The sequence below is a fragment of the Oryctolagus cuniculus genome, chromosome 7 (assembly GCF_051225735.1).
Source record: "Oryctolagus cuniculus isolate XC-2025 breed Fujian yellow rabbit chromosome 7, ASM5122573v1, whole genome shotgun sequence".
Lineage (NCBI taxonomy): Eukaryota > Metazoa > Chordata > Mammalia > Lagomorpha > Leporidae > Oryctolagus > Oryctolagus cuniculus.
Window position 1 is genome coordinate 18,551,009 of NC_142873.1, and position 72,089 is coordinate 18,623,097.

General features: G+C 39.1%; 2 pseudogenes; one reads left to right on the forward strand and one right to left on the reverse strand.

Annotated features, from left to right (window-relative positions):
• Positions 1 to 6,838: 6,838 nt before the first annotated feature.
• On the forward strand, positions 6,839 to 8,015 carry LOC149125340 (uncharacterized; annotated as a pseudogene).
• Positions 8,016 to 8,238: 223 nt separating this feature from the next.
• LOC149125341 (E3 ubiquitin-protein ligase RNF180 pseudogene) lies at positions 8,239 to 50,560 on the reverse strand (annotated as a pseudogene).
• Positions 50,561 to 72,089: the final 21,529 nt, after the last annotated feature.

The following is a 72,089-nucleotide window of genomic DNA, read 5'->3' on the forward strand; positions in this document are numbered from 1 at the left end:
TGTATTTCCCAAAATTTCTGATGAACATGAAACCATAGGTACAGGAAGCTCACAGAACATCAAATGGAAAGAATACCAAGAAGTCTACATCTATGAATACTATAGTCAAACTACAGAGAATAAAACAAATGCATGATGAAAGAAAACACATTACCTACAGAGGAATAAGAATATCAGTTACACCAGACAATTATTCAGAAAACATGCAACCAGTAAGAGAGTAAAACATTTGAAGAATAGGAGCAACCACAACAACAAAAATCCACCAATGTATAATTTGGTTATTCAGTGAAAGAATACTTCAAACACAAAGAACAAAGACCATCTCAACAAATAAAAAGTAAGGGAATCAGCAAGACATAGTGTGAGAAATATAAAAAGAAAGTCTACAGAGAGAACAAACTTAAGGACATTTTGAAAAAGCAGGAGCTGGCATTGTGGTGTGGTGGGCTAAGTTGCCTCTGGCATCACTGGTATGCTATACGGGCCCAGGTTCCAGTCCTGGCTGATCCACTTTCCCATCCAGCACCCCGCTAATGCACCTGGGAAAGAATCAGAAGACAGCTCACATGCTTGGGTCCCTGCCACCCATATGGCAGAACTGGGTGAAAACTGGATGATGTTCCTGGCTCCTGGCTTCTGTCTTCAGCTTGGCCCAGTCCCAGTCATTTGGGGAATGAACCAATGGATTCTCTCTCTCTCTCTCTCTCTATCTCTATCTCTATCTCTATCTCTCTCCTCTCTCTATAACTCCGCCTTTCAAATAAATAAATCTTTAAAATGAAAAAGGCAAAACTGGAGATACAGTGAAAAGATCAGCAATTTCCAGGCCTAGTCAGGCGTAGGAAAGGATAGGTGGAGTACAGAGGATACCATAAAGGCAGATACTTGCAGGGATGTGGTTGTCAAAAGATACAGAACTTTGCAACATCACGAGTGTACCCTAATGTAAACTATGGACTTTATTCAGTAGTAGTGTACTAACATTGGTTTATCAATTGAAACAAGTTACCATACAACTATTAATAATACACATAGTGGGAACAACAAGAACAAGAGAGAACATATGGCAACCCTTAACATATGCTCCTCAATTCTTCTTCAAATCTAAAATTCCTCTTAAAAATAAAAACTATTACCTAACTAAATTTAGAAATGTTTAAAACAAATACGTAGCAAAAGGAAATTATATTCTTAAGACATGGTTGGGGTAGGAGTGGAACATTAATTATCTGAGTAATATTTTTTATTTTTAACTAAAATCAAAATATGCATATCTATATGATACTCTGTGACATTTAGGTACATTTATACATTGTGTGATGTCCAATTAGGGTAAGCATATATATTTTCTGAAATAGTGATCATTCTCTGTGATGAAAACATTTAAAATCTTTCCTTCCAGTTTATTTTTAGAAAAATATATAGTGCATTTTCATTCTGGACCATTCTTAAATACACCATTTCAGCTTTAGAAATCAAGAAGTCATTAAAAAGAATATTTTTTAAAACTCTTGCTATTTATTTTTCTTACTACATTTAACTTCATCACCTGGGTGAAGTCAGGATATGTTGGAAACACATCCTGTGGCCCACTATGTTTCCACAGAAAGGATGCAATAGAAAAATAGCACACAGGCAAAGGAAATGATTAGACTTTGTTATTACAAAGAAAATTTTTGGTATACCACTTAATACATTGGAAATTGCACCCTGTACCCCAGGATCTCACATCTGTCTTTCTGCCATCTAATTTCTCTGTCAGAATGTTAGAGCCACCACAGAATACCTTAAAGACTTTTTCCACACAGCACTCATACTTGAATCCTGCATTTTTAGTCTCTTGCTGTGGTGATGTCATTCAGATGGCCAATGCATAGAAGATGACTGGACTGAAGTGCCCACATCCAATAAAACCCTGAAATGGGTTACTTGGCGTTTACTGCTCCATTTCCTCACCTTTCTTCATCCTCCCTTTTCCCTCATGGTATGTGTGTGACCATTACATTCAGAGAAATGGGGAGATGGTAAAGTGTTTGAATTAGAGTGAATGGTAGGACAACATATTCACATTTCAGTAAATAATATTTGTGGAAAAACAGCAGAATGTAGCAAACATGGACATGGGTTGACCTACTAAGAGGCAGATATGGTCTTGTAGATTTGAGATGATTTTTTCTTCCAAAGGACATCAGCTTTTAGCAGTTGATAATCCCTTCTCTAAAAGGAAGGAGGAGAATTTCAAACACTTTTAACAATTGTTTAAGGAATGCATTTTGAATAGTCCCAAAGCCCCTTAAATTCTCTTTCAATATTAATATACTTTTTAAAATTCAGGTAAAAATAATGCAATCAATCTAATTATTTTTAATTTGATTACTCACTCAATGACTTTTGGGTCACAGAATCCACATCTCATACTCTGATTGCTGGGATAAATTTAGACCCAATTTTTCATCTGATGGATCCATTTTAGTTGAGTAGAGTTATGTGACTTTCCAAATTTCAAATAATCTCTAAATTTCATTGGCAAAAATGATTAATTTGATTTGATCAGTATGGCTTGTATACATATAATTAAATGTTAATCTATAGGCCATAAATATGTACAAGTTAGTTAAAAATAAATATTTTCCATGTTAAAAAATCTTAGGTGATATAATCAACATTTAAAGGAAAATATAGAGGAAGTAAAACATACATAGTATGTTTTCATACCTACATACAGGTATGTATGAAACAGCATACTAACACTGCATAACCTCTGTTTGTATACCTATTCCATAGTGACTTACAAATACATAATATCTGCTTTTACAAAAAATTCTATAAAATGCCAGAAATAGAATTCAAAGTAATGATCCTAAGAAAATTCAACATGATAGTAGGAAATACAGATAGTTTAAAAAATGGGGAGGGGTGTTGGGTGACATGAATAAAAAATTTACTATGAAGATAGAATTCATTAAAAAGTCTGAATAGAAATTTTAAAGCTGAAAACTTCAATTAATGAAATAAAAATATAATGATTTTGACAGCAGAATACATAAAACAAAGAAAAGAAGTACAAAGGCTTTTCAAATAACACAGTCACATATAAATAAAATGAAAAAAAAAACTTACTTGAAATATGGGGTACCATTAAATCACAAAATATCTGCTTTATAGGAATTTCTGAGGGAAAAGAGAAGGAAAAAGGCATTTAGAAACTGCTACATAAAAAAGTTGAAATTTCCCTGTGTATGAAAGGCATGTGGGTATCCAGATACAGGAAACACAAAGGATCCCATGCAGAGTCAACCAAAAATTACTTTCTCCAAGGCATTTTGTAGTCTAATTGTCAAAAGTTAAGGACAAGGAGAGATTCTTAAGTGCAAAAAATATAAAAGCATTGAGTTACATATAAAGGAATACTAGTTAGGCTAACACAGACTGCATTTAAGTGGTGTTGCTTGTAATGTCTCTTTTTCAATTCTAATTTATTTTTTTCTCTTTAATTTTTTGTTGATCTGATATATTGTTTTATCTACTCCAAAACCAGCTATTTTTCTTGATTCTTCCAATTTTATTTATTTTCTGATCTTATTATTTCTCATGTGCTAATTTTAAATTAGATTTATTCTTGTTTTACTGTCTTCAAGATACATTGTTGGATAATTTATTTGAGACATTTCTCGTTTTTAATATAACCTCTTAATGCTCTAAATGTCCCTCTTAATTTCTGCTTTTGCAGTGTCACACAGGTTTTGATATGTTGTGTTTTCATTTTCATTTATTTCAGAAAAGATTTAGATTTCCTGTTTAATTTCTGTTATGATCTATGGATCACTTAGTAGCATGCAACTAATTTCATTATATTCCTAAATGTTCTATTGTTCCTTTTTGTTGACTTCTAATTTCATTCTTTGTGATATGAGAAGATACAAGATATGATTTCAATTTTTTTTTAGTTTACTGACACTTGAGTTGTGGCTTAATATATTGATCTGTCATAGAAAATTTTCCATGTGCTAATGAGAGAAATGTTATTCTGTACCTATTGGGAGAAATGTCCTGCAAATTTCTGTCAGGTCCATTTGCTCAATAATATGGTTCCAGTCTGATGTATCTTTGTTCATCTTCTGTCTGGAACACCTATTCTTTACTAGCAGATGGGTGTTGAAGTCAACCACTGTTTTTGTATTGGTGTCAATCTGTCTCTTTAAGTGTAATAGTATTTGCTGTATGTGTCTGAGTGTTCTTGTGTTGGTATTGTTTATGTTTATTACTGTTACATCTTCTTGGAGAATTGAGCTTTTATCAATCGAACTTCCTTTTCTATCTTTTTACTTTTGGATTTAAAGTCCATTTTATGTGATATGAGTATAGCTATTCCTACTCAATTTTGGTTTCCATTTGCAACAACAGAATTGATGAGACAGAAGAGAGTATCTGAGTTAGAAGACAAATCTTGGAAGAATGTCCAGCATATGGGTCTTAGGAGTTTCTAAAGGTGTGGAAAAGAGAAAGGACTAGAAGACCTACTCAGTAAAATAATTACAGAAAAATTCCATAACTTGGAGAAACAAATGTCCAAGTACAGGAAGCACACAGAACTCCTAACAGATAATGAGAACAGATCTTCACCTCACCATGACACATTGTACTTAGACTTTTCACAGTTAAGCATAAAGAAAAGATTCTAAAGTGTGCATGATAAAAATGCCAGATTACTATCAGAGGATCTCCAATTAGACTCACAACTGACTTCTCATCAGAAACCCCACAGGCTAGAAGATGGTGTCAAAATATAGTCCAAATAGTAAGAGAAAGAAACTGTCAACCTAGAATACTGTACCCTGCAAAGCTCTCATCTATGAATGAAGGTGAAATAAAGACCTTCTATAACAAACAGAAATTGAAATAATTTGTCACCATGCATTCAACCTTACAAAAGATTCATAAGGCTGTGCTACGCACAGAAACACATCAAGAAAGTCATCATCAAGAAAGACTACAAACACAGTGAAAACCAGTAAAATTACAAAAGAAATCCAAAGTAAACAATAGGAATATTCACAGAAAAATGACAGGATCAAGTAGTTACTTATCAATAGTTACCTGAATGTAAAAGGCCTCAACTCTCCAGTTAAGAGATACAGACTGGCTGAATGGATTAAAAAACAAGACCATCTATTTATTACAAGAAACACCTAACCAACAAAGATACATGTACACTGAAAATGAAAGGGTGGAAAAAGATATTCCATGATATTGGGAAAAAAGGGCTGTGTAGCCATCCTAATATCAGACAAAATAGGCTTTAACACAAAACTGTTAAAAGAGACAAAGAAAGACACTATGTAATGATTAAAGGATCAATACAACAGGAAGATGTGACTATAATAAAAGTATATGCACCCCATTAGAGAGAGTAGCTATTTAAAAGAACTGCTAACAGATCTAAAGGGAGACATAGACTTTGATGCATAGTAATGGGGGACTTCAACATCCCACTTTCATCAATGGATAGATCTAACAGATAGAAAATCATCAAGGAAACATCAGAGCTAATTGACACTACAGACCAAATGGACCTAACTGATATCAATAGAACTTTTCACCCCACGGTTGCAGAATACACATTCTTTTCAGTGGTGCAGGGACTCTCTCTAGGATAGACCATACACTAGGCTATAAAGCAAGTCTCAGCAAATTCAAAAAAATCAAAACCATACCATCCACCTTCTCAGATCACAATGGATTTAAGCTCAAAACCAACAATTCAAGAATCTCAAGAATGTATGCAAACACCTGGAGACTGAACAACATGCTTCTAAATGAACAGTGTGTTGTAAGAGAAATCAAAAAATTCTGGAAATGAATGAAGATGACCTTACCTCATATCAAAACTTTTGGATTTGCATTTAAGTGTTAAAGTGTGGTAAAGTTCATACAACGTGGCCTGACCTAGCAAATCTTTTGTTCAAGCTAAGCTCCTCTCAGCAGTAGCACATTTGTTATGAAATCTCGGGGAACAGGAGTTTGGAGGAAAGAAATCACAGGTGTCACGAAGCCTGGAGTGACTGAGGCAAGGAGTCAGAGGCGTCACACAAGAAAAAAGGTGTGATAAGTTAGTTTAATTGCTGATCTACCACAGCATGTTGCTTCCTTCTGTCAAGACAATGGTTCACCTGAAACTTGTCAGCGCGTCCTGCGTGCCTGGCTGAGCCCCCCGCAGCCCGGCCTGCCTCACACCCGCGTCGGTGCTGTCCTGCGCTCGCTGACAGGTCCCTGCTCCTGAAGCGTCACCTCCCAGCCCCAGTGAATCTCCGCAGCCCACTCGGACTGCAGCCTGTTCGCCACCTCGTCCTCCCATTGCAGCAGCAGCAGAGGCCGCGCCGACCCTGAGGGAAAGGGCAGACCCAGCGGGAGCGACCGGCGGGCCGGGCTTCCGAAGCAGCAAGGGGCAGGGAGGCGCGACGGGAGCCCGCACCACAGGTAAACGGGGCGGCGAGGCACAGGGCGCCCCCGTGGCCACCCAGCGACTTCCAGGCAGGCAACCCCGCCTCCAGGGCGCTCTCCCTCGCGCGCTCCCGGGCCGCTCGCTCGCAGCCCCAGCAGCAGCCGCCGCAGCATCACTTCACACACCCGCCTAGCAGCTCTGCCACCTCCGCGTCGTCCTCTGGCGACAGCAGCCCCGACAACGCGGCTCGGGCACGGCGGCGCGGAACCTATCGCTCCCTGCAGCCGAGGCGAAGGCAGCGGCTTTTTTTCTTTTGCCTTTTTTTTTTCTTTTGCCTCCCCTTATAACTCTTCACCTTTCTGTGGTTCCACCCACTTCTTCCCCGCCTCCTCCCATAAACAACTTTCCTACCCCCCCCCCCAATAAATAAATAAGAGGAGAAGGGTGGGGGAGCGGGGAGGAGGAGAAGGAAAAGGGAGGCAGCGCCAGAGAGCGAGGCAGAGCCCGACCCAACAGCCGGCAGAGTGCAAGCACCTCACACCATGAGATGGCGACGCGCACCAGGCAGCTCCGGGAGTCCGGGCCCCGCCGCCCGCTCGCCGCCGCCTCCGCAGCCGCCGCCACTGCTGCTGCTGCTGGTGCTGCTGGGGACCGCGGCCCTGGGGCCGGGGGCGGCGGCCGGCGACGACTCGGCTCCCGCGGGGGCTGGGTGTGCTACTCGTCCCCGCCCAGCGCGGGCTCCGTGCAGGAGCCGGCTCAGCGCGCCGCCCTGTGATCCAGGGAAAGGTGCGCCCGCCACGGCGGCAGCAGGGGGCGCTCGACAGGAACGCGGCGGCGGCGGCAGGCGAGGCAGGGGCGTGGGGCGGCGAGCGCCAGCCGCCAGCCGCCGGCCCGGGGGCGCTGGGGCCGCCCGCCCAGGACCCGCTGTCCGCCGCCCACGGGACCCTGCCCTCCCGGCCCACGACCCCGGCGCCCAGCCCCGGCGAGCCTGCGGAGGAGGAGGCGCCCTGTCTGGTGAAGGTGCACCAGGTGTGGGCGGTGACAGCCGGGCTTGAAGAAGGACTCTGCTCACGGTGCGCCTGGGGACCTGGGGCCACCCGGCTTCCCCGTCCTGCGGGAGGCTCAAGGAGGACAGCAGCTACATCTTCTTCATGGAGCTGGAGACCGACAGCAGCAGCCGCCGCCGCGCGCTGGCAGCCTTCTGAGCCTCTTCCGGAACCTCAAGAAAGGGGTCGGCCGAGTGCTGTGCAAGCGGTGCGGTAAGTTGCTGGCGCCCGGGCGCGTGCTCCGCGGGTTGGGGGCGCGCGGGGCTTCCACGGCGGCGGGACGGAGGCGGCCCCCTTGCAAGGGAGGCTTCGCGGCTCCCAGGCGTCCTGGCCGCGTCTTGGGCTCTGCTGCCGGTGAAAAGCCCAAGTTTGCGCCTTGGTTGGAGCGGCCTGAAGCTTTTTTTAATTTAGCTTTTTGGGGGTTGCTTCACTGCGTGGCCCGAAGCGTGTCGGTGGCTTTTTCAGCGTGTGGTTGCTTGAAGTTGCCTGTGGCGAGGAGGCGCTGGTGCTGGGCCGCCCCGTAGGGGCTTTTTCCTGGGAAGGAGGACGGGTCGGACAGGACTGGGCCTGGGCGCCCAGAGTGTGGAGATGGTCGCGGCTTGTGCGTGTGGAGAGCGGGCAGGCGGGGGACGGTCGCCCACAGAGCTGGCGGGAGTTTGTGGGGGACTCCATGTCCCGCAGATGGGTGCAGTGTGCACCTTGTGAGTCTCTCTGGGTGTGAGAAAGCTAAAGTTTCGTTGAACAGAATTACGGAGTGGCGCGTGGAAGGCCCTGGAGAAGGCCTTGGGAAGATAAGCGTTGCAGCCGGTTTCCCACACCTTTTCCCGTTAGGCCATTGAATTGTGCTTGCCCCAGGGGTGCCTGGTAGGATCAGGTTGGTGAAATCGGCTGAAAAATTTCACTACCCTTCTAAGGTAGCATTTCGTTTCTGCCATTCGTAAAATAATGTCTGTGATCTAAAACATCTCTATGTCTTACTGATTACCATATAATCACTAACACATAGCAGGTTTTCTTCGCAAACCACAAATTCACATGATTACACATCACCAATTCTAATACACCTAGTAGCATTCTCCCTCTGTCTTTATGCATCTACTAGATGGTTGGGTTAATTGAATTTTCACAAAACTCAGCACCAGGCCATGCTCCATCTGCCTATAATACAGAGTGTGTCAGATCTTCTCAATTTGTATCCGGTGATGGCCAATTAGTTAAGTTTCGGGTCGACATTTGTGGGGCTTTTGTCTTGCCGTTTATTAATGCCTAATGATTTGGCTTTCATGAGAGGAAAGAGCATTGTTCCCTCATGGTTCCCTTATTTTAGCAATGGACTTGGTGTGCCAGAGACCTGTTAAGACTGCACCACTCTGTGGCAGAAGCTGTTCAGAGAGCGGTGCTGAAGCAGCTGAGTGACGCTGGGACTCCCTGAGACTGGCTGACAGATGTCACTGGGGAACATGGCAAGCACTCTGCGGGGAGCTCTCTTAATAGGGAACACAGAAGCTCAGCAGTGTTGTACTGCAGCATATGCTATTCTGTTACAGAATCCAAAACAAAACCTTTTAAGCCACATCCTGTCCAGTTTTCACATGTTTGATATGTAACTGGGGAAGGATGTTTGCCTTTACCCCAAACTGAATGGGTTTTGGTGGGAAGCTAACATCAAGAGGATTAGGTTTGCAGGGATGCCTGGAATTGGGGTGCATTGCTAGGGTAGCAATGGGGTGGTTATACCTTTTAACTAGAAATACCTGTCAGACTTCAAGGGTAAAGTTCCTAACAGCATTAAGAGGATGTTTGGACGTGTAAAATGCATGGTCTGGAAGAAGAATGTATTTTTATGTTTCTTTGGGGGTGAGGGGGAAGCTTTGCTGTAGGTTTGGCCCTTTTGTTTTCCAGTCAAAACAAGTACATAGTTGTAACTTGGGGCATGCCAAAGAGCGTTGGTTTATAATGAATTGGAAATCTCCCTACATGTAATTGGGTAGATGTAGAAATCAGAGTTCCTGCTCTGGATTTGTGTGACTAAGTGTGCGCTTGGTGATTTTAGTTTTACATAACAAAGTAGGATATTGCATGGAATCAATAGATAGAGCCAAGGAGTGAGAGAAGTAGTGCTAAAAGTTTCTCTTGAATTTCCATCAACAGAGTCCTTACCATGGTATCTGAGGATGGAAGTAAATGGTACAAGCTATTTTACATAAAGTAAAGTTAGTAAATCTGTAGTTGGAATACTGGATGTAAAAGTGTGAGTGTGTGTATTGGGAAACTTGACAATTCGGCCAATTGTATGGTCCTGGTTAATAATGCTAAAGGAGCACAGTCAACTGGTGTGTTTGTGGGGGGGGGATGCAGAGAATAGGGGCTGAATCACCCTGGTTGAGCTGCTTCTGTGTGTGTGTTCGTCTGGTCAGAAGGTTTCAGGAAGAATGATGGAGCAGAAGGTCCTTTTCTAAGGACAAGAAGCTGCCCTGGGGGCCTGATGGCTGTGTACAAGCTTGAGCCATGGTGTTTGGCAGGAGAAGGAATACAGCAGAGTCATTTGTGAGATCCCACCCAGGGGAACAGTTTCCAGCTCTCTAGCTCTCAGCTGCAGAGCTTCCTACAAGTTGCTTCCTAGTGTAGAAACTGCACATGCAGCAGATTAGCCTTAGGCTTGAGCTAATAGAAATCTTCCTGCATTTTGTGTTCTTTGCCCCTCCATCTAATATAAACTCCTGGGTAGTGTCTAGATAAAAAGAAGCTCTTTGAAAAATGGACCTTTGGAAACGGAAACTTGGCAACATGGAATTTCATAGCTTGTTTGCTTCCTAGTTGAAGTTAAATAAGTTACACTTCCATCACAGCTATTTAAATTCTTTCCAGTCTTTGGTTTTTCTCTTACTGAATAACCTAAGAAGTGTTCCTGTGTTTTATGTTCATCAGAATTAAAAATGATTGCTGTTCAATTAAATTTTTATTCAAGTAAGTTACTGTTTGATGTACTATTCTTTGAGTTTCTTAACATTGTGGTTACACCAGGCAGAAACTAATTTCGAAAATGGAGTAAAAATAGTGATGCTGAGTAATATCTGCAAATGGGCCATGACAGATTTGTGTGTCAATTATGTTATAATCCAATGTAAATATATGTCATATGATAGTGGAGTGAATGCATGTGCATATATTGATAATGTGGACATGTTTATCACATTTGTGATAAATGAGTCACTTTTTCCGATACCTTCAATCACTATTTAATAATGTGCATTGACCTTACAGTGAAATGAAAATGAAAAAAATGCTGCAGAGATTCTTCCAGTCAGCACTGAAGGAAATTATTCTTAACAAAATCTATGTTTAGGAAGTAGCAATAGTAAGAGATACAGCTTGACTGCTTGTACTTCATACATAGGCATGTAAATATAATTTGCCAAGTGTTGGTGACTGCTCTTTTTAAGCCAAAAAAAATGTTGCTGTCAAAAATCTATTCTGGGTTTAAAACACTTCTTTCTGTTGAAGAGACTAATGTATGAATGTATTTATATTAATGCTAAAAAATGAAACTGAGGTAGATCATTTGGGAAAACAATTCCTTAGAATAAACACATTTAAAAATGGATTTGAATATATCAGGATATTTTACCAGCACTAGGGGATAGTTCTCATCGGCTGTAGGGGATCTATAAATCCTCAGAATTTAGGGAAAGTTTTGCCATATGTCTTTATTTTATTTTTTTATTTTTGACAGGCAGAGTGGACAGTGAGAGAGAGACAGAGAGAAAGGTCTTCCTTTTGCCATTAGTTCACCCTCCAATGGCCGCCGCGGCCGGCACGCTGCAGCCGGCGCATTGCGCTGATCTGAAGCCAGGAGCCAGGTGCTTTTCCTGGTCTTCCATGCAGGTGCAGGGCCCAAGGACTTGGGCCATCCTCCACTGCACTCCCGGGCCATATCAGAGAGCTGGCCTGGAAGAGGGGCAACTGGGACAGAATCCAGCACCCTGACCAGGATTAGAACCCGGTGTCCTGGCGCCTCAAGGTGGAGGATTAGCCTATTGAGCCATGGCACCGGCCACCATATGTCTTAATATGTTAGGCAACACTGGGACGCTTAAACAATAAGGATCAAAACAATGAGCTGTCTTTCCCTGGCCTGTATATTTTTAGCAAATGAGAGCAAAAGATGATTGGGAGGGTTATTGCCCTTATCAAATATAACCTCGTCATTGTTCAGGAAATCTCCTTGGCTTCAATACCCCGTTTTCTTCCTGTGTTTTTTTTTTTTTTAATTATAAATGAATCATATTTTAAAACCTATTTTTACATCTGAGTTAAAATTTATGAATTGGCCAGCTATTCAAAGACCTTCAAGCACTTGTCTTCCTTTAGTACTTAACATCACCTGGATTTTTACTGTTTGTTTTTAATCTCAAGTTATATGAAAAAAGTCTCTATATAGCTCTTTTTGAATGGATATTTTGACTAGTTTTGTGTAAGTAAATGATAGTGAAATTCGGTAAACAATAGCTTTTTAACTGACTCAAGCAATTTGTTACAAAGAAAAGTAAAGTGACAAAATTTTTTGTAAGGAATTGAAAACATTGTTAGAATTTTTGTTTTTAAATAGCAAATGGACATTACAGATAGTTTTAAATGCATATATGAGTGCTGTGAATTTGTGCATGCATTTGTTACTGTGTGTTCTTAGATGATCAGAAAATTTAAGTTAGTGATGTATGTAAGAATGAATGGATATTGGCCGGCGCCCTGCTCACTAGGCTAATCCTCCACCTGTGGTGCTGGCACACCAGGTTCTAGTCCCGGTTGGGGCACCAGATTCTGTCCCAGTTGCCCCTCTTCCAGGCCAGCTCTCTGCTGTGGCTGGGGAGTGCAGTGGATAATGGCCCAAGTCCTTGGGTCCTGCACCCACATGGGAGACCAGGAGAAGCACCTGGCTCCTGCCTTTGGATCAGCGCAGTGCGCCATCAGCAGCGCACTGGCCGTGGCGGCCATTGGAGGGTGAACCAATGGCAAAAGGAAGACCTTTCTCTCTCTCACTGTCCACTCTGCCTGTCAAAAAAAAAAAAAAAAAAAAAAAGAATGGATGACCCAGCTAATTGGTCCCTGTATTCCCCCATATATCTATTACTTTATAATATTTGAACATTCTCTGTTTGAATCTAAAGTTGAATAATTTGAGAATTTACAGAGGGATTGTACTATCTGCAAGGTTGTGTTTTCAAATTGCCCAAATATAGTGCTACAGTGTGCTGGAAGCAAACCTGTTTCTGAAGACTTGCCTCCTGAACTTCCTGCCCACATGAACTGCATGGGTTAGAGTAGACAAAAGCAATTTTGGTGAAGTTGAAATCTAAACGTGGGTTGGCATGGATCCAATTATTAAGAAACAATTCCCCCCAATGTAGCCATCTTGGAGAGAGACGCTTAAGAGGTAATTTTCATTAGTTTTTGATCTTGTTCAAGAAAACCAGGATTTTTGTCCCAGTGGAACATAGTTTCCTAGGAGACTATTTCTTAACCTTGCTTCACCTCATTAGGATCTAAGAATAAATTTCATATCTTGTTTTTCATAGCAACTGAAAAACAGAATTTTGCCTCCAGCTTGGATGGTAGGGGAGATTACCCTACCACTTCCTACTTCAGGTGATCATATGTACTCTCATCTCTATTTCCCTTAGAAAGATAGTGTGAGGGGAGCCATAGGTAAATGGTGGGACCTGGGAGTAGATCTGAGGCTGTTCATCATTTCACTGGCATGCCTTCTCTGAACACCCTGGAAACTTCTGGGCATCTGGGTCCAAGGGTGTCAGAAAGTAAAGGACTTGGGTCACAAGACTGAATGCAGTTGGCTTTCTGTGGCCTATCACCTCTGTGCTTATTCGATAAAGACACAGGTGGTAATCTGCCTTGCATCTCTAGTTTGGAGCTTCTCCCACTAAGCCCTAGGCTCCTTCTTGGCGTGTTTACCCCAGCATGCTGGGAACTGTAAAAAAAAAAAAAAACAACTCAGAGTTGTGTGTGGCTTGAGCTGGTAGCCAGGTTTAGGAGGCAATCGTGGGCCAAGAGGACCCAGAAGAGATGATTTCTTTTCCTTTTTGCTCTGCTGTGCCAGAATATGTGAACTGACCAAAGCCCAGCAAAGGGGATTGTATCTGATGAGGGCACTAGAATTTTTGTAGTGGGTATGCCCAGGAACCAGAGCTTGGGAGAGAGGGGTTGAAGTCAAGAGGTGTGAAGCACTTTCTGGTTGTTAAATTTGAAAAGCCCATAGCAGTGTTATCTCAAATGTTTGCTTCTGCTCTTCCACTTATGCAATGGCAATTAACACTCCTTGAGTTTGTATTGTTTTTCTTCTTTGATATTATAGCTTAATTTTATGTATAGATTAAATACCTCTAAATAAGTGAACAAATGAAACACCACAGCTGGTGGTACAGTGGCAATCACTGCTCTAGGCTACATTTAGAAGGAGAAGACATCCTTCCTTCTGTTTCTTGCTAATTCAATTAGATGAATGTTTCAGGAAGCAGCATTTGGAGCCATATCCCATTGGGTCCTCATTTTGTCCTCTTACCACCCAGAGCCAGACTTCCTGATTGTCCTTGGGCTTCAGAGAATGGTTATCTGATTTCCCCACATTTATTTTTCCTCAATTATTTTTGAATGCTATTTGTGTAATCTACAACCCAGCAGGGTAAAAAGTAAATACCCTGTGTTGTGAATACTTGGAGATACTAAAGAAAAAAAAAACTTATGGAATGCAGCAAATCAGTGTTAAGAGGGAAGTTCATAGCAATTAGTGCCCACATCAAGAAACTGGAAAGTCATCCAATAAATGAGCTGTCAATGCATCTCAAGGACCTAGAAAAACAACAAACCAAACCCCAAATTAGTAGGATGAAAGAAATAATTAAAATTAAGGAAGAATAAACAAAATTGAAACCAAAAGCAATACAAAAGATCAATGAAATGAAGAGCTGTTTTTTGAAAAAATAAGCAAAATTGACACACCTTTGGCCCAGCTAAGCAAAAAAACAAAAAACAAAACAAAACAAAACAAAACAAAACAACGACAACGACCCAAATTGATAAAATCAGAGGAGAAAAATGAAATGAAACAGATACCACAGAAATAAAAAGAATCATCAGGAATTACTACAAAGAACTGTATGCCAACAAGTTGGGAAACCTAGAAGAAACAGATAGACAGATAGATTCCTGGACACATACTCTTATCTAAATTGAGTCATGGAGACATAGAATATCTAAACAAACCAATAACCAAGACAGAAACTAAATCAGTAATAAAGATCCTCCCTAGAAAAAAATCCCAGGTCCTGATGGGTTCATTGTTGAATTCTATAAGACATTTGTAGAAGAACTAACTCCAATTCTTCTCAGGTTATTCAAAGATGCCCACTCTGACTATTGATATATAATATAGTCCTGGAAGTTTTAGCCAGAATCATCAGACAACAAAAGAAATCAGAAGGATGCAAATGGGGAAAGAATAAAACAAACTATTCCTATTTGTTGAATATATGATTCTATAAACAGGGAACCCAAAATACTCTATGAAGAGACTTAGAACGTATATTGAAACTTAGATATGACAGTGAGCTCTAAGGAAATTTTTTTTAACAAATAATTGTTTTAAAAAAATGAGGGTCTAGGCACTGTGTTGGGCCCTGAGGAAGACAGATAATGATAAGACCTGAGCCTGGCTAAGGTTTAATGGAGATGGAGGAGACAAGAGCCAAAGTGTCTGTTTGAGGTGAAAATGAAAATGTTGCACAAATATTTTTAATAATGGCTGAATTTTCTCACCTTCATTCCTGTGTTTTTAATATTAAAGATTATGTTTCTGCTCTAGGCAGATTTGGGGTGAATATAGGATAAAGAGGAAGCACTAGCCCCATCCTGTAGTTGCAAAAGGATTTCACATGGAGTAAAACAGAGCAGGAGACTTTGCATTTCAAGAGACTTTTGTGGCACATCCCTACCTTCGTGTTAATTCTCCTGAAGGAATCCCCACCCCAGCTTCATGATGGTGTCTGGAACATCATCCCTTTAGGAAAGGGAGAGACCAGACTTTGGCTTAGAGCTCACTGTCATATCTAAGTTTCAATATACAGTCTAAGTTTGTTTTTTGCTTTGAAGCAGACTTACTGAGCATTTCTCTTTTTTAGACTTATTTGTTTATTCAAAAGGTAGAGTGAAGAAGGAGAGGGAGAGACAGAGAGACACACACATAGAGGGAGAAATTCCATGTGCTGATTCATTTCCCAAATGGTTGTTAACAGCCAGGTCTGGACCAGGTTGAGGCCAAGAGCCAGCATCTCTATCCAGGTCTCCCACATGGGTAGCAGGGACTCAAGTATTGGGCCATCCTCTGCTGCTTTCCCAGGCCCATCAGCAGGAATCTGGGTCAGAAGTGAGGTAGCTGGGTCTCAGACCAGCACTAGGATATGCAATGTTGGTGTCAAGAAGCAGCTTAACCTGCTTCTACGCTACATTGCTCCCTGAACATCATTTCTAATAACGTTTTTCCAAGAGAAAAGTACTCTGAGTCTTTCAGCCTTTCTTCAAATAAAGGGTCAGCTCATGTAACTGCCCAACAGGAGCTTGTGGAGTGCCATCTAGTAACCAGGGTGGACAATATATGCATCACACCAAGGATGTTTGTTACTTTAAATACATGCATTTTGAGTTCTATCAAAGTAATAATTAAAAGAAAAAGCATTTTTCAAATTCCGTGTGGATATTATTGCAACTGATGTGTATCACTCAAAAAATAAATTTTAAAAAGTTGGCAGACATTGACCTACTAAGTCCTAAGCATTATTTTTTGACAGGCAGAGTTATACAGTGAGAGAGAGAGAGAGTTATAGACAGTGAGAGAGAGACAAAGAGAAAGTTATAAACAGTGAGAGAGAGAGAGAGAGGAAGGTCTTCCCTCTGTTGGTTCACTCCCCTAATTGCCGCCACAGCCGGCGCTGCACCTATCCAAATCCAGGAGCCAGGTGCTTCCTCCTGGTCTGCCTTGCGTGTGCAGGGACCCAAGCACTTGGACCATCCTCCACTGCCCTCCCTGGCCACAGCAGAGAGCTGGACTGGAAAAGGAGCAACTGGGACTAGTACCTGGAACCCCAACCAGGACTAGAACCTGGGGTGCCAGCGCTGCAGGTGGAGGATTAGCCATATGAGACACAGTGCTGTCCAAGTCCTAAGTATTTTTATAAAATGTACAAAATACCTAACCCTGTGCTGACCCTTGCTGTCGCCAACAGGTGCTTATCACACAACAACGCTGTGCAAGGTGCTGCAAAGAACACAAAAAGCAGTTGCCTTGGTGCATAAAACATTTTACACAGCACCCAAATTCAAGGCAGCCTATGGCAAGTCACAAATATTTGATGTATACTGCAATGAACATGTGAAGCCTTCAAGGTTGGAAAAGGTTAAGAGTGGAAAAAACAGGGTCCTACAAAGGAAAACACAAAAGCATCATTCATGAAGAATCAAGATGAAAAACATTGATGGTATACAAAGAAATTCAGACTCTAACATATCCCAAAGGAGGAGTTCCATTTGATTTAAAGTATTTTTGATTGGGTAGGTAATGTACATAAATGACAAGCATAACTCCTCTCATAAGACTGGAAATAGGATATGATAAAAATTAATTAATCCTAGATCAACACAACCATGTGTACAGTAGAGTATACCTAGCACACGAAGTTATTTCGTCTGGCCCTGCCAAGGAAACTGCAAGTGGGACTTGAAATTCAGTAAATCTATAGCAGGCTAATTTTTAAGTTAATGATTTTGCATATCTGCAAATTATATTATAAAAATACAAATGACCATTGGGAAAAAAATTCCTTTCCCCAATCTAGAGAATGTCTGATATTAGTATTATATAGATAATCAGGAAATATATTGCATATTAAAAAAAAAAACAAATACAGCAGTACTGCCCTTGTGAAATGATCAGAATAGGAAATGGTTTTTATTTTCATGTAGTTTGTTGTCTAGGGCATGTTTTCTCTATTTTCTTTTATGGGATCTCACATGGATCTTAATGTTGAGGCTGAAAGCTCCTTCAGGGTGACTGAGTGTGTGGGGGGCACCCTTTACACCAGCAATGCAACACCATTGCTAGGTAAACACAGGCCAAGGGACCCTGCTTCAGTGATGATGCTGGAGGTATTTATGATTTTCCTTTCACCAAGTAGGACACATAAAATGACTTGGCATGATGAAGAAGAAGTATTAGTCTCAAATGACAAATAATTACCTGACATTGGCTGAGAGTCCTCTGGAAGGGTTATTAGGGACTGCAAATAGCCAGAATGCCTATAACTTTAACATTTATAGTTTCTCAAGAGAAGTAGAAAAAAATCATTTTCTCATTTGTTAGCATTCAGAAATGAAGGATTCACCATGCCATGATACATGCTGCCATTCTTTAAGCTTGGCCAGGAGCAATGATTTTTACTGGGAACATGTATTAAACTTCCTAATATAAGTTCTCTTACAATGCCTTACTTAACAAGTGAATATTGTTTTTTTTTTTAAATGCATCTATTTAAACCTAATTAAATCCACCCAAAAGGTAGCTTTAAAGTTGGATAATTCTGAATCCTTAATAAGATTTTACTTTGTATTTTGTCTGGGTTCATAAAAACATTGCCTTAGATTCATATTTTAAATCCAAATTTGAAGTACTATTTAGGTTCCATTCAAAGAGATCCAAATAGCTCTCTCTTTCTGCCTCTCTCCAAAACAAAAGAAAAAGGCTGGGAGATATTCTTGATGATAGCAAAAATAGTGACATTTCAATCAATCTCCTGAAAGCATCAAAACAATTGTATTTTCATATCAAGTAGGTCAGCTATTCTTGGACATGTCCTCCTGCTACAGGCCTCTGGGCTTTGGCACTCACTGCACCTCTTGCCAGGACACTTTCCCTTCTAGCTCCAACAGCTTTCTGGATATTCCTGACTCTTGCACACCTTTCAGGGCTCATCTCAGGCATTGTCTTCAGGGTCACACTCCTAATCACCACTGCCCTTGCCTCACCACTTTAAAGTCACCTGCTTTGCACACTGCCATCATTATGATTCTTCTTGACTATAATGAATAAAATAAATAATTCTGTCAATAGTCATTACTCATCACTCATCACACAAAATGAAAACTCCATAAAAGGTGGATTTCTTCTCAGCTGTATCTTAGGGAGGGAATGGCACATTTCTGTTGCCCTAGAAGAGAGCCCTGCCCACTGAGTGGAGCCTTGCATCTGTCTTGCCTTGTCCACTCTAGATCTCCAGCCCCCAAGGGAGCTACCTTCCCTGACCCACGTTTGGGGCAGGTCCCAGGTTGGCCTTTTGCTGATGCTGCTCACCTCTCATACTTTTGATCTCCACTCTGCCTAGGACTTAAACTCTAAAAACGTCATGCATCATCAGAGTGTTGAGAGAAACTTTGATCATTAACTTTTTGCAAACTTTATACAAGATGTTAAATGGTGTTGCTTCCTTGGTTGCTATAGAAACATAACAATCAAATCTAATAAATATTGACACAAAATAACTAAGGACGGTTTACAGGCATTCTAAGACTAGCAAATAAAACACTGGTTTCCTAGAGTTCATTATGACTTTATACATTCTTTGCATATCATATTATGATGATTCTTTGGGATCAACTAATATAGATTCAGTCTAGAGGAAAAAAATCATTTTTTAAGCAATTGCAGCCTCTCAGGGAGTAGTAAATTTGGTGATGGAGGCTATCTGTGCTTCTCATGAAGCAAAAAATATGCAATGAAATCACATCAAGCTAAAAAAGCACAGTAATGCAAATAATCAACAGAGAAGGGTCTGTGTTATGGCATAGAAAATTAAGCCATTATCTGTGATGCCGGCACCCCATATGAGCTCTGGTTCATGTCCTGGCTGCTCCACTTCTTATACAGCTCCCTCTGATATGCCTGGAAAAACAATAGAAGATAGTCCTGGTGCTACACCAGTGGCAGACCTAGATGGAGTTCCAGGCTCTTGTCTTCAGCGCTCTCTCTCTCTCTGTGTCCCTCTCTGTAATTTCCAAAATTTATAAGAATTTTTTTCTACTCAATAATAAAAGAAGGTAAATAGCCTGAGTAAAACATAGTCAAATGGCTTGAAAAGAAACTTCTCCAAGTAAGACATATAAACTGCAATCATGTTTATGTAAGAGTACCCAGTGTCACAAATCATCAGATAAGCATAAATACCACAATGAGGTTATCATTTCAAAAATTGGAGGATGACAATAAAAATAAAAAGGCATTAGAAATAACATGCAGAAATCGGGGATGTAGAACAGTGCATCTACTATGAAAAATAGAATGGAGATTTTTCAAAAATTAAAAGTAGAATTACCTTGTGGTCTAGCAGTCCTACTTTGGGGTATGTATTCTAAATTAAATCAGTATCTTAAAGAGGTATTTGCACCCCCATGTCCATTACAGCATTATCACAAAAACCAATAAATGCTAGTTGACGAATGAATGAATAAAGAAAATGTGGAGTATATACAAAGAATGGAATATTACTCAACCTAAACAAAGAAGGAAAAGCTACCACTCTGCAACAATATGGATGAATTTGGCAGACCTTGCACTAAATGAAAGAGGCTAGCCACAAAAGGATAGATATTGTTTTATTCTATCTGTGTAAAATAGTCAAACTCACGAAAGCAGAGAATAGCATAGCAGTTCCCAGTGGATGGGAGAGGAATAGATGGGAAATTGCTGTCCAGTGGATGCTATAGTCTGAATGTGCTTCTTTAAAAGATTATGTCGTGGGGCAGGCGCTGTGGCTTAGCGGGTAAAACTGTCACCTGTGGCACCAGCATCACATATAGGTTCCAGGTTGAGTCCCAGCTGCTCCACTTCTGATCCAAGTGTACACAGGCTAGAATAATCATTACCAGGCATATGCTCAAGAACAAGGAACACAGACCCTCCAAATTTCTAAATCTGATTTAAGTGTTGGCACCCAAGAAAAGAAAAGCACACACGGCGTAATTGATAAAGATGACTTTGCTTTTAGTATTCTGTAGCTCAGACTTTGGTAATATTCCGGTATTACTCATTTGTAAAATTAACATTTATAACACTGGTTAAGTAGTGATTCCAAAATGCAAATCTATACCAACATTAGAAATATATATAGACCTTTTCATCATCACACAATTGCATATCCATACTCCTGTTAGGCTAAACATTTAGAGAAGGTTAGTGGAAGCAGTCAAATCTGTTTTCTAAAGAATATAGCCCCTATAGCTGGAGGAAAGAAATTTAAGGTTATTCACATACAAAAAAAAAAGAAAAATTGAGAGGAAGGAATTGCAATACTCTTTCAGTTTAAAAAAAATTGGTAGAGTTCAACTTTCAGAAACTTAAAGGATAAGATATCCTGAAAACTACTTAGCACCTCAAAACAGCCAGAAAGGCAAGGTAAAATAAATCAAATATTATTTTAAATTTATAGCTGAATTCATCATATCAAAAGCTATCCAAGGAGCAAAAACAAGATACACTAAGAATTAGACTTGATTAGAATTGGCTTTTTTGACTCTGGAGGCATCTTATAGAGATTTGAATTATAGCATTCATACAAAGACAGAAAATAAGGCCATAGGACAAAACGAGAAAAAATGTACTAACACACATAAAGCTTGGATCCTAAAAGGTGCACACCTTGTGAAAGGATGGCTTGAAGAAAAATCTACCCATGGTAAGGAACATTAAAAGTGAGATTGTGTGTTCTACATTGATTTCTAACTCACCATCATGCAAATCTGAATTCTAATTATTCTATTTCAAGCCATGAAAAATAATATAAAATGAGATGGTTGAAAAACTCCAAATGTATCAACAATCACAATAAATATAAGTACTAAATCCAAAGAAATTTTCAGCTTGAATAAGAAAATAAAAGCCAACTATAAGAAAAACACCTAGCACATGAGAGAAAAATTGACATAAAAGGATGGAAAATATGGCCATACAGTATTAAGTAAAATAAAGTTGAAGTGTGTGTAATAATATTAGGTTAAAGATATTTAAAACAAGAAATATTATTAGATAGTCAATACCTAAAGACAGAAAGTACGATTCACCATGGAGCCATAGCAATCCTAAATTTATATGCAAGTTATATCATGGCCTCCCAATATAGTTTTTAAATTGACAATTACAAGGAGAAAAATCACAAATCAACACTGATTGTTAGTGAAATATATTTTTATAAGAAATAACAGATTAGGGTCTGCGCTGTGTAGTGGGTCCAGCATCCCATATTGGTGAGGATTCAAGTCCTAGATGCTCTACTTCCAATCCAGATCCCTGCTAATGGGCCTGGGAAAGCAGCAGAAGATGGCCCAAGTGCTTGGGCCCCTAAACCTGTGTGAGAGACCCAGAAGAAGCTCCTGGCCCCTGGCTTCAGATCTGCCCAGCTCCAGCCTTTGCCACCATTTAGGAAGTGAACCAGAGATGGAAAATCTTTCTCTCCCCCCCCCACGCGCGCACACACACACTGCCTTTCAAATATATACATAAATCTTTAAAAAAATCAATCAAACAGGAAATTATTAGGGATACATAATATTTAAATAATATCATTAGCAAGGATGAATAAATAAACATAGTTAAACTCCCAAACTTGGCAAATCAAAGAAGTCATAATGGAAACTGAAATGAATGATAAACAATTACAAAGGGAAATTTTAAAAAGTCAGTTAATAAGGAAAATAAAACACTAAATTGCCTCTGTAGGAGAAAGTGAAAATTAGATACTTAAAGAATTTAAAAGTATAATAAATAAATCCAAGAAAAGTAGACTAGGCAAAAACAAGCATAAGTATATACAAATGTATGCTGGGAATAAGGAGTACCAGAGGTAGCAGCTACATATCCCTTTAGTTTTAAGGGAAAACTCTGGCAAATTAATCACGAAAAACAGAGAAGTTACAAATCATAACTACAAAGAGGAAAAAGAAAATAATAGAATACAGCAGAGATTTCAGACAGAGTAGCATGAAACTTCATTTTGCTAAATTTGAAAATTTAGACAAAGTGAAGGATTTGCTACAAAAATGAGTGTTAGAAAAATGTTCAAAGGATAAATAAACCAAGACTCTATAGTACTTGAAGAAATTGTATCAGCAATGTGCAGACTGCATTATTGACCCAGTGTTTGTGTGCATCCACTCACCGAGCCCTCTGGCAGGATAAGCTTCTGTCTGACCTTGGCGTGTGAGCAGGACTGACCTATAACACGTCAGAGAAGCACCTCTCTTCATCTTCCCGGGCCTCACTTCTTCTGTTTTTCACTTTGGTTTATTTCATTTCAGTGTATTCAGCGTTCAGAACTGAGTACAATTCTGATTCTCTGCCCAAGTGTCTATAATGAGTTCCTGTTAATCAGTGTATCTGAAATCTAAATTATCCTTTTGTTTGAATGCTCTAGTTTTCATCAGAAGCTATGGTCCTGATCACTACAATCACAACTGAACAAGTTTTTCCATGGTGAAAATTAAAAGTCTGTATCAAAGAAAGCCTGTGGCTCTTAGGTTAACTATCTCTCTCCTTCCCTGCATCTTCTCCACTGATGGTAACAGCTCAAATTCTCTACTCCTATGCTTCTTCTACTACAATAGCTAATTCCACAGCAATTCACAATGTGGCTTTCTTCTCATCAGTTGGGCAGCTCTGTGCCACACCCTGCCATTAATTTTTATGAGTCGTGGATGCTGGTTTTCCACCAGTGTTATAAACTTTATTTTTACAAATGAGTAATACTGGAATATTACCAAAGTCTGAGCTACAGAATACTAAAAGCAGAGTCATCTTTATCAATCATGCCGTGTATGCTCTTCTTTTCTAGGGTGCCAACACTTAAATCAGATGTCCTTGTCATTGGAGTTTTCTGATTTGAACTTTGGCTTTTTAAAAATAGCTATAAGTTATAATAGTGTCTATTTACTGAGTGAACCATGAAATCCTGGGTTTAGTGATAAAAGTTTTAAATGGCACCACATACCTCAAAGATGGGAACATCTGCTGCAATAAAATTACCCCCTCTGCCCAGGAAGAAGGGACAAGGCCTGACCAGGAGTAGGTGGGGATTAAGGCGGGGGAAGGCTAGGGCAGCTGCTGGACGTTCTACCTCCACTCTTGGCATTGGGGTTGAGATCAGCATGTCAGAGGCCTTCCTTCAGACCACAAGCTCCTCTCTCTTCAGCAGCGGAGAGTTCAGTGAGAGGCAGGACACTTGCCTGTCTTAGAATACTGCCCTGCTCCGTGATCAACACCTTCTTCACTGCTGCTGGGATGGGAGGAAATGAGCACTCTTACACATCCCTGGGAAAGAGCATGAATTGCTACGGTCTTTGTGGGCAGCACTCTGACCATTTCCTTGTAGAATTAGATATTCATGTACCCTGTGCCCCAGCAGCCCTACCGCAGCAAATCTAGCCCACAGAAATAAAGGCACAAGTCTGTAGGGAAGCAACAGGCCAGATATTCAGCTGTGTACAATGTACCAGCCAGCATCTGCATGATTGGTCTGTACCTGTGCCATACCGGCTGTTAAAGATTTTTAATGCCACCTTGGGATATATAAATAAAATTTTACATAGGTGAGATTTTTATCATGTGCACTTTTTTTCCACAGCATCTGTGTGTGTGCACATATTCCATGCTTCCTTCCATGCTTCTACAACCCCATCCCTCCAAGAAGTCAGGATTCTGTCGCACCTAGTGGTCATGCAATTTACAAATAAATATTCACATATATTCACATAAGATTTATGGAGGTACATTGTCTATAATAAAGCTGATCATATTAATAAGATTGCTCTGTGCTGTGCTTTTGTCCGTGCTTTTATAAATCCCTCCAATTAAACTGGAGAACTCAAATTCATTCTGCTTAATTGCAATATGACATTTATGATCTGTACATACATACAGTATAGCCAAACACTCTTGATTGACAAGTACGTGCCCTGTTTGTTCTTCCCTTTTCACAAGAAGTGTTGTTATACACATGCTTATGCTGCCAGCCACACAGGGAGGATCTTCCTACTCCTCCTGAGGCTGAACATGCATTTTTATTGTTATTAGCCTGCTCAATTTCATTTCCCCAAAGTACTTTGCCTATTAGGTTTTTCTCTTTTAAATATTAACAGAAAGAATTTTTTATATATTCAAGCACTGTTTCTTACTCACACAGTATATGGATCATTCTCATCCTGTTACCTTCAATCTTGCATAAGTGTTATTTACTATACAAACAGCCTTAATGATCAGGTAATCAAAAATATCAGTCTTTTACAGTGTCTAGGTTTTCTATCTTGGTTGAAAACAATTCATCCCTGATGTAGATATTGTATATATTGTGCACAATTTCCTTCTCTCTCTCTCTCTCTCTCTTTTTTTTTTTTTTTTTTTTTTGACAGGCAGAGTTAGAGACAGAGAGAAAGGTCTTCCTTTTTCTGTTGGTTTACTCCCCATGTGGCTGCTAAGGCCGGCGCATTGCACTGATCCGAAGGCAGGAGCCAGGTGCTTCTCCTGGTCTCCCATGGGGTGCAGGGCCCAAGCACTTGGGCCATCCTCCACTGCAATTCCGGGCCACAGCAGAGAGCTGGACTGGAAGAAGAGCAACCGGGACAGAATCCGGTGCCCTGACCGGGACTCTACCAGGGTGTAGGTACCACAGGCAGAGGATTAGCCTAGTGAGCCATGGTGCTGGCCCACAATTTCCTTCTAAGGGTTTTGAATTAATGTATGAGAATAATTGTTGTATAATGAGTGAAGAAGGATTTAACATTATTTTCTGCTAGATGGGTAAGGAAGGAGAAAGAGGTTTTGTAATGAAGAGAAAGGAAGGAAGGAGGGAGGAAAAATTTCAAGGATTTTTTTTCAGGAGCATTAGTCTTTGTTAACTTTCCTGTGCTATCATATTTTCAGTATATCTTTGTTTTTATCTACTGTTTTGGATAATTTGACATTTCATTTGTTGTCCTCTTGGCCTTGTTCCAAAGTTTAAGTTGAATGCTTATATCATTTGCTTCCAAACCTTCTTATTTCCTAAGAAATATTTTAAGGCTACACATTTTTCTTTTTTTTAAGATTTATTTTAGTTTTATTTGAAAGAGTTACAGAGAGAGAGGTAGAAACAGAGAGAGAGGGGTCTTCCATACACTGGTTCACTCCCCAGATGGCCACAATGGCCAAGCTGTGCCAGTCCGAAGCCAGGAACTTCTTCAGGCCTCCCATGTGGGTGCAGGGGCCCAAGGACTTGGGTCATCTTCTACTGCTCAGGCCATAGCAGAGAGCTGGATTGGAAGAGGAGCAGCTGGGACTAGAACCGGCGCCCATATGGGATGCCAGTGCTTCAGGCCAGGACTTTAACCTGCTGCACCACAGCACAGGCCCCAAGGCTACACATGTTTCTATAAACACTAAAACTAGTTACATCCCAGAAATTTTGACATGTATGCTTTTCATTTTTCTTCAGTTTAACTATATTTCAATCTCATTATGATTTTATTTTTAACTCAAAGATTGTATATTAATAGTGAAAAACAGTCTATATGATACATTACAGTTTGTATTACTTCACAATCTACTGGTTTGTTTGTATTTTCTAATTCTTATAGGACCAACTTTAGCATTTTACATTGTTGTCTTAAAGTGTCCTTATTTTACACAGATTTTAAAATTAATTAGCGTAATAAACTTTATATTTTATTCGTATTAGTATAATGTAATCGCTAACAGTCATTGTGCTGTCAATTAGGAGAAACTGCTTAGCTCATTTGTACCTTAATTTCCTCAATTGCAATATGGAAATAATAATAGACCGTTTCATAGGTTTTTTTTGGAGGGTTCATATTATTGAGAACTGTGCCTTGATTTTCCCATGCACTTGCCTATTTTTTCTATATTTATTTTATCATTATTACTTATTACTTGAGATGTTTCAAGGCTTCCTTTGCACATGGTCAAGTTTTGTGACTTCTGTGGGTACACAAACGAATGTGCATTATTGTTGCTGACAGTTCTGTATAAATGAATAGCTGGAGCATATTAATTGCATTGGTCAGGGCTCAGGTACCTCTGTTTTCTTTCTGCCTTATTCCAAGAGCATTTTGTCAGAAATCTGTAACTACGATAGTGCATTCATATTTGTCTCCCATAATTTTTCAGTTCTTTCTTCTGAGGTTATATTGTCCATTGCCATTATTCATAATTTTATATCTTCCTGCTTTATTAACCTTTGTCTGGAATATGACATTTTTCTTCACCTTTTATGGTTTGATCCCCAGAATTCTATTTTTATCACATATTAGGATGGCTGGCACCCCATCTTCTTTTGGTTAATATTTCTCTATTATTTCATATTCTACCTTTTTTTCCAGGTCCTGCATCATTTCGTTTTAAGCTCTATCTTTTAGAAAATGAATGGTTTGATTTTTTGAGATTTTTCTGTCTCAACAAGAGTGTATGTTTCAATTGCTATGTTTAGCCCATTAAATATGTCACATCTTATTTTGATTATTCTTTTATGACTACTATTATTTCATATATCTCCCAGACTTATTTTCCCCTTCATTGCATCCTCATGAAGGAAATAGAAGTTTTTTGTCTTAGTCATTTCAACTTCATCATGTTTTGTTTTAATTTTTGCCGAGGTGGTCTTCAACCTTGAACTCATACTAAATATTTTCAAACTTATCGCTCTGAACCTTTTCCCAACTATACCAGAACTCTCACATTTCTGTGGCCTTTTCCACTTTCTCCCATGGTGTAGTTAACTGTCTAGAGTTTCAAGTCTGGGTGATGTTACAAACATCCAAGCTTGAGCCTAAGACAAAGGGCATGTGTCCCCTGTGCTTTAATTTCACCCTGATATGAGCCAGAACAATTATGTTTTTCCTACTGAGATCCAGCAACAACAGCACCCCAGGAGATGGCAAAGCAACATTCCCTGATGAAGTGAGGTCCCTGTATGTGCCTGTTTATAATATATATACATATATATATATAGTGTATAATGTGCACTATATATAGACTCATCAGTTCTCAAAATGTGGTCTTCAAGTCCTGGTGGAAGTTTTCCAAGATGCTTTAAAGGAAGCCATAGAATCAAAACTATTTTTATAATACCAAAGCATTATTTACATTTTTCGTTCTGACATTTTCATTGGCAGGTAAAATCATTAGTACTGTACTGGTAGTCCTTGTGTTCTTCACTGCCACCCATTGCAGAAAATATTTATTCTTACATATATCATACATGATAATGATTAAGAAGTCTGCTAGATCTCTGAATACTCAATCTGAAATGAAAATATCCTGTTTATAAAATTGGTCATGGCCTGGCATTGTGGCATAGTGGGTAAAGCTGCCACCTGCAGTGCCAGCATCCCATATGGGTGCCGATTCAAGTCCCAGCTGCTCAACTTCCAACCCAGCTTTCTGCTGTGGTCTGGGAAAGCAGTAGAAGATGGCCCAAGTCCTTGGGCCCCTGCACCTGCATGGGAGACCCAGAAGAAGCTCCTGGGTACTGGCTTCAAATCAGTGCAGCTCTGGCCATTGCGGCCAATTTGGGAGTGAACCAGCAGATGGAAGACCTCTCTCTCTGTGTCTGTCTCTCTATGTGTAACTCTGACTTTCAAATAAATCTTAAAAAAAGATTGGTCAAGCATTGTTCTAAATGCTATATAGATACTATTTAAATCAATCCTCCAAACAGCATATATATAGATAATACGTCTAATACTTAATAAAACTAAAACTCCATGAAGCAACATGATCATAGTCATAATATACATGTTCAATTATGGATTGAATTTCTAATTCTAGGTGTGGGCTTTGGACAAAGTGATTAAGATATCACTTGGGATGCCTGCATCCCATATCAAGTGCCTGGATTTGAGTCCTGGCTCTGCCTCAGATCCCAGCTTCCTATTAATGTACACTGTGGGAGGCTGGCAGGTAGATGGCTAAAGTATTTTAGTTATCTCTCTCTTTCTCTCTCTTTCATATGTGCTGATCACAGCCCATTGTACCTTACACAGACTGGTTCTAATACTCTTTCCTAGGCAGAAAGGAAAAAAAAAACAGACATTAATTGATCTAGAAGAGATGTCACAGAGGATGAAAAGGCTGACCAGTTTTCTTCTGGCATTCCAGAATTGGCCTTCAAATTAGTTTACAAAGTACCAGCTCCAAACAGCTGCTCAAGCTTGGTTCTTCCTCAGCCTGGCCCTCCCAATATGGTATGCCCATTCCCTCTTTAGATTGATGAGGAGAGACAAAGTCTTTTGGATGCATTCCCACAATAACAGACAGCAACCTATGCTTTTCCAAAGGATCAAGTTTTATTTTTCAGTGTTTTTTACAGAGTTATGTAGCCACCTTATAATTTAAACAGTATTTTTAAAAGTTGAAAAGAAAACTCAGAAACATATAATCTATAATTATACACTGATAATATCTAAAATATGTCCAAATCCTACCATTTGACCTTACAGATGAAATCCTCAGACCCAGAGAGGAGAAACCGAGGAAGACCCAATTGGCAATCCACTTGAGGGAATCAGTTTGGCTTGGCAACGCTTGGTGCTTTAGAGCAGTGCCCTTGGGCCCTAAAGTCCTTGCCTTATGCAGAATCTGAGCAGTGCGATTATATAGATTTCCATCAGCCAACTTCCACCCAGTTCAAGTCAGTCTACAATTGCTTAAGGAAATGCTACAAAATAGAGGAGTTTTGCCTCCTGATTAAACTCGTAGGTGAGATTTAGCTCCTCAAACTCCTATGGATCAGGCTGGGGCAGACTTCTCCAGAAGCTGCATCCTACTTGGGTTTGGCCTTTTTCCCACTCTGCTCCCCAAACTCTTTTCTGACCGCATCCAGGAAGTAGTGCCTGAAAACATGTCACTTGTACCTGAACGCAGGTAGGAGTTTGCTCCTGGGGAACCCATCTGGAATAGCAGTAGATGTGCCTGTGGTTGAATCTCTACACAGACAGAATCAGGGCAAAGGCTTATGTTTCCTACTGCCTGTGTGAGAACATTTTTCACCTTTTGCAAGGATCCTCTAAAATTCAGCTACAAGAGGTCACCCAGGCAGAACGTCATGTGTATCCCAACTTCCTTACCCAGATTCTCAGAGACTTGCTTCTACTGAGGTTGGGTTCTGCCATTGGCTCTTTTTTTTTTTTTTTTTTTTTTTTTTTTTTTTTTTTTTGATAGGCAGAGTGGACAGTGAGAGAGAGACAGAGAGAAAGGTCTTCCTTTTGCCGTTGGTTCACCCTCCAATGGCCGCCGCTGCAGCCGGCGCACCGCGCTGATCCGATGGCAGGAGCCAGGATCCAGGTGCTTTTCCTGGTCTCCCATGGGGTGCAGGGCCCAAGCACCTGGGCCATCCTCCACTGCACTCCCTGGCCATAGCAGAGAGCTGGCCTGGAAGAGGGGCAACCGGGACAGAATCCGGCACCCCGACCGGGACTAGAACCCGGTGTGCCGGCGCCGCAAGGTGGAGGATTAGCCTATTGAGCCACGGCGCCGGCTGCCATTGGCTCTTTAAGGGACACAACAAAGAATCCTATAGTATTTGCTACTGTGTTTATGGCATCTTAATGACCAAAAACAATCTTTACCACATTATGCAGTATCTCTTGTGAGAACACATGAGTGCACTGGAGAGATTTTTCTGAGCAGTCAGTACTAAGAAACTCTTGGCTTCTGTTAAAGAACTCAGTGGACTATTGCATGACTGGGAAGACTCCTACCATTCATTTTCTTATCTTGTGGTCATTAGGAGACTGCAGTCAGAAGAGCTCACAGTGCCTTCTCATTCTGTCTCCTCTCATGCAGCTCCCATTGAGCACACAAGGTCTCTCAAGTGCAGGGACTGGACCTGCACATGCACTGCAGTAGAGCTTCCACACTGAGGGTTTGCTGTTGTCCTGGAGTTCTCTGGCTGCTGTCCTTCTAGGCAGCTCTTCACTCTCATCCATCATGCAGAGCCTGCCTTTCCTTTTTCTGCTTTTTCGAGAATTATAGTCAACTTTTCAACAGAGCACAGTAGTTTTTGAAACTATCTATAGGGTCCCATCAAGACTTCAGCATAGCTGGCGCTGTGGCACAGTCAGTAAAGTCGCCTCCTGCAGTGCTGGCTTCCCATAGGGTGCCAGTTTGAGTCCTGGCTGCTCCACTTCCTATCCAGCTCTCTGCTATGGCCTAGGAGAGCAGTGGAAAATGGCCCAAGTCCTTGGGCTCCTGCACCTGCATGAGAGACCCAGAAGAATTTCCTGGCTGCTGGCTATGGATTGGTGCTTCTCTGATCATTGCAGTCATCTGGGGAGTGAACCAGCAGGTGGAAGACCTCTTTATTTCTCTGCTTCTGCCTCTCTGTAACTCTGCCTTTCAGGTAAATAAATAAGTCTTAAAAAATAGATTTCAGCATGACCTTCATGTGAGAACTATTATTAGGACATGCAGATGCAATTTATTGAAAAATCTGAAGACACAGTTCCCTGCACATCAATAGATATTTCCCAAATACATGAAAAATAATAAAATTAACTCTCAGATTCTTAGGATCTAAAATGCAAACTGCTGTAATTTTTTTCTTTCAGCAACCAACTAAATGAAATTGTGAAGAGGAAATTAAATATTTTAAGTAGTGGCAAGCTTCTTTAAAATTGAGTCAGTGGGAGAAAAACCATAAATGAGTAATAGATATGATTAATTACACCTCAGAACAAATAAGTGGCTGCAAATAGAAGTGTGATTTGAAGGATTTCAGAAGTACAAACTTACCTAAAAAACAAATCTCCTTCTTTAATCTTCTTGAATATTTTAATGTCATTGCCAGAGGCTTGGAAGTTGTGTTTAAGAAGTATTGTCATGTATGGCTGCCTATTAAAATATAAATGTATGTGGCAAATCAATATATTAAATCATTTTTAATCATTACTATGTGAATGAGACTAGGGAGAAGACTATAATCCACTAAGATGGGATTGAAGGAACAAGACATTTGCTCAGTGCAAGTGGGTGGGATGAAAGATTCAAGTTCAATTGAAGGAAATTATGCTTGTTCTATGTAGTATGCTCACACAAATTGAGATTGAGAAGTGACTGGGTAAATAGGAAAAGATGTGGGTAAAAAGGAATCAAGAATGAGAAGTAAGTAAAAACAGGGAGATGAAAACACCTAATTCATGATTTTCCAGGGTCTGGAAAACTATTACTCTATACAGCTTTCCCCTTCCATCTGACGTTGAGCCTCTGAGAGCTTCTAAAAAAAGAACACTTTTCCTCCAACTCCTCTTAATACTCTGCTTAAACCCAGCTTAGCACAGTCCCTTCCACATAGTAAGCACTCAATAAATATTTGATTGATTGATATTCATTCCTCTGCCAGCTTACATGTCCTACAACTAACACCACACCTCAAGGGGCTCTGAAAACTAAGCAGGAAAATGCTCATGTTAAGTGTGGAAGAGACATATATTTCCATGTATAGCACAAACAGCCACACATTGGGTAGACGGAGGGAAACAGCATGCCACAATTACTTTCTAGGATGGATGAGAAGCAATTACAGTTTTACCTCTCCTGGGAATAAATACCAAGACAACTTCCCAGCATAGGTGATTGTCATCAAAAAAGCAAAGTTTGATAGGCCTATTATACAGGTATAAGCTATCAACTAATAAATAATTAGATTTAATACATTTAAGTGAACCCAGTCAAGTAACACAAAAGCCTGAATTCATATTCTCACTAAACTAGGTCTTTCTGCTCTTTATTTGTTAAATTTCTTATCTGGGGAAACATTAAGCCTTTTTACCAAGATAGTTTAAAAGGTGTTTCTCCAAAACTATAAAAAGAAAGAAAGAAAAGGAGAGGGATGGTTTGGAGTGGGGGGGAGTGAGGGATGGAGTGAGGAAGGAAATATCATTATATTCTTAGAACTGTATCTATGAGCTATATGGAATCTGTTAAAAATTAATTAAAAAGTAAAGATTTTTGAATAGAAAAAAAAACACAAAATTATGCACATATTGCATAGCTTAGACTCAGTGAAATAAACTGAGTCATTAAATTCTGGTCGATCACACCAGGATAGCTCTGAAAGGCATGCTGCAGTCCTTTTATATGCTGTAGCTTTATGCTGATTGGGAAGTTCCACAAATTTTTCTCTAATGGTACAGATAAAACTGTAAGCTGCTGCCAGTGAATAAAACCAGATTTCTCTGGGCACAGAGCCACACCAATCCAGACCTAATGTGTCAACCAGAAGAACTGAGTATAGTAGGCAACCTCTGCAAAGCAAGAAAGGTAATCTAAAGAGATGAGAGGTTTGCAGCCATTATTTGTGACAAATCACTCTACCTACTAGCTGAAAAGAAAAACATAGGAGGTTCACAGAAGAAGCATAGAGACAAGTTAGGGATAGCGCTGCAATAATCCATCCAAGGTACAATAATGGTTTATATTAGTATGGCAGCAGTAGAAGTGATGAAAATCCTATACAGAGCCCAGAGATAGAGCTTAGAGGATCTGCTAATAGATTTAAAGTGAGGTACAAATAGAAGAAATAGGATGACTTCAATACTTGTGTCCTTGCCAATTGGATGAAGAAAGTTGCTATTTATTTTGTTGAAATGGAAGGTTCACAAAGCAACCCAGCTGAAGTCATATTTGAAATGTGTTTTAATATTTAAGAAAATCCTCAAGTAGTCAAATGGATTTATAACTCTAGGCTTCTTTTTTTTTTTTTTTTGGACAGGCAGAGTGGACAGTGAGAGAGAGAGAGAAAGGACTTCCTTTTGCCGTTGGTTCACCTTCCAATGGCCGCCATGGCCGGCATGCTGCGGCCAGCGCATTGTGCTGATCCAAAGCCAGGAGCCAGCTGCTTTTCCTGGTCTCCAATGTGGGTGCAGGGCCCAAACACTTGGGCAATCCTCCACTGCACTCCCGGGCCCTAGCAGAGAGCTGGCCTGGAAGAGGGGCAACTGGGACAGAATCCGGCACCCCAACCGGGACTAGAACCCAGTGTGCCAGCGCCGCAATGTGGAGGATTAGCCTATTGAGCCATGGTGCTGGCCACTCTAGGTTCCTAAAGACAGGTTCAGACTGGAAGATACAAATTTGAGAGTCATCAGCATATGAATGAGCTTTAAAATGAAGGGATAGACCGAATCACTTCCCAGGTAAATTTTGATAGAAAAGATAAGATGTCTAAATCATGACACTGGATACTTCTGACACAAATCAACAACATGATGATATCATTTTCCAGAGGATGGTTACGAGGGACATTCTGGCACAACCGACCACTAAAGGAGCAGTGATCGTTGCAGTACTATTCCCATACATTAAAAAAGTAAAATAAGCTAAGTGCTTGTCTATCCTCTAAACAAGCCACTTTATTATTTATTCCTGTGTCTGCACAGGAAAAATGAATAAAAATCAAATAATTCTATGAATTATTACTAGAGTTCACTAATTTGGCTAACTTTAGTTCAGCTACAGTACCCACTACTGAAAATATTTTTTAAATCAAACTTTAAAGAGATTATGGGATAATTTTTATTGATATAGAATCTCTATAACCAAAATCTAAAGGTTGATCTGTCAGTATACAGGCATTTTTAATTTGACCAGTTCAAAAAAACTTTTAACTGGGATACTTGATTTTGCTTTCAATTTTTTTTAAATTATTTAAGTTATACAAGTTTCATGTATTTCCTATATACAGATTTAGGAACATACTGACACTTCCTTCCCTACCTTCCCTCCTGCTCATGCTCCAACTCTCCCTCCTCCTCCCTTTCACATTCTCACTCTAAATTTTTACAAAGATTTAGTTTCACTTTACTTAATGATCATATAGTTGACCTTACACTGAGTAAAAGATTTCAACAAATAGTGTGAGGAAAAAAACACTGTTTCTGAAAGGAAGAGACAAGGGCTATAATCATCAAACCTCAAAATGTCTATTTTACTAAAATATATTGCACTTCAGGTATTCTATTAGGTACCTCAGATCAGGGAAAACATACAATATCTATCTTTTTGGAGAGTGGCTTATTTCACTAAGTATAATGGTTACAGTTGAGTACATTTGTTGCAAAAGACAGGAATTCATTTTTTTTTACAATTGAGTAGTACTCCATGTTGTGTATATGTCATAATTTATTTATTTAGTTAACAGTTAATGGACACCTGAGTTGATTCCATATTTTAGTTATTGTGAATTAAGCTGCAATGAACAATGGGGTTACAGATAACTCTTTCAGATGCTGATTTATTTTGGTTCAGGTAAATTCTCAAGAGTGGTATAGCTGGATCATATGGTAGAATTATATTCAAATTTCTGAGGTATCTCCATACTGTCCATGTAAATGTAAACATCAGTTTACATTTCCAAAAACAGTGAACCAGGGCACCTTTTCCCCCACATCTTCACCAGCATTTGTTGTTAATATCTGTATGAGAGCCACTCTAGCTGGAGTGAGGTGAAACCTTACCATGGTTTTGATTTGCATTTCCCTGATGGCTAATGATCCTGAGTCAGATATTATTTTCTATATGTAAAAATTGCTTGAAATAATGCACCAATTTCACATGATTTAGGAACTGGGATAAGCAAAACATGTGTCCTGGGAACATAGAAAATATTAATTTCTTTGAATGATGTTGTTTGGATGAACAAATGGGTGGATAGATGGGTAGATGGATAGATGGACGGATGGATGAAAGAAGAAAGAATTAAAAATACATGTTGTAAACCATCCTTAATAATCAGTATACATTATAATCAATAAATTGAGAAGTCCTAAGACCTTGTGTTAATGAAAAGAACTGAACTTTCAGCTACATATACCAAGCTATGGCCCTTCTACATCAATGTTCCTTTTATCCAACCCCATCACATTCACATCAGATAAATACTCAGAAATCCCCTCTTTGATTTTATCAATGTCATAATATAAAGACTTTGAGGGTCCAATGTTGTGGCACAGGAGGTTAAGCTATTGCTTGCAACACCAGCATCCCATACTAGAATGGTGGTTTGAGTCCCAGCTACTTCACTTGCAATCCAGCTTCCTTCTAATATATGTGGGAAGACAGTGGAAAATGGCCCAAGTGCTCGGGTTTCTGCCACCTGTGTCAGAGACTTGCATGGAGTTCCTTTCTCCTGACTTCAGCCTGGTGCCAACCTGACTTTTACAGTCATATGGGGATCTCTCTCTCTCTCCTTCCCACCTCCTCTCTCATCTCTCTATCAAATAAATAAGCAAATCCTTTAAGAATTTTAAATAATGAGCAAAAGCTCCCCAGAGAGTGATGTCAGTAAGATGGAGGAATAGGAAGCCCCAGAATTTTCCCTTTCCCACACCTTAGTTAATTCAACATGAAACAGTACCTTTCAGGAGAAATCAAGAAACTTGTTGAGCGATTTCTATACCTTAGAGGAATACAAAACCAACCACATTGAAACTGGTAGGAAAATTGGAGACAACCCCTCATCATAATCACCACCTTTTGGCACAGAAATATATAAACAGAATATGAATTCTGGCTCCCAAATTATTCAAGCAGGAAAGAATTTGAACACATAAACAATATGCAACTTTTCCAAGTATGTATTGAATAACTGTCTTACCTTTCATGTAAGATTGTCATGGAGTGGCACATTATAGACACCCAGGGGCCAATGAGAACAAAGAAGGTGGTAGAACCCACCAAAACCTCTCCCCCTAGTCAAATGCACTCATGGTGGGCAAAAAGTTCCAACTTTTATCTTCTCCTTATGGTTGGAAAGAGTTGGACAATATAAATCCAACATTCCAACTACCCAACCTTTGGATAGTACCCAAACAGATTGGCTTATGTCTTGCCTATCATGTGCTAGTAGAACAAAAATATAGTAATTTGTAGTAGGATAAAGGACCACAGGAGTTCAAGCCATATTGATTGGTGAAGGTCTTCTGTGTGATATCAATCTGTAAATACTGGAAGAAGTGGCAACTTTTTTCTAATGCATAGTTACTAACACAAAGTGTGAAGGGAAATGAAGAAGCAAAGGAACAAGATAAAACTACACAAAAACTAACTCTAATGAAATAGAAATATGAGTAAATTGACAAGGAATTCAATGGAACTATTGTAAAAATACTCAGTGAACTCAGGAGTATATTTAATAAACAATGTGAGAATTCCAACAAAACAGGAAGAAAACTTTTAATAGAACAAATCATAGGGGCAATGACTAAGATGGTATAAAGGGTGCCTGCATCCCATGCTGGAGTCCCTAGGTTTGAGTCCTCCCTCGACTCCTGAGTCCAGTTGCCTAATAATGCTTTTCCTGGGAGGCAGCAGGTCATAGCTCAGGTAGTTGGATCCCTACCACCTACATGGAAGACCTGGATTGAATTACTGGATACCACGCATTTAGTAAGAGAGCCAGCAGTGGATAATTCTCTCTCTCTCTCTCTCTCTCTCTCTCTCTCTTTCTCTCTGTCTCTCTGTCTCTGTCTCTTTTTCTCTACCTCTCCCTCTCTCCCTATCTCCCTTTCTCCATTTCTTCCTCTCCCATTCCCTCTTCCTCTGCCACTCTCTCCCTCTCTCTCATAAAGTAAACAAATAATTGGTTTTGAAAAGAAGAAAACATAAATCTTGGAATTGAGGAATACAGAAATGAGCAAAAAAACTTATTGGAAATTATTCAGTCTGAAGTACAAAAAGAAAAAAACTTAAAAATCTTAAGAACTTTTAAGATACCATACAATATACTAATAGATTTATTATGAAGGTTCAGGAAGGAGAAAAGACAATAAAGTTTACTGAAACTGAAATTGCTGGAAACTATCTAAAATAAAAAGGAAATGTATATACAAATGTGGGAAGCCTAAAACATCTCAAAAAAGATGAACCTAAAGGTTCACACTGAGACACATTGTAATCTAACTGTCAAAAAACAAAAATACTTTTCAATGAACCAAGAGAAAAGTAATTTGTCATGTAGAAGTGAGCCTTTTTTAGACTATCAGCAGATTTTTTAAAAGAACACTTATAGACCAGAAAGGAGTGGGATGATATATTCAAATTGCTGAAAGAAAAAAAAATATTTTTTTAACTTTTATTTAGTAAATATAAATTTCCAAAGTACAGTTTATGGATTACAATGGCTTTTCCCCCCTCCCATAACTTCCCTCCCATTTGCAACCCTTCCATCTCCTGCTCCCTCTCCCATTCCATTCACATCAAGATTTGTTTTCAATTATCTTTATATACAGAAGATAGATTTAGTATATATTAAGTAAAGATTTCATCAGTTTGCACCCACACAGAACTTAAAGTGTAAAATTCTCTCTCAGTACTAGTTATAGCATTACTTCACATTGGACAACACATTAAGGACAGAGATCCCACATGAGGAGTAAGTACACAGTGACTCCTGTTGTTGACTTAACCATTTAACATTCTTGTTTATGGCGTCAGTAATCTCCCTAGGCTCTAGTCATGAGTTTCCAAGGCTATGGAAGCCTTTTGAGTTCGCTGACTTCGATCTTATTTAGACAAAGTCATAGTCTCTGAAGGTACCGTTCAGAGAAAGGTACCTCCTTCTTTGGCCCTGTTCTTTCTACTGGGATCTCACTCACAGAGATCTTTCATTTAGGTCCTCTTTTTTTTTGCCAGAGTGTCTTGGCTTTCCATGCCTAAAATACTCTCATGGGCTCTTCAGCCAGATCCAAATGCCTTAAGGGCTGATTCTGAGGCCATAGTGCTGTTTAGGACATCTACCATTCTATGAGTCTGCAGTGACTTGATCAGCCCTTGTCCTGACTGTTGATGTACAGTTTAGTACTTTATCCCTTTTAGTATTTTTTGTTCTACTTAATACTAATGGTTGAACTCTGTAATTAACACACACTTATACTTAGGTGTTGAAAAATTTAACTGAAAAGTGATCCCTGTTAAATATAAGAGTGGTAATAAGAGAGGGAGGAGATGTACAATTTGGGACATGTTCAAGCTGACTTGCCCCAAATGGTAGAGTTAGAAATGTGCCAGGGGATTCCAATACAATGCCATCAAGATTGCATGTACATGGCCGGTGCCTGGCTCAATAGGCTAATCCTCCACCTTGTGGCACCGGCACACCGGGTTCTAGTCCCAGTCGGGGCGCCGGATTCTGTCCCGGTTTCCCCTCTTCCAGGCCAGCTCTCTGCTGTGGCCCAGGAGTGCAGTGGAGAATGGCCCAAGTCCTTGGGCCCTGCCCCCCATGGGAGGCCAGGAGAAGCACCTGGCTCCTGCCTTCGGATCAGCACAGTGCACTGGCCGCAGCACGCTGGCCACGCCGGCCATTGGAGGGTGAACCAACGGCAAAGGAAGACCTTTCTCTCTGTCTCTCTCTCTCTCTCTCACTGTCCACTCTGCCTGTCCAAAAAAAAAAAAAAAAAGCTTTGCATGTACCAATGCCATCTCACTAGTCCAAGTGATCAATTTCAGTTCACAGTTGATCACACTGATGGGTCTAAGAGTCAAAGGGATCACACAAACAAGACTAGTATCTGCTAATACTAATTGATAGAATAAAAAAGGGAGAGAACAATCCAAGATGGGAAGCGGGTAAACTTGCCAATTTAGAACATCGCAGATGGAGAAATTTCTTTCAAAAGTGATAAAGTAACAACTGTCCACACAAACAAAAGCTAGGGTAGGAATCAGCCCTTAAGCACTCTGGACTGGCTGATAAGCCCATGAGAGCATTTCAGGCATGGAAAGCCAAGTGGAAAAAGAAAAGAGAGAGAGAGCCTATATGAAGAATCTCTGTGAGACACCAGTGCAAATAAGGGGCCGTCAAAGAAGGATGTAATATTCTCTGAAAGCAGGAGAGAACTTCCACTTTGCTCATGGCCCTCATTAAATACAGATGGAGTTTGTGGACTCAGAAGGCTTCCATAGCCTTGTCAACTCATGGCAAAAGCCTTTGGTAATCACTGATGTCATAAGTAAGAGTGTTAATTGTTAAATCAACAACAGGAATCACTGTGTACTGACTCCCCATGTAGGACCTCTGTCCTTAATGAGCTGTACCATGAGAATTAACTGCAAAATTTGTTCTCAAACAGTATTTTGTGTGTGGGTGTGTGTGCAAATTGTTGAAATCTTTACTTAGTATGCCTTTTGTATATAAGGTTAATTAAAAATGAATCTTAATGAAGAATGGGATGGGAGAGGGAGAAGGAGGTGGGAGAAGAGTGGGGGTGGGAGGGCAAGAACAGGGGGAGGAATCTCCACATTCCTAAAGTCGTACCTATGAAATTTGCATTCATTAAAGTTTTCTTTGAAAAACTGAGGGAGAACATTGTAAGAAGATGATGAGTAGAAAGCACTAGGAATCTCTCAACCTATAAAACAATTATATTATCAGTTGTAAATTCTTCAAATACTTAAAATTCTAGACTCTGTTAAGTGTTTGCAAATATGGTGAAATGGTTGGACGGTACATTGTGCTTAATTTCAGCAAATTTCAGCTTTCAGTGCAGGAACACCACAAATTCCCCATCCCTCACTGTCAGCTCCTTGGCAGCAGCTGTGCTCATGCTCTTGGAGCAGCTTGCAGGAAGCATTCAGGAAATGCCTGGACAAAACCATGCCTTGTCCTTCAACTATCAGGATCTGTGCTGTGATCACTGAGTGCTACTTCTGGCCAAGAAGTATCTTCAAAAATTGGAAGGCATTTTTCTTGCTCCTACCCCAGTTGTGCTAAGACCCCCCCACAGCTGAAATATCCAGTAAAGCCAAAAGGACAACATATTTTTTTCTCCTTTTCATTGTTCTCATTTTCCTTTTTGTGAGCCATGCTTTAAAGGAGATTAGAATATTTTACATCGTACATCAACCGTCAGGACAAGAGCTGATCAAGTCATATGTAATACTTTATCCATTTTAGTATTTTTTTTGTTCTGGTACCATTGGTTGAACTCTGTAATTAACACACAATTATTCTTAGGTGTTTAAATTTTAACTGAAAAGTGATCCCTGTTAGGAATTTGGAAAACATTATGCTGAGTGAAATAAGCCAAACCCAAAGGGACAAATACCACTTGTTCTCCCTGATCGGTGACAACTAACTGAGCACCAAAAAGGAAGCCTGTTAAAGTGAAATGAACACTATGAGAAACGGTGACTTGATCAGCCCTCACCAGGACTGTTGATGAGCAACTTGCTATGTTATCCCTCTTAGTATTTTTTGTTTGTTTGTTCTACTTAATACTTTTGGTTGAATACTGTAATCAATACACAGTTATTCTTAAGTGCTGAAACTTAACTGAAAAGTGATCACTGTTAAATATAAGAGTGGGAATAAGAGAGGGAAGAGATGTGCAATTCGGGACGTGCTCAAGCTGACTTACCTCAAACAGTAGAGTTAGAAACATACAAGGGGATTCCAATTCAATCCCATCAAGGTGGCAGGTACCAATGCCATCTCACTAGTCCCAGTGATCAATTTCTGTTCACAGTTGATCATAATGATAGGACTAAGAACCAAAGGGATTACATAAACAAGAATAGTGTCTGCAAATACTAGCTGATAGAATAAAAAAGGGAGAGAACGATCCAACATGGGAAGTGAGATACACAGCAGACCCATAGAATGGCAGATGTCCTAAACAGCACTCTGGCCTCAGAATCAGCCCTTAAGGCATGCGGATCTGGCTGAAAAGCCCATGAGAGTATTTCAGGCATGGAAAGCCAAGACACTCTGGGGAAAAAAAACCTAAATGAAAGATCTCCGCAAGTGATATCCCAGTGGAAAGAACGGGTCATCAAAGAAGGAGGTACCTTTCTCTGAAAGGAGGAGAGAACTTCCACTTTGACCATGGCCTTGTCTAAATATGATCAGAGTCGGTGAACTCAAGGGGCTTCCATAGCCTTGGCAGCTCATGACAAGAGCCTAGGGTGATTGCTGAGGCCATAAACAAGGCTGTCAATTTGTTAAGTCAACAACAGGAGTCACTGTGCACTTACTCCTCATGTAGGATCTCTGTCCTTAGTGTGCTGTACATTGTGATTTAATGTTATAACTAGTACTCAAACAGTATTTTTCACTTTGTGTTTCTGTGTGGGAGCAAACTGTTGAAATCTTTACTTAATGTATGCTAAATTGATCTTCTGTATATAAAGAGAATCGAAAATGAATCTTGATGTGAATGGAAGGGGAGAGGGAGTGGGAAAGGGGAGGGTTGCAGGTGGGAGGGACGTTATGGGGGGGGAAGCCATTGTAATCCATAAGCTGTACTTTGGAAATTTATATTCATTAAATAAAAGTTTAAAAAAAGGAGATTAGAATATTGAAAAACAACTGCTTACATGGGGAAAACGTGAAAGTGACTGCATGCTCAAAGAAGAGCTCAGAAAAGACCCAAGCAGGTCTTAAGTTAACATCTCAAGCTGCTAAAAGCACAGTGAAAGCTTATTATAAATAATCAAGAAAAATGAACAAAAATAGCAAATCTTGGGGAATAGAGAAAATCTGCTTTCCAGAGTTACTGTATTATTAGAATCAAATCTCCACTTGTCAATAAAAATTCAAAGGTATACAAAGAAATAGAAATGTGTGGTCCATCGAAAAGAAAAAAATCAACTGACACTGTACCTGAATAGGGCTTGATGGCAGATATAGTAGATGAAGACTTTACTAGTGAATAAAATGTGCAAAGAATTAAAAAAGTGGAGAAAGTAAGGAAAACTATGTATGAACAAAATAAGAATATCATTAAAGAGAAAGGAAACAGAAGAAGGAAAAAATTCTAAGAGCTGAAAACAACAAAAACAGAATGAAACGTTCTCTAGAGGGATCCAGAAGCAGATCTGAACAAATGAAAGAAAGAATCAGCAAAATTGAAGACAGAACAAAGAAAATAAGCAAACCTAAGAAACAGCAAAGATTCAAGAGAACAGAGCCTAAAAATCATGTGTGACACCATCAGGTGGGATCTTTGTTTGAGTCAACAAAAGGAGAGGAAAGAGAGGAAGGATCAAAAAAGACATGGAAGGTAATGGCTAAAAATCTCCCAATTTGATGAAATACATGACTATAACAAACATTAAGCTCACCAAAAACTTCAATGAGGTGAATTCAAAGAGATCCTCACTGAGACATATTACAATCAATATTTTTTTTGACAGGCAGAGTTAGTGAGAAAGAGACAAAAAGGTCTTCCTTTTTCCGTTGTTTTACCCCTCAAGTGGCCACTATGGCTGGCGCGTTGTGGCCGGCGTGCTGCATGGATCCAAAGCCAAGAGCCAGGTGCTTCCTCCTTATCTCCCATGCAGGTGCAGGGCCCAAGGACCTGGGCCATCCTCCACTGCATTCTTGGGCCACAGCAGAGAGCTGGACTGGAAGAAGAGCAACCGGGACAGAATCCGGCACCCTGACCGGGACTAGAACCCAGGGTTCTGGTGCCACAGGCAGAGGATTAGCCTAGTGAGCCATGGTGCTGGCCACAATCAATTTTTTAAGGGCAATGACCGAAGAATATTGAAACAGGGAGGCTGCAGCACTTCATTACACACAAATAATTCTCTGGGAGATTATAAGCAAATTTAACATCAGCAGCACTGGAGGGCAGGAGGCAGTGTACCAATTTATTCAAAGTGCCAACATAAAATGATTGTCCAAAGAAAGTCCCAGGACTCTCATGACTTCCCTGTACTTAGGAAATATAAGCACAATTCTTCTGAAACTATTTCAGAAAATTGAAGTGGAAGGAATTCTCTCAAACAAAACCAGAATCACAATACCAAAACCAGCCTGGCTAGTCCAGCTGCTACAGGCATTTAAGGATAAACCACTGAATGGCAGACATACATCTCTAGCTGTTGCTCTTGCTCTTACTCTCAAATCTGTGTGTGTGTGTGTGTGTGTGTGTGTTTCTCTGTGTTTGTGTGTCACAGTGCTTTTCTTTTTTTCTAGAAACCTCTTATTTAAAAAATATTAATTTCATAAGTACAACTTTGGGATTATAGCAGTTCTTCCCCCATAAATGCCCTCCTACCCCCAGACCATCCCACCTCCTAATCCCTCTCCCATCCCAATCTTCATTAAGATTCATTTTTAATTATCTTAATATACAGAAGATCAACTCTGTACTAAGTAAAGATTTCAACAATTTGCACCCACACAGACACACAAAGTATAAAATACTGTTTGAAGACAAGTTTTATTGTTAATTCTCATGGTACAACACATTAAGAACAGGGGTCCCACATGGGGAGTAAGTGCACAGTGACTCCTGTTGTTGATTTAACAATTGACACTCTTATTTATGATGTCAGTGATCACTTGAGGCTCTTGTCATGAGATGCCAAGGCTATGGAAGCCTCTTAAGTTCACAAAGTCTGACCATATTTAGACAAGACCATAGTCAAAGTGGAAGTTCTCTCCTCCCTTCAGAGAAAGGTACCTCCTCCTTTGATGGCCCTTTGTTTCCACCAGGATCTCACACACAGAGATCTTTCATTTAGGTCAATTTTTGGCACAGTGTCTTGGCTTCCATGCCTGAAATGCTCTCATGGGCTTTTTAGCCAGATTGGAATGCCTTAATGGCTGATTCTGAGGCCAGAGTGGTGTTTAGGACATTTGTCATGCTATGAGTCTACTGTGTGTCCTGCTTCCCATGTTGGGTCATTCTCCCCCTTTTAATTCTATCAATTGTTATTAGCAGACGCTTGGTCTTATTTATGTAATCCTTTGATACTTAATCCTATCTTTATGATCAGTTAAGAACTTAAACTGATCACTTTAAATAGTAAGATAGCATTGGTACCTGCCAACTTAATGAGATTTTGGTGTTCCATGGCAAGTTTTTAGCTTTACCCTTAGGGTTAAGTCTGAGGGAATGTGTCACATTGCTTTTCAAATAAATAAACTTTTTTATAAAATGGGAGAAAATATTCAGCATAGGAAAGGTTTTTTAACTTCTTACAATACACACAAAAAAGGATTTAAAGTGATTAATATGCTAATTACATTTATATTAATTTATAATATGTGCATTTATACATGCACACATAATGCAAGCTATATCTAATACAATATAAATATATACAATTTTATTTCTCAGTTATACTTGATTAAAGCCTGAAAAAATACCTAATAAATGAATTCAATAAAGTTAGAGGACTTCCAGTCAACATTCAAACATCACTATTTAAAAAGGCACTTAAGAAAGTAATTTCCTTTACAATAGCATAAAAACTAATAAAATATTTATTTAAGGATTGAATTTAACTGAGGGGATGAAAAGCTTCTACACTAGAAACTTCAAAATGTAGCTAGAAGAAATTAAAGCTGAAAGTTGGAAAGATATCCCATGTTCATAGATTAAAAGTTTTGTTTTTTTAATTTTGGAGATAACATATTTTTAATTTACTCTATAGTCAAAGACTTGATGCTCCTCTAAATAGAGTTCAACCCAGAAGTCTTTCTACTTTTCACTCGTTGAACACTATGGTTAGTGGTGCGTTAAACCTGTGATTATAAAGGAAATTGAGGAGTTTCAAGATGGTGGAATAGCAACAGAAAGGTCTGATTTATGTGGAATGAAGTTAATATTTAAAAAGAGGGAGAAGGTACACGTTAGGATAAAGCTGTGGGAGAACCACAGAAGACCCTGTGAGAGAAATAGGAATGTTCCAGACCTGCATCAAAAGAGCAAATACACAATAGAAGATAACAAAAGCGTGGATCCAGGGAGGAAGATGTGGACCCTGACAAGCCAGGTGAGAGGAATCCATGGGCCCACAGCACTGCTGATGCAGTAGGAGGGAGAGCTTGGTGAACTGCTTTTAGAGTGCCACAAGGACACTCTAAGACAGCAAGCAACCAAGCACCCAGAGGCAGGAAAAAAAAGGCAGTGCATCTCTCTCCCTCCCCACTTCCCTGCTACAGCAGAAACCTGCAGTCAAGTGGGGGACAGACTCAGGCCATTTTTGGACACAGGCAGGTAGCTGCTGTCCCTTCTCCCACAGACCTAACCAGAGAGAAAAACCCACCTTCCCCACCAACATTGAATTTGACTGGGAGGCACACACAGACAGCAGCCCTGGGAACATCAGTTTCATTACAGACAGGGCAGGCTAGTGGGATGAAGTGATATTGTGATGCCTCTGACTTTAGTTTTCTTATTTAAGATTGCTTTGGCTATTTAGAGTTTCTTGTGCTTCCATATGAATTTTAGGATTTCTTTCAGAGCTGAGAAAAATGTCCTTGGTATTTTCATTGGGAGTACATTGAATCTATAAATTGCTTTGGGTATAATGAATATTCTGATTATATTAATCATTCCAATCCACAAGCATGGAAGAATTTTCCGTGTGTGTGTGTGTGTGGTATCTTCTAGTTCTTTCCTTAGTTATTTGTAATTTTCATTGCAGAGAACTTTCACATCCTTGGTTAAATTTATCCCAAAATATTTACATTTTTTTATCTATTGTGAATTGGACTAATCTTATAAGCTCTTGCTTAGCCACAGCAATGTTAGCATATATGAATGCCATTGATTTTTGTGTGTTGATTTTATATCTTGCAACTCTGTCAGATTCTTTTATGAGTTCCAATAGTCTATTAGTGGAGTCTCTGAGTTTCCCCTATATTAAGATCATGTGCTCTGCAAACAGGGATAGTTTGACTTCCACCTTTGATTTCTTTTTCTTGGCTAATGGCTCTGGTTAAAACTTCCAGAACTATATTGAAAGTAATGGGGAGAGTGGGCATCCTTATGTAATTCTAGGTCTTAGTGGAAATACTTTCAGCTTTTCGCCTTTCAATATGATGTTGACTATGGGTTTGTGATACATTGCCTTGATTATGTTGAGGTATGTTCCTTCTATACCTAATTTTAACAAGTTTTTTTTATATATATGAAAGAATGGTGTATTTTATCAAAGCTTTCTCTGCATCTACTGAGATTTTTTTTATTTCTGCTTTTTGTTAATATGATGCATCATGTTTATTGATTTGCATATGTTGACCCATCCTTAATTCTCTTGGATAAATCCCACTTAATCTGGATGGGTAATCTTTTTGATGTGTTGCCAGGTTTGATTAGTTAGTATTGTGTTGAAGATTTTTGCATCTATATTCATTAGGGATATTGGTCTATAGTTTCCACTTTTTGGTTTGGAATTAAGGTAATGCTGTGATCAAAGAGTTTGGGAGGATTCCCTCCCATTTCATTGTTTTCAATAGTTTAAGAAGAATTGTTGTGGGGAGCAACCCGGACTAGACTAAGTTACTGGAATTAAGACTTATTCTATGCATCTGCTCTCCCACAATATGGCGCTGGGAGAGGAGAAAACAGCTTCTAGGCAGCTGCCTCTTGCCAACTTGAGTGATGACCTCCAGGAGCTGATCCTGCTCCTGATTGGAGGAGAGCAGCGTACTCGGCGTGTGGGCAGCCGAGTTGGGATTGGCGGAAGAGGACTATAAAGGAGGAGAGAGACGGCATGCACCAGGAACATCTAAGGGGGAACATCTATCTGAAGGAGCACCTGTGCAGCCCCCGAGAGAGCCGGCCGGCAGTGTGCCGCTCCCCCGCGGAAGTGGGGAAAGTGGCAGGGGGAACCACCCTTCCACGGAGGTGGAAGGGATGGCAGTCAACCCGGGAAGAACCAGCAGCAAACCCGGGAAGGGCCGAGCAGACAAAAGAACAGCTCAGGGTCCTGTGTCGTTCCTCCACGAAGACGGGGAGCGACAATTGTTATTTGTTCTTCTTTAAAAGTTTGTATAATTCAGCAGTGAAACCATCCAGTCCTGGACTTTACTTTATTGGGAGGCACTTTACTACTTATCCAATCTCAGCCTTGTTTATTGGTCTATTCAAATTTTCTATCTATTCTTCTTCCAATTTTGGTGATCTGTGTATGTCCAGAAATATGCACATTTCTTCTAAATTTTCCAATTTGTTGGCATATAATTGTTTTAATGATACCTGATGATTCTCATTATTTCTGTGTTATCAGTGTAGCATCTCCTTTTTCAACTCTGATTTTGTTAATTTTGATCTTCTCCTTGGTTTAGTTGGGCCAGTGGTTTATTTATTTATTTTTTTTTAAAAAAAAGCTCTTAATTTCACTTTTCTGTTGTATAGTTTTCTAGTTCTCTTTCTTATTTCTTCTCTAATTTTTATTATTTCTTTCCTCCTACTAGTTTTTGGTTTGGTTTATACTTGTTTTTCTAGGTCCCTGAGCTGCACCATTAGATCACTTATTTGATATCTTTACAATTTTTTGATGCAGGCACTAATTGTCATAAATTTTTCTCTTCACATTGTTTTTGCTATATCACATAAGTTTTGATATGTTGTGTTGTCATTTTCATTAATTCCAAGGAATTTTTTATGTATATTTTGATTTCTCCTATGACCCACTTTTCATTTAGGAGCTCATCGTTCTGCCTGTGCATGTTTGTGTATTTTATATGGTTTCTTTTGTTTTACTTCTTTGTTTTTAAAAAGGGACAAATTTCATGTATTTCATATATATGGTTTAAAAGCATAACATTTCCCACCCCACCCCATTTTTCCTCCCTCAATCTTATCTCCCTCCTTTCTTTCTTTTTGTTATTTTTTCTTTCCCTCATTTTCTTATTTTTCTTTTAAGTTTTACAATGACATACTTCCAATTTTCTTCATAATCAAATGCTTACCCCTCCACTAAACACAGAATTCAATAAGTAGTAGGTAGAAAAACCACTATCCTTCAGGATTATAGACATGGACCATAAACAATAATCAAATCTCAAAATGTTTAGGGTTCCTTATATTGTTAATGTCCAGCTTCATTCCATTGTGATCAGAAAAGATACATGGTATGATTTTATTTTTTGTTTTGAATTTGTTGAGAATTTTTTATGGCTTAGTATATGGTCTATCCTAGAGAATGTTCCATGCTCTGATGAAAAGAATGTGTATGCTGCAACTGTGGGATAAAGTGTTCTGTAGACATCAATTAGATCTATTTGGTAGATAATGTAGATTAGATCTGTTGTTTTCTTTGTTGATTTTTGTTCTGTTGATCTGTCCACTGATAAAAATGGAGTGTTGAAGTCCTTCATTATTGTCTTATGTCTCCCATTAGATAAAATAATATTTGTTTTATTTTTTATTTTTTTAACTTTTTCAAAAAGACTTCTTTATTTTAAAGTCAGAGTTACATAGAAACAGAGGAGAGACAGAGAGAGAGGGCTTCCATCTGCTGGGTCACTCCCCAAATGGCTGATTTTAGAGCTGGGCCAGGTTGAAGTCAGGAGCTTCTTTCTGGGGTTTTCCACTTGGCTGCAGGTGCCCAAGCACTTGGGCCGTTCTCTGATGCGTTCCCAGATGCATGGAGCAACAAACTGTCTGGAAAAAGACTCTAGATATAATTGTCTGACACAGTGGGCAGGGAGTGCTTGCAGGATTGTCTTTGGCCAGAGTCCATAAGCAGGGCTCACAGAAGATGTGGTGGCAAGGGTAACACATGTCAGGGTTGAAATAAACATCCAGACCCACTGCACAGATGTAGCTATCCTTTTCTTCTGCATATTCATTTTCATCACCTGTACTCATCTCATTGTTCAAAGTCACATGATTCAGCAATCCCACTCCTGGGTATTTAACCTGCTTCTGTAGCCATCTTTCATGCCATCATCGTTTCCTTTGTAGCTTCCTCAACTTATTCCTCTCTTATTTAGCCTCTGATTAATGGCACCCAATGGAAAGCTGGCCGAGCGCAGGAAGTCCAGAGGGGAGAGGTGCTCTTCATGGTCTGAGGTATCCAGCATGCTCCTGCCAGCCAAGGGCAGGTCCATGAGAAACGTCAGGTTGCTAGTAGTATTGGTATTGTCAGAATACACGGAAGAAGCTTCTAGACCACACTGAAATTCACCTCCTCTTTGTGTCTGGGTCTCATGGGGAGCCACTGAAAATCTTTGCAGCAGTACATTAGGATCAAAACTGGATGGATTCTGAAAGAAACAGCTATTTTTAGCAGATTGTCAAGGCAAACCTGAAAGGTCAACAGGCGGTGTTTCATTGAGCCTGAGATAGGCGGTAGTCTTACTATGTATTTCGTACAAAGTGGGTAATAAAGTCAGTTTCTCACTGATGTTCAGATCCAAACTATGTGATTTTCTATGAAAAGCTCTTGTAGTGCATTTTCCAGTCACAAGCTGGGGAACAAGCTGGTATTTTGGATTTGTTCTGAAGAGCAATTTTTCGTTCTTCATCTGGAAATACGTTGATCGTACCTCCAGGCAGAGTGCTTCTGTTAATCTCCCAGGGCCATTGTTATTTAGGGCCATGTTTAAAAGCGTATGATTTCTGTTTTGGGAGCCACCGCCTGTCAGCTGAATTTCCTTGTCACAACCTGACTGAACTCTAGGATGTGACAAGTAGTTCAGCGAAGGCCTCATTAGACTGCCTGCCTGTGCTGGCTGATAATTGGTCCGGCTCTTGGAGAGATGTACAGCTGCAGGCTGGTGACAGGAACATTTTGGAGTGCTGACAAAATTAAAGCCCCCTAAATGGGCCCCACAGAAAGGGCAATTCAGTTTTCCAACTGTCCACTGGGCTTTTTGTATCAGGCAGTTTATGCATTCAGGAAGTGCTTCTATATTCATGTGCCACACGTGACAAACATTCTGATCATCACCTGAATGTTGACGTTTATCCGTATTCACTTGATTCTCAAGATATTTCATGAAGCAACCAGAATTTGCTATCCGTTTTCTACATTTCCAGCAATGAAGAATACTTATTTCTTCTTGATCATGAAGTTTAGTTATCAGTTCTTCACTTCCTTTCATCTGCGTCTGTGTCCTGGAGCATCTCTTCGCCCCCTCCCAGCACGCCCAGCCTCTGGCAGCATGACTCTGAGCAACATTTGTTTTAAATATCTGGGTTCCCTAGTATTTGGTGCATATAGATTTACTATAGTCACATCTTCCTGTTGAGTTAATCCCTTAATCATTACATAATTACCTTGTCTCTTTTTATACTTTTGGCCTTAACATCTATTTTGTCTGATATGAGTATTCATACTCCTGTTCATTTTTTTATTTCAATTTGCTTGGAATATCTTTTTCCATGCTTTCACTTTCAGTCTTTGTCTATCTTTAAAGCTGCAGTGTGTTTCATGTCGAAAGTGTGTAGATGGATTTTATTTTCTAATCCATTTAGCCTGTCCATATCTTTTAATTGGAAAATTTAATCCATTTACATTCAAGGATATTATTGATAAATAATGACTTGGTCCTGCCATTTTTCCATAAATATTCCTATTGTTTCTCTTCAGTTTCCTTTGTTCTTTCGCTAGGAGGTTTTCCTGCCTTCACATTCTTTCATGACATTCATTATCTTTCTTTGTTTCTAAGTATAGTACATCCTTTAGTATCATTTTGAAAACTGGCCAGGTGGTAACAAATTCATTCAACTTTTAGTACTCTTGGACGTTATTTATTTAACCTTCATTTATAGATGGGAGTCCACTGGGTAAAATATTCCAGGTTGAAAGAGGTTTTTTGTTGTTTTGGTGGTTTTTTTTTGTTTGTTTGTTTGTTTACAATGTGGACTATTGTTTTCCTTTCTCTACTAGCCTGTAGGATTTCTGGTGAAAACTCTGCTGTCATTCTATTTGGAGATCCTTTAAAGGCAACCTGGCATTTCTTTCTTGAAAACTTTAAGATATTTTCTTTATGTTTCACTTTTGAAAATTTGACTAATGTTTTGTGGTAAAGATATTTTCTGATCATCTTTGCTTGGGTTTCTATGTGCTTACTGTATTTGGATGTCCATATCTTTCTCTAAATTGGGAAAATTTTCTCATGATATTACTAAGTATTTTTACAGCAAAGGAAACAATCAATAGTGTGAAAGACAATCTATGAAATAGGAAAAATATTTGCAAGCCATATGCCTGATAAGGGATTAATTTCTAAATATGTAAGGAATCCTTACAATTCATTAGTAAAAACAACCTATCCAGTTTAAAAATGGGTTTAGGACTTCAATCTACATTTCTCAAAAGCAGATATACATATGGCCAACACATAGATGAAAAGATGCTCATCATCACTAATGGGTGAAATGTAAATCCAAACCAAAATGAGGTACATTTCCTACCCATCAGGATGGCTAGAAAAAAAGACAGACAATGGGAATTGGGAAGGATTTGGAGACACTGGAGCACTTCTACAGCATTGGTATAGCCACCAATGGATAACAGTATAGTGGTTCCTCAAAATATTAAAAATATAATGACCATAAGACCCAGAAATTTCACTTCTGACTATTTATCAATAAACAAAATCTCAAATATATCAGCACTTGCATGTTCACTCAGGACTATTCCCAATTGTCAAGAAGTGGAAACATCTTAAACGTCCACAGATAGATAAATGGATTTTAAAAAGTATGGTGAATACATACCATGGGATATTATCCAGCCCTTAAAAAAGAAAGAAATTCTGTCTTTTGAAACAACATGGATGATCCTAAAGGGCATTGTGCCAAGTGAAACAAGCCAGTCACAAGAAAGATACTGCATGATTGTGTTTCTGTGAGACATCTAAAATAGGCAGACTCGTGGAAACAGAGGAGAGTGGTGGTTGTCGAGGGCTAGGGATGGGAGAAGTGGACTTTCCAACTGAGGAATATAAAGTGTAAGCTATGTAAGATGAACAAGCTCTAGAGATCCGCTGCACAAGATGTACAGATAGTTAATACTGTACTGTGTACTTAAAAATGTTACAAAGATAACTCTCACATTAAACACTCAAGACCATAAGATAAAAATGCATTATATACCTTTTCCTGTTTATTTGAGCATAAAGCATTCAAGTTCTTTGACAGTCCATTGATATCCTTCTCACTTTATTAATACCATGAGCTAACATCCTTATTTTTCACTCTTCCCCAGGATGACTCCTCTCCTGAAGTCATTGTCTACTCATATGTTGTTTCACGTTGGCCTTTCCTTTGTCTTTGCCTTTGCTCACTTCAGTCTGCATCCCACTATATGAATATGAAATTCATATCCCACTCATACATATTTAGGCTCCTTCAATGACAAATCAATACTTTCTTGCCCCACAAAAACTTCTTTGAGCACTACAAATGAAGGAAATTTCTTCTATCTGAATGGCGTGAATGCATCAGTTGTACTCTTTTCAAGGAATTAGGTACTTTCGTTCTTATTCTGTTCTTTCGTTATTAATATGAAGCTTCTTGAACATAAAATTTAACTCTTACTCATTTGTAGCATATAAGGTGGTAAAACTAGTGCTTGAACATTGTGGTTACTCAAAACAACTTTTAAAAAAATGACTGAAGCCATCCTGAAGGACTAAACGTAAAGAATACATTGAAGAAAATAATTTCTAATAGAAAATAATTTATTCTTCTCTTTGGTAAGCATACAAGCTATGATTGTGAGTAATACTTCTTTTCCTAAAGAACTTCTTTAACTGTCAATGATGGTCAATCCAAGAAAAAAAAAAAAAAACTCCTCTGTGCAGACTTCTATACTTAGCAGTTATGAGGGCCAAAAATAGTCAATGAATTCTACATTTGCCTTCTTGTAGATACAACACTATGTCGCACAAACAACCAAATGATGAAAGGAAGCTCAAGCTCACAGTGCTGCTGCTTCCTTTAGCTACCCACTGCCACCACTTCATCCCTGCCAAGGGCTAACTCTGACACAGGGTGGGGGCAAGTTCACTAAAACAATGCACCAAGCAGAAAGTCAGTTCTGAAGCAAGGAAGAATTGACTGTTGTACATTTCCACAATGTATTCATCCATTATACAAAGCCTTGACACAAAACCCGAATAGCCGCTGAGTCCAAGCTCTTCCTCCCAAGCCATCCCTGGAGTGTCACTTATCAAATGTTGAATGTTACTATTTCTTGTAAAATTAGAGTATGCTCAGGTTAGACATGTCCCCTTTGTCTATAAAACCATTTTTTTCTGCTGTTACATGTCATGGAAATCCATTGTCTCGCAGCTACCTGAAACTATGCTTTTGTCTTCAGTCAATTATACTTTGTGATATCTTGGATTTGTCTTCCTCTTTTATTTTCCACACTTTCTACCTTAGGCAGTTTGGTTTACCAGGTTTTCTAATACAAGCACCAATTCAGTGTAAGTAAACCTAAAATAATATTCTATGTCCTACACAGTTACATTTACAGTACTTGTCACCTTTACCAAACTATATTCTACAATGGTGATGGCCCTGATAAGAATATTTTTTCAAGAATTATTTATTTTATTTGAAATGCAGAGTTACAGAGAGAGGGAAGACAAGACACACACACACACACACACACACACACAAACACACAGAGAAAGAATCTTCGATCTGCCGATTCACTCTCCAAATTGCCACAATGGCCACCAGGGCCAGACTGAAGTCAGGAACCAGTAGTTTCTTCCGGGTCTCCCACATTGGTGGCAGGGGCCCAAGCACTTGGCCCATCCTCTGATGCTTTCTCAGGCACATTAGCAAGTGGCTGGATCAGAAGTGTAGCAGCCTGGACTTGAAGTGGCATCTATATTGAATGCCAACTAGGATGCCATTATGCCACAGTGCCAGCCTCCAAAAGGAGCCTTTCTTGAGAGCCACATGTGAAATGCAAAAATATTCCTCCATGTTTTGATTAACAAGAACAGGATACAAGGAATACAAACGATTTCCTTCTTTAAAAAAATGTATGTATGTATGTGTGTTTATGTATTTGAAAGACAGAGTGAAAGTAAGAGAGGGAGGGGGAGAGAGAGAGAAAGAGAGAAATTGATTTTCCATCCACTGTATTACTCCTGAAATGGCTCCAACATCCAGCGCTGGGTCAACCAAAGCCAGGATCCAGGAACTCCATCCTAGTCTCCTACATGGGTGGCAGGTCACAAGTACTTGGGCCATCGTCTGCTGCATTTCAAGACATGTTAGCAGGGAGCTGGATTGGAGGTAGAGACGCTGTGACTTGAATCAGCATTCTGATATGGGATATGGTTTAACCCACTTCTCCATGACTCTGGGCCCTGGAGTACAAAGTATTTCTAAGAATTACTGAGAAAGAGTCAGGAAAGAAATGTTAGAGCTGCTGTGGGAGGGTTGAAGAGTATGTAAAGAAACCAGTAACTGCATCTGCTACCTAATTCTTGCAGTGTTTAGGGTGGCAGTTACTACTAATTGCATCCCAGTGAGAAAGACAACTAGATCTATATCTAAGTTTTATATGATAGTTTGAGGAGTGAACATTAGAAAAATGAAAAAGTGATTTAAAAATATCTTTAAGTGCTAGATAGTGTAGAGCAATATTGCAAAATCTATGTTGTTACTAAAATGTCTGATTTTCCCTATGAAAGCAGACACAATATCCTTATTAGTAGAAGCAAATGGGAAAGCAAAACAATCCTTTCCCAGTGGTTAGAGAAATTATGAAAAATAGCTAAAAGGTAATATATAAAATTGCTACAGTAACGAGGTATCATTTCAGAAATAAATCCCTAGCAGACTGTCCATTATTTTCCCTTGTAACACTGATCTACAGTTCTTGCAGCTACAGTGCTTGAGCCATTTACCCTCTACAGTTGTTCTAATTATATCTATCAATGTGATGCATGTTTAACTGGATTTTAATAGGCCTGTAGCTCCTTGTTTAGCAGCAAGTTTAACAGGAGAGTAACTTATTGTTGATGAAGTATGGGGTAATCCTTGCTCCTACTAAATAAGAATTGAAATGTGTTTGAAAACCAATGTCTTGGGTTAAGTTCCTGCTCAGAAAGCAAATTCCTATAAATCAAAGTGGTGATTATTTTGCCCATGTTCTGAATGAGTTGAGAACACAGATATTAACATGTTTAATAATACTGCCTGTGAGAAATTCCTCTTAAAAAAGCCCTGTCCAAATTTTTCTTCAAGTTAATTAGGTACTGGGTGCACAATTTTCATGATAATATTATATAACAGGTACATTTCCTGCTTGAGGGAAGTATAAACCAGTAACAAATTAATTCTGTGAAATCATGAATAAGCCAACTGACCAAAAGTTGTAGTATTCATCAAAAGAAATAACATTGACATGTCAAAAAGATGTAAGATCTTTAGAGTGGTAGCAAGGTAATTGAATCCATTACCATATGAAGAACTCTTTTTCTATTATGTTCTAGAGGGTTCCCAGATACTATTTTTGATAAGATTATATTAAAGGTTTTAACTGTATCAGTGCAGCATGATGTTTTATGTGACTGAATCTTAATCCTAATCCTTGCTGACATACTTATCTATTCAAACAAGTAGGGATCCATTTTGATAGTGATGATAGAAAAATGAGTCAGTTCTAATCATTATATTGTCAGAACAGTTCCCTGAATATTCAAATGATGATTTGAGGCATATTTGAAAAAGCAGAGACACTACAAGAAATAAAGGATGACTTGGCATCAGTAATAATGTGCCTTTGTCGCTAAAATCTGTACATGCCTTCCTTATCCTGAATTAATCTGGAATCACCATTTATCCTTTCAATTTGCAGGCAAATCGGTGGTGACCAACATGAACGCTCACTAAGGCTCATGATGAAATGAATTTTGAAAATTTCTGTTGGATCACAAGAACACTATTTATGTGTATTTGTTATGAACATCTTGTTTTTCAAACTATTCTACAAAATATATAGAGCTACTTTAAAAACAACTCATTAATCTTTACTTAAAAACTTTCTGTGCTTAGTTGTATGAAGGAGGGAAACAATGGAAAAATAGTTCAGTGTGAGAACATTTTCTGTTTGCTTCTGGAGGTCTCCAGTCCGATATGGTTTCTTTGGGCAAGTAGATTGTATGCACTTGCACAGCTGGGATATGCCTCAGGCGGCTTCTAATCCCCACTGAATCTATCAAAATAGCTTATTTGGGATTAAATGCTCAAAATATCATTTTTGTTAATATGGGTAATGAATTGGCCTACCTTGTGGTAAGTGAAAATCAACAAAATATATATCACTTTGTATGTACAGTAAACATTTTATTATTTATTTATTTATTTTTAAAGATTGTATTTATTTGAGAGGCAGAGTTATACAGAGAGAGAAGGAGGAGAGAGAGAGGTCTTCTATCAGCTGGTTCACTCCCAATTGGCTGCAATGGCTGGAGTCACGCTGATCCAAAGCCAGAAGCCAGGAGCTTCCTCCAGGTCTCCCACATGGGTGCAGGAGCCCAAGGGCTTGGGCCTTCTTCTACTGCTTCCCCAGGCCATAGCAGAGAACAGGATCAGAATTGGAGCAGCCAGGACTTGAACCGGCGCCCATATGGGATGCTGGCACTGCAAGCGGTGTCCTTACCCGCTATGCCACAACGCCGGCCCCCATTAAATAATTTTACGTTTACTAGATCGTGTGAGCTGGTTTTTCACTTTTATATTTATCAAAAATTAGACAGTGAGGGAACCTAATTGTCCTAGATTGCAAGGCTTCTAATAGAAAGGAACAGAGCCTTTCAGCTTCACTCCGCAGCTGCTCCTTGAAACAATGGAATCTTAAATGTGGAGTTCCCCGTGGAATAAGGGCTCCTTTTGGTGAGTCTTTTCTGGGAGTCTTCCTGCAGCCTGAGGAGCCTTCTGTTCAGTGAGTGCCTTTCTTTAGAGAAGGGGACTCCCACACGGTTGATGAGGATACTGCTTTTCCCTGATTTCAGCTGTAGATGAGTTCTATTAAGAGGACTGCTCACTGAACTGGAAATCTATTCTCAGTTTTATTGGTGTAATTTATTGGCTTTCAAACTTTTAAAGCTGTGTGGTGTGTGCTTATTTGGTAGTAAAATATGATTCCCCCATCGCCCACCACCAATAAATTTCCTACTTAAAATCTTTAATTATCAAACAACCTAATTTTCCATTTAAAGTAATGGAGGGCAACTCCAGGAGTCCTGTCTCTCCAGACTGTGGAACTTAAGTCACCTTACCACTGGGCTTCAGCATTCTGTAAAGCACAGACCTGTGGAAAGTGAAAGACAACTTTTTTCACGTGTGAGGGAATTCTAAAAGGAGTTTACATTTTAACTGGCTAATCTGAAGTCTAAAGGAGTTACTTTTGAGTTAGCTCAGGTTACTTTGATATACACTTTTAGTAAATGTATTTTTGCTTCCTAGTCAAGGAATGGTATAGAGCATGTACCAAGTATCAATTCTGGTTCCAGATACAGTTAGGTTCACATCTATTATTAATGAAATTTTTGATCTTGGAAGAGTTCTTACATCAGATTTATGTGTTTGTTTTTCTGATATGAGAAGTGGTAAAGCAACACCTAGTTGCTGTACACAGTGATTAATAATATTCTTTCTCTTAAAATTGTGCAAGAGGATAGGATGCTATTTAGAACAATATAGATATTACTCTTAGAAAAACAACTCTCAGCTGTGTTAGCTCTGCAGTCTGTACTAATTTAATTCTAAATTCAATCAACAATCCTGAACACTGATCAAAGAACATTCAGCACAGAAACAAGTAAGCAAAAACATAAGGAAATTACACTCTCATGAAAATAATAAGTGAGGAGAAAGGGCTATGGATCAAATAATCACCCAAATAAACACAAAGCTACAATTGAGACAGCATTGTAAGATCAATAGAGATCATGTGAGGAAATGACAGATCTGAAGTATGAGCAGAAGTTAACCACTGAGGAGAAAAACAATTGTAGGTAGAATGAGATAAATAAGATATGTTAAAACAGGTGCAGAAGAAATAAGAATATAAAGCTTCAAGGTAAAATGAGCACCTGAACAGGAATTCCAGTCTGGACAAAATAATAAGCAGCAAAATAGCTTAGAGTCCAGCAAATGTGAGCAAAGTAATAGAAAACAGTAGGTTATACCCAGGTCGTTGCCTTAAGATAACAGGTAGTTAATCACTTGTTAGTGCAAAAGTATTTCATAGATGCTATTCTGTGGCTTAGTTTTAATAGGGACACATGTGCCAAAGATGATAAGATACCTGTCAGACTGAACTAGAACGGCTGTTGAAGAAAGAGCTCCTGGGGATAGAATGGTGATGATTACTGATGCCAGGCTATTGATTGGAGTCAGACAAGGAAATTGAAGAAAAGAACATCCATAAGAGCAGCGAATCAGAGCACTGGGGAATCAGAAATTCTTGGTAACTGGAACTACAGTTTTGGGGAAGAAGGTGTTTTTAGGGCATGGTTTTTAGAGTGCAATCCTGCTTATAATATGATTGATCAATGGGTTGGACATGAGAGTGAAAAGAAAACAATTTTCTTTTCTTTTTTGTGCATAGATTATGAATATTGTCACAGAATGGAAATAATACTAGTTAGGAATAAGCAGACATTGCTCTGATATTTCTTTTAAAATATTAAGGAAGTGAAGGACATTTATTTATTTTGTAATGTTAAAAATAAGCAAAATATAAAATTTCATGGGAAATTTGAAATTGCCTCTGCAAAACATACATAAAAAATAAAGAAGGAAATATTAAGAATACTTATCCCTCTGGGGTTCAAAGACACAGAAAACAGATATATACACTGTGAGAAGTAAAGACATTTGGCTCATTTTCAAAGGTGTTCATCTGTGAATAGCAAATTATGAACAGCCAGTTAGCATAATAGCTTGCAGATATGTGGAAAATTGCATGTAGCTGGCTAGCATAACATGTAGGTTACAATGGCAAGGTACATGCACCGGTGTACCAGACTCCCAGTCTTGCAACAAAGTCTCATTTTTGCTACACTTCCTGAGTCTGAGTCCATCCTTTGAGTGGAGAGATGAGAATGTTTCCCCCATACACATGCAATGCAGTGGAGGATGGCCCAAGTCCTTGGGCCCTGCACCCCATGGGAGACCAGGAGAAGTACCTGGCTCCTGCCATCGGATCAGCGCAGTGCGCCGGCCGCAGCGCGCAGGCCGTGGCGGACATTGGAGGGTGAACCAATAGCAAAGGAAGACCTTTCTCTGTGTCTCTCTCTGCCTGTCAAAAAAAAATCATTTTATAATTTTAAACCTTTTCTGAAATTGAACATGCAACACTTTTAAAACTTGAAACAGATAATAAGAAAACATGATTAAGGTTAAATTATAAAACAGTATTTAGGAGAAAGAGACAACACTCAGAAATCTGGACCATTTTTTAAATTGTTCTTATTAAAATTTAGTTAAGAGACAAATTAATCAAAGCGGAATATACATTCATGACAATTTCCAAAGTTTGAAATTACCTCAAAGAAGCAATGATATATGTAGGAATGTTATTGAATTTTTTTTTTTGCTTAGCTCATTACATGTGAAAATATTTTTAAAATATTGCTAAAATGTTTGAATATTCTGTATTTGACAGAATTTGAAACCTGGGGGCATTTAATTGTTTTCCCACTTCACTGTATGGCCTGGATGATCCCTGTGTGAACATAGATCAATATTTCCTAATTCACCATAGGACACTGACCTTTCCACTTGTACACTAGATATACAAAATATATGGATCACTTGAAGAATAACTGAGAGCTACATTTTTTGCAGGTAAGTTTAGTTTTAACATTTTGCTACCTCTGTGCTCAATGCCTAAATAACACAACCTGAAAAAAAGGTGTTATTTATTTCCTCTTCCATATTGTGCCCAATCTTAGCACACATTTGATCACAGGATTTGACTTAATTTCCTGTAGGTCTTCAGTTGTTTTACTGTAAGCTTAGGTGCTCTGAGTTAGGGTATGATATTTATGTTAGATTTCTGGCCTAAATGAAATTTATCTCTTCATGTCATGTTTATCGATAGATTAATAAACAGAGGAAAATGTACTTTGAAAATGGAATTCATGTTACAGATCTTGGGATAGGGAGTTTATCCAGGATTATCTGTGGGAAAAGTACCACTAAAATATTAACATAAAGATTTCTCTTCCATGATCTTTCTGTCATGATATTTATTTACTATTTATTGCTGTTCAAGGTAAAAAGGCAATTAAATTTTAATTATCAAGTTAGCTATAATTCATCTTTATATCCTAAAACTATAGTCTAAAGTAAAATTATCAAAGCATGTAACTGGAATGTGAAATAGCCAGTGTTTAACAATTTATGGTTGAGCCAAAGTAATAAAATAAAATATAGAGAGTACCTGAAACTGGCCAGGAGAGACAAACATAAACCAGACTTAGAAACAATGGGAGGGGGAAACAATGAATGTTGAGGCATACAATGTTTTCTTAAGCACATGGGTACGCAAGGAAGACCTCATGTCTGCCCATTCTAACACCCCTATTAACCTACCAGTCAAATGGGTGATGTTTTGATAAGGGAAATGAATTGAGCAATGTATTTTCCCTTCCATAAACTCACAGCCCAATGCCACTATCAATCCATGATGACCAGGCAAACTTCAAGTGTATTGCAACTTTTGTACTTGACTTATGGGTAGTAGACAATTTGCTGATTTTCTCCCACTGAGTTGCCTGCTGAACATGTCATGGGGAAGCCTAGTCCTCGGTAAGAATTGCCATCATATGTCTTGCCATAAAGTGATGTGAGATATGCACATCAGACTCTGACACTTTCTTTTTTATTTTATTTTATTTTTTATTTATTCATCTGACAGGTAGAGTTATAGACAGAGAAAGAGAGACAGAGAGAAAGGTCTTCCTTCCATTGGTTCACTCCCCAATGGCCGCCAGGGCCGGTGCTGCACCAGTCCAAAGCCAGGAGCCAAGTGCTTCCTCCTGGTCTCCCATGTGGGTTCAGGGGCCCAAGCACCTTGGCCATCCTCCACTGCCTTCCCCGGCCACAGCAGAGAGCTGGACTGGAAGAGGAGCAACTGGGACAAGAACGGGCACCCATATGAGATGCCAGCACCACAGGTGGAAGGTTAACCGAGTGAGCCACGGTGCCGGCCCCTCTGATACTTTCAGTGCCCGAGCCAGCCACCATCAGTGGTGGGGGGTAAAAACAGTAAGTGAGGGCATTGATGGAGAGGTTGGGCAGAATGGGTACCAGGGAGCAAGGGAGTGAGGAGGCAATTAATACTTCACCAGGATGTTGGGATATAGTGGGATGTAGATCAGGTGTGGGTTGAGGCTCTAGGTTCCCAGGACTTGTCTCATTGTCCAGCTGGACTTCACATATGCAAGACTTATAAACTTCAAGTGTGCATTGTTATGAATTGCTAGGTAATGAATTCAGAGCATTAAACTCCAAGTATAAGACCTTCTGAAAGAGGAGCCCTGTATTGCCTTGCCCTGAGGTCTGTAAATCTGACCCTGAAAATAAAGTCTTACTGGTTTTAGAATATGTATTACCTCTGTTTCCATGATTCTGCTAAAATAATAGTGGTGAAATAAATAAAGAATGAAATAACAATTACAAAAATAACTGAAAGGGAGTCCATAGTAGATTACAAATGGTGCATTTGATCATAACTCACATTATTTAGTGCTTTCTATGTGCCAGGTGTTTTATATTTGAAATTTCATGCCTCAAAAAACCACTCAATGAGATATTTGGAGTAATAAACACACTGAATGAATGAGAAATGGGTACAGAGAAGTTGTTTAATTCTCACAAGGACATACAAGTTTTAAGTTGAATCTGATCAATCTAACACACAGCTGCACTCTTAATCACGAATAATAATGGCTCTCAAGAAGAAATGAAGTAGATAACAGAGTAACAAAATTAGCATATTTTTCCACAATTAGAAGGAAGGTAAATTGTCACAGAATTCTTAATGGACAATTCGGACTAACTAATTAAGAATAACCTGAACATTCATACACATCTTCACTTTTTAAAATAGTTTTAGGAACTGATCATTAAAAAAAATACAAGGATGTCACTCCAGTTTTGCATTGCTGAAAACTGAGCCATCCTCAAATTTATTGGCTATATACAAGTGTTTGTTTGGTGTAGCCTTGCACACTATTCTTCATGTTTTCAGTGTTTGTGGTTTGCTCAGTTAAGGATTTGTGGATTTATAGTTTTCAATAAATTTGGAAAATTTGATCATTAGTTATTTTTCCCCTAGGATTTATTTATTTTGAAGGTAGAGTGGCAGAGAGGAAGTGATGGAAGGAGAGGGAGATCTTTCATCTGCAGGTTCACTCTGCAAATACCTACAATAGCCACAGCTAGACCAGACTGAAGTCAGAAGCCAGAAACTCCATCTGGGCTTCCCACATGGTAGGCAGAAATCTAGTACATGGACTATTATATGCATCTTCTCAGATTCAGGAGCAGAAAGAGGGATGGAAAGTATGGAATAACCAAGACTTAAATCAAGCACTCTAATGTCAGATGTAGGATTCCTACTTGATGACTTAGGCTACTGTTCTACAAAATCCAACCCACATTTTAATCCTTCCAATTTTGCAAAATCTTCCTCCACCTACCATTTGGAGAATCCAATTACATTTGCATTAACTTTCTGGAATTTATCCCACAACATGATTTGCTGTGTGATGCTGTGTGAATATATTCTACTTTCTCTTTGCATTGTATTTGGAGTAGTATCTTTTTAAAGAAATAATATATATGTATATATATGTGTGTATATATATTTATATGTAAAAGATCAGTGAAATGAAGAAATGAAGAGCTAGTTTTCTGAAAAAATAAGTAAAATTGAGAATTCATAGTTCAAACTAATCAGAGAGAGAGACACACCCAAATTAACAAAATCAGAGAGGAAAAAGAAGATGCTACAACTGATATCACAGAAATACAAAGAATAATAATGAATTATTGCAAACAGCTATATACCAACAAATTGGACAATATAGATTTCTGGACATGTATAATTTACAAATTGAGGTACAAAAACAGAAAACCTGAATAGACCAATAACCAAAACTGAAACTGCATCACTCATAAAGAGCCTCCAAACAAAAGGAAAAGCCCAGGGCTGGATAGCTTCACTACTGAATTCTAACAAACTGTTAAGGAAAAACTAACCCAAATTCTTCTTTAATTATTCAAAACAATTGAAATCAATTTCAAACTCATTCTATGAGAACAACATTACCTTATTCTATAAACCAGAGAAAAATGCAACAAGAAAAAGAGAACCGTAAATCAAATCCTAAATCAACATAGATGCAAATATCCTCAATAAACTTCTAGCAAATTGAATGCAACAACAGATTAAAATGATCATCCACATGATCAAGTGGGATTTATCTCAGGGATGGTTCAATATATATTAATTAAAAATCTTGATACATTATAGCAACAAAATGAAGGATACAAACAATATGATTACCTTAGTAGATATTGAGAAAGCTTTTGGTAGAATGCAGCATATTTTTATAATGAAAACTTTTAAAAATTGGGTAGAGAAGGAACACACCTCAACATAATCAACGCAATATATGGCAAACCCACAGGCAGCATCATATTGGATTGGGAAAAGCTGGAAGCACTCCCACTAAGATTTGGAACCAGAAAAGGATGATCAGTCTCACTAGTCCTATTCACTGTAGTTCTGTAAGTTGTAGTCAGATCCATTAGGCAAGAAAAAGATATCAAAAGAATATGAGTTGGAAAGAAGGAAATCAAGTTATCCCTGTGTGCACATGACATGATCCTTTATATAGGGGAACCAAAAGATAAAGAGTCTATTGGAACTCATAGGAGAATTCACCAATATTACAGAATATAAAATCAACGCACCAAAATCAATCACTCATCTGCAATCAATGCTATGGATGAGAAAGAACTTTAAGCTTGGTCCCATGAACAAGCGTTATGACAAATCTTACATAACTTTGGTATACAATGTTTAACTGAGGATGTGAATGATTTCCGCAAAGCAAATTACAAAGCATTAATGAAAGAAATAGAAGAACACACAGATACACCAACAGAAAATCCTCCATATTCATGGTTTGGAAGGATTAATGTCATCAAAATTCATACTACCCAAACCAATTTACAGGTTAAATGCAATCCAAATCCAAAAACTAAAGAGATTCTTCTCAGATCTAGAAAAAGCAATACTAAAATTCGTATGGAAACACAAAAGACCTTGAATATACAAAGCAATATTAAAAATAAACACAAAGACAGAGGCATAAGAATATCAACCTTCAAAATATACTACAGGGTTTTTATAATAAAATACCCTGATCCTCCACAAAAATAGACATCAGGCCAATGGAACAGAATAGTAGCCCCAGGGATTAACCCATGCATCTACCACCAACTACTTTTTGACAGACAAGCTAAAATCACCCCTGGAGAAAGGAAAAATTGGATTTGCACAAGTGTAAGTTTGGAGTAGTTTTAATTGCAGTGCCTTAAATCTCACTTATCCTTTTTTTCTACATTGTCTAATATGCTGTTATTCCCAAGTTACATTTTCAACACAAATATTGTTGTTTTCTTTACAATTTCAGTTTGAGTTTTTTGAAATATCATCTATGCCTCTACTTACTATATTTAACTTTCGTCTATTTTTTGAACACATAGAATACATTTATAGTAATTGTTTTAATACCCTTTTCTACAAATTTTATCACCTTTGCCATTTTGGGAACTCAATTGACTGATTCCCTTTTTCATTATGGGTCATATTTTCCTACTTTGTTTTTTTTTTTTTATTAGATGCCACATTGTATATCCTACCTCATTGGGTGCTAGATTTTCTTCATAATTCTTTAATATCCTTCAGGTATTTTCTAGGACATAGTCTAATTATAGGGGAATGTTTTGATACTTTTTAAAAAATATTTTTTGACAGGCAGAGTGGACAGTGAGAGAGAGAGAGACAGAGAGAAATGTCTTCCTTTGCATTAGTTCACCCTCAAATGGCCCCCGTGGCTGGCGCGCTGCGGCCGGCGCACCGCGCTGATCCGATGGCAGGAGCCAGGTACTTATCCTGGTCTCCCACGGGGTGCAGGGCCCAACCACTTAGGCCATCCTCCACTGTACTCCCTGGCCACAGCAGAGAGCTGGCCTGGAAGAGGGGCAACTGGGACAGAATCCGGCGCCCTGAATGGGACTAGAACCCGGTGTGCCGGCGCCTCAAGGTAGAGGATTAGCCTAGTGAGCTGCGGCGCCGGCCTGTTTTGATACTTTTAAAACTTTCCTATTAAGAAAAATTAAGATATCAGAATAGCTGTATTAAACACCTCATTTTTCTTCAGCTTTGAGACAAAAACCTCTCTGAGTACTCTGCCCAATACTTCATGAATTATGGGATTTTTCCATTCAGATATGTGGGGCCTGGAAAAACACACGGTACTATGTGAACTCTAGATTTTATTCCTTCTAATCCTTCAGGTGGTCCTCTCTCTCACCGCAGGTGTTTTCTTGCACATAGATGTTAATTTTCACTTAGTGGGATACTCAGAGTAATCTACAGATTCCGTGTTCCTTGAGTATTCTCTTTGTGTAGCTATTTACTGTCTGCATTTTTCCCAGCAAACCACAGCTCCTTGTGCCTCCTTGGACGCTCAGTCTTCAGCTCATCAATGCAAGCAGACTCACTCTACATTAATTCTTTCTATGACACATCCTAAAAACTCTTTCAAGGTTCTAAGTTGAGGCAATTAATGACTCTCATTTTTGGTGTTCCTTCTCCTAACCATAATTTTCTGATATATGATGTATTCATAGTGCTTAATTCTTTTTTTCCACAAACATGGTTGATCTTGGCCAAAATTATTTCATAGCTTTGTGTACTGGAAATTTTAAAAATGTTTATTGAATGGCAAAATGACAGAGAGCGAGAGCAAGAGAGAGAGAGAGATCTTGTATCCACTGGTTCACTCATTTTTAATTTTTTAAACTTTTATTTAATAAATATAAATTTCCAAAGTATAACTTTTGGATTATAGTGGCTTTCCCCCCTATAACCTCCCTCCCACCCACAACATCCCATCTCCCACTCTCTCTCCCATCCCATTCTTCATCAAGATTCATTTTCAATTATCTTTATATACAGAAGATTTACTTAGTATTTACTAAGAGTTTAACAATTTTCACGCACACACAGACACACAAAGTATAGAGTACTGTTTTAGTAGTAGTTTTACCATTAATTCACATAGTGCAACACATTAAGGACAGAGAATCTACATGGGGAGTAAGTGCACAGTGACTCCTGTTGTTGACTTAACGATTGACACTCTTTTTTACGACATCAGTAATCACCCAAGACTCTTGTCATGAGCTGCCAAGGCTATGGAAGCCTCCTGAGTTCACCAACTCCAATCTTATTTAAACAAGGCCCTATTCAAAGTGGAAGTTCTCTCCTCCCTTCAGAGAAAGGTACCTTCTTCTTTGATGTCCCATACTTTCTGCTGGGATCTCAATCACAGAGATCTTTCATTTAGGTCATTTTTTTTTAACAGGCAGAGTGGACAGTGAGAAAGAGAGACAGAGAGAAAGGTCTTCCTTTGCCATTGGTTCACCCTCCAATGTCCGCCGCGGCTGGTGCACTGTGGCCGGCGCACCGCGCTGATCCGATGGCAGGAGCCAGGTGCTTCTCCTGGCCTCCCATGGGGTGCAGGCCCAAGTACTCGGGGCATCGTCCACTGCACTCCCTGGCCACAGCAGAGAGCTGGCCTGGAAGAGGGGCAACCAGGACAGAATCCGGCACTCCAACCGGGACTAGAACCCAGTGTGCTGGCGCCGCAAGGTGGAGGATTAGCCTAGTGAGCAGTGGCACTGCTTGGCCCATTTCTTAAGTGGGTTTTTTTGTTTTATTATTGTGGAGTTTCTTGATTTCTTTGTAGATTCTGCTTATTAAAGCTTTATCTGTTGCATAATTTGCAAATATTTTTCCCATTCTGTTGGTTGCCTCTTCACTTTCCTAACTGTTTCTTTTGCATACAGAAACTCTCAATTTGATGTAATCCCACTTGTTAATTTTGACTTTGACTGCCTGTGCCTCTGGAGTCTTTTCCAGGAAGTCTTTTCCTGTGCCTATATTTTGCAGGGTTTCTGCGATGTTCTCTAAAATTTGGTACGGTCGGTTCATAGATTTAGCTCTTTAATCCGTGTTGAGCTGATTTTTGTGTAAGGTGTAAGATTGGGATCTTACTTCATGCTTCTGCATGTGGAAATCCATTTTTCCCAGCACTATTTGTTGAATAGACTGTCCTTTCTCCAGGAATTGGTTTTAGATCCTTGATCAGGTATAATATAGATAGATATAATGTAGATATTGATAGATATAATATAGATGTTTGGATTGATTTCCAGTGTTTATATACTGTTCCATTGGTCTATCCTTCTGTTTCAGTACCAGTACCACACAGTTTTGATTATAACTTCCCTGTATTATGTCCTGAAATCTGGTGTTGTGATGCCTCCGGCTTTGTTTTTGTTGTACAAGATTGCTTTAGCTATTCAAGGTCTCCTGTGTCCCCATATGAATTTCAGCATAATTTTTCCAGATCTGAGAAGAATATCTTTGGTGTTTTGATTGTTATCACATTGAATGTATAAATTGCTTTTGGGAGAATAGACATTTTGATGATATTGATTCTTCCAATCCATGAGCATGGAAGATGTTTTCCAGTTTTTGGTATCCTCTTCTAATTCTTTTTCTAAGATTTTGTAATTCTCATCCTAGAGTTCTTTGACATCATTAGTTAAGTTTATTCCAAGGCATTTGATTGTTTTTGTAGCTATTGTGAATGGTATTGATTTTAGAAGTTCTTTCTCAGCTGTGGCATTGCCTGTGTATACAAATGCTGTTCATTTTTGTGCAATGGTTTTTTATCCTGCTATTTTGCCAAACTCTTCTATGAGTTCCAGTAGTCTCTTAGTAGAGTTCTTTGGATCCCCTAAGTAAAGAATCATATGATCTGCAGAGAGGGATAGTTTGAATTCTTCGTTCCCAATTTTTATCCCTTCAATTTATTTTTCTTGCCTAATGGCTCTAGTTAAAACTTCCAGTAATATATTGCATAGCAGTGGTGAGAGTGGGCATCCCTGTCTGGTACCAGATCTTAGTGGAAATGCTTCCAACTTTTCCCCATTCAATAGAATGCTGGCCGTGGGTTTTTCATAAATTGCTTTGATTGTATTGAGGATTGTTCCTTCTATACCCAATTTGCTTAGAGTTTTCATTATGAAAGGGTGTTGTATTTAGGCAAGCACCATGGCTCAATAGGCTAATCCTCCGCCTAAGGCGCCGGCACCCCGGTTTCTTGTCCCGGTCGAAGCACCAGATTCTGTCTTGGTTGCTCCCCTTCCAGGCCAGCTCTCTGCTGTGGTCCGGGACTGCAGTGGAGGATGGCCCAAGTCCTTGGGCCCTGCACCTGCATGGGAGACCAGGAGAAGTGCCTGGCTCCTGGCTTCGGATCAGTGTGGTGCGCTGGCCACAGCGGCCATTGGAGGGTGAACAACTGAAGAAAGACCTTTCTCTCTGTCTCTCTCTCACTGTCTACTCTGCCTGTCAAAAAAAAAAGTAGGAAGGGTGTTGTGTTTTATCAAATGCTTTCTCTGCATCTATTGAGATAATCATATGTTTTTTCTTCTGCAGTCTGTTAATGTGTATCACACTGATTGTTTTGGGAACACTGAACCATCCCTGCATACCAGTGATAAATCCCACTTGGTCTGGGTGGATGATCTTTCTGATGTGTTATTGCATTCTATTGGCTAAAATTTTATTGAGGAATTTTGCGTCTTTGTTCATCACGGAAATTGGTCTGTAATTCTCTTTCAATGCTGCATCTTTTTCCAGGTTTAGGAATTAAGGTGATTCTGGCTTTATAGAAAGAATTTGGGAGGATTCCCTCTTTTTTGATTGTTCTGAATAGTTTGATAAGAATTGGAGTTAATTCTTCTTTAAATGTCTGGTAGAATTCAGCAGTAATCCATCCAGTCCTGGGCTTTTCTTTGTTGGGAGGGCCTTTATTACTGATTCAATTTTTGACTCGGTTATGGGTCTGTTTAGGTTTTCTATGTCTTCATGGTTCAATTTAGGTAGGTTGTATGTGCCCAGGAATCTATCCATTTCTGATAGATTTCCCTGTTTGCTGGCATACAACTCTTTGTAGTAATTTCTGATGACTGTTTTTATTTCTGTTGTGTGTGTTGTTGTATTGCCTTTTTCATCTCTGATTTTATTGATTTGGGTCTTTCTCTTCTTTTTTTTAGTTAGTTGGGCCAATGGTGGGTTAATTTTGTTTATTTTTTCAAAAAACCATCTCTTGGTTTGGCTGATCTTTTGTCATTTTTTTTTTTGGATTCAATTCTGTTGATTTCTTCTCTAATTTTAATTATTTCTCTTCTCCTACTAGTTTTGGTTCCGGTTTGCTACAGTTTTTCTAGATACTTGAGATGCATTGATAGCTCATTTGTTTGATGCCTTTCCAAACAAAATAGGCACCTATTGCTATAAACTTTCCTCTTAAACAGTGCTTTTGCTGTATCCCATAAGTTTTGATATGTTGTGTTGTTATCCTCCTTTACTTCCAGAAAGTTTTTGATTTATCTTTTGATCTCTTCTATGACCCAGTGTTCATTCACGAGCATGTTGTTCAGTCTCCATGTGTTTGCATATGCTCTAGGGATTCCTGAGTTGCTAATTTCCAGCTTCATTCCACTGTGGTCTGAGAAAGTGCATGGTATGAAGTTTGTCTTGTAATTTGGTATTGTAATGCTTCTAGCTTTTTTTTGTATATTATTGCTTTAGCTATTCTGGATCTGTTGTGTTTCCCTATGAATTTTAGCATCATTTTTTCTAGATCTGAGGAGAATGCTTTTGTTTTCTGTTTGAAGTCAAATTGAGTTTGTAAATTTCTTTGAGTAGGATGAATATTTTCATGACACTAATTTTTTCAAACCATGAACATGGAAGATTTTTCCTTTTTTGTGTCTTCTTTTATTTCTCTCTTCAATGTTTTATAATTTTCATTGAAGATATATTTCACATCTTTGGTTACATTTATTATACAAAGCATTTAAACATTTTTGTTGCTAATGTGAAAATAGAACTGATCTTACAAGTTCTTTCTCAGCCATGGAATTTTCTGTATTTACAAAGGCTTGGCTGGTGCCACGGCTCAATAGGCTAATCCTCCATCTGTGGCGCCAGCACACCTGGTTCTAGTCCCGGTCAGGACGCCAGGTTCTAGTCCTGATCAGAGCGCCGGATTCTGTCCCGGTTGCCCCTCCTCCTGGCCAGCTCTCTGCTGGCCTGGGAGTGCGGTGGAGGATGGCCCAAGTGCTTCGGCCCTGCACCCCATGGGAGACCAGGAGAAGCACCTGGCTCCTGCCTTCAGATCAGCATGGTGTGCCAGCTGCAGCACGCTGGCCACACCAGCCATTGGAGGGTGAACCAACTGCAAAAGGAAGACCTTTCTCTCTGTCTCTCTCTCTCACTGTCCACTCTGCTTGTCAAAAAAATAAGCAAATAAAAAAATTTAAGAAGGCTATTTTTTGCGTTGATTTTTCATGCTGCAACTTTTTCAAACTCTCTTATGAGTTCCAATAGTCTCTTAGTGGAGTCTTTTGGTTCCCTACATATAGAATCACATGTCATCTGCACAGAGGAATAATTTTACTTCTCCTTTTCCAATGTATGTCCCTTTCATTTGTTTTTCATGGTTAATGGCTCTGGCTAAAAAGGATGAAAGGATGAATTAAAAAAAAAACTAAGGAGCTCCTAAAAGATAACCTATGGAAGTGAAATCAACACTTTGAGATGTGATGACTTTGAACAGGCTTTGTACCACTGTTGAGTAATATTTTTGTTACTATTTCTTGAAGACTTTACTTAATATTGAGTTAATTTTATGTGTATAAAATTAATTGAAAATAGATATTAGTAAAAAAATAAGAATGAGAATGGAAAGGGAGGAGGAAGGAGGATGGGACTTCAGGTGGGAGGGCAGGTAGGGTGGGAAGAATGATTATGTTCTTAAGTTGTATTTATGAAATCATTGTACATACCTTAAAAAAGTTCAGAAATACAAGTACCATCGAACTCCCTCGAGGATATCTATTTTGAATCTTCTTAAGCTAAAAGGGATCACCAAATAATCATATTTTAAAAAGCACACAACATATCCAATTTATCTCAAAACTGTAACTTTTACATACTGTCTTCCATTAATTAAGGTCGATTAAGTATAAGTTACATGTTATTTTTGTTACTGAGGTCATCATGCCAGATACAGGGTTTGGAAAAAAAATCAGACATTTTAAAACATTTTCAGGATAAATTATTTTAATAGGATTGATACTGACTGTCTGAAAGAGAGTCTGAAATAGATGAGATCTAGATTCTGACAAAAATAAAAGTGTAAGGATTTAGTCTGGGTGAGACAAAGATTATGATGTCTTTTTTCAATATTAATATTGAGGACTCTGAGATATCGGGATGGGGATATGGATTTTAAAGTTGTATTATTGAGTCTGACTCAAACTGGACATCTGAGGGAAATAAATTTGGGACCTGTCAGTATGAAAACAATATAAGAGGAGTGCAA